Below are 60423 nucleotides of genomic sequence, written 5' to 3'. Positions count from 1 at the left end.
TAACCCTAACCCTAACCCTAACCCTAACCCTAACCCTAACCCTAACCCTAACCCTAACCCTAACCCTAACCCTAACCCTAACCCTAACCCTAACCCTAACCCTAACCCTAACCCTAACCCTAACCCTAACCCTAACCCTAACCCTAACCCTAACCCTAACCCTAACCCTAACCCTAACCCTAACCCTAACCCTAACCCTAACCCTAACCCTAACCCTAACCCTAACCCTAACCCTAACCCTAACCCTAACCCTAACCCTAACCCTAACCCTAACCCTAACCCTAACCCTAACCCTAACCCTAACCCTAACCCTAACCCTAACCCTAACCCTAACCCTAACCCTAACCCTAACCCTAACCCTAACCCTAACCCTAACCCTAACCCTAACCCTAACCCTAACCCTAACCCTAACCCTAACCCTAACCCTAACCCTAACCCTAACCCTAACCCTAACCCTAACCCTAACCCTAACCCTAACCCTAACCCTAACCCTAACCCTAACCCTAACCCTAACCCTAACCCTAACCCTAACCCTAACCCTAACCCTAACCCTAACCCTAACCCTAACCCTAACCCTAACCCTAACCCTAACCCTAACCCTAACCCTAACCCTAACCCTAACCCTAACCCTAACCCTAACCCTAACCCTAACCCTAACCCTAACCCTAACCCTAACCCTAACCCTAACCCTAACCCTAACCCTAACCCTAACCCTAACCCTAACCCTAACCCTAACCCTAACCCTAACCCTAACCCTAACCCTAACCCTAACCCTAACCCTAACCCTAACCCTAACCCTAACCCTAACCCTAACCCTAACCCTAACCCTAACCCTAACCCTAACCCTAACCCTAACCCTAACCCTAACCCTAACCCTAACCCTAACCCTAACCCTAACCCTAACCCTAACCCTAACCCTAACCCTAACCCTAACCCTAACCCTAACCCTAACCCTAACCCTAACCCTAACCCTAACCCTAACCCTAACCCTAACCCTAACCCTAACCCTAACCCTAACCCTAACCCTAACCCTAACCCTAACCCTAACCCTAACCCTAACCCTAACCCTAACCCTAACCCTAACCCTAACCCTAACCCTAACCCTAACCCTAACCCTAACCCTAACCCTAACCCTAACCCTAACCCTAACCCTAACCCTAACCCTAACCCTAACCCTAACCCTAACCCTAACCCTAACCCTAACCCTAACCCTAACCCTAACCCTAACCCTAACCCTAACCCTAACCCTAACCCTAACCCTAACCCTAACCCTAACCCTAACCCTAACCCTAACCCTAACCCTAACCCTAACCCTAACCCTAACCCTAACCCTAACCCTAACCCTAACCCTAACCCTAACCCTAACCCTAACCCTAACCCTAACCCTAACCCTAACCCTAACCCTAACCCTAACCCTAACCCTAACCCTAACCCTAACCCTAACCCTAACCCTAACCCTAACCCTAACCCTAACCCTAACCCTAACCCTAACCCTAACCCTAACCCTAACCCTAACCCTAACCCTAACCCTAACCCTAACCCTAACCCTAACCCTAACCCTAACCCTAACCCTAACCCTAACCCTAACCCTAACCCTAACCCTAACCCTAACCCTAACCCTAACCCTAACCCTAACCCTAACCCTAACCCTAACCCTAACCCTAACCCTAACCCTAACCCTAACCCTAACCCTAACCCTAACCCTAACCCTAACCCTAACCCTAACCCTAACCCTAACCCTAACCCTAACCCTAACCCTAACCCTAACCCTAACCCTAACCCTAACCCTAACCCTAACCCTAACCCTAACCCTAACCCTAACCCTAACCCTAACCCTAACCCTAACCCTAACCCTAACCCTAACCCTAACCCTAACCCTAACCCTAACCCTAACCCTAACCCTAACCCTAACCCTAACCCTAACCCTAACCCTAACCCTAACCCTAACCCTAACCCTAACCCTAACCCTAACCCTAACCCTAACCCTAACCCTAACCCTAACCCTAACCCTAACCCTAACCCTAACCCTAACCCTAACCCTAACCCTAACCCTAACCCTAACCCTAACCCTAACCCTAACCCTAACCCTAACCCTAACCCTAACCCTAACCCTAACCCTAACCCTAACCCTAACCCTAACCCTAACCCTAACCCTAACCCTAACCCTAACCCTAACCCTAACCCTAACCCTAACCCTAACCCTAACCCTAACCCTAACCCTAACCCTAACCCTAACCCTAACCCTAACCCTAACCCTAACCCTAACCCTAACCCTAACCCTAACCCTAACCCTAACCCTAACCCTAACCCTAACCCTAACCCTAACCCTAACCCTAACCCTAACCCTAACCCTAACCCTAACCCTAACCCTAACCCTAACCCTAACCCTAACCCTAACCCTAACCCTAACCCTAACCCTAACCCTAACCCTAACCCTAACCCTAACCCTAACCCTAACCCTAACCCTAACCCTAACCCTAACCCTAACCCTAACCCTAACCCTAACCCTAACCCTAACCCTAACCCTAACCCTAACCCTAACCCTAACCCTAACCCTAACCCTAACCCTAACCCTAACCCTAACCCTAACCCTAACCCTAACCCTAACCCTAACCCTAACCCTAACCCTAACCCTAACCCTAACCCTAACCCTAACCCTAACCCTAACCCTAACCCTAACCCTAACCCTAACCCTAACCCTAACCCTAACCCTAACCCTAACCCTAACCCTAACCCTAACCCTAACCCTAACCCTAACCCTAACCCTAACCCTAACCCTAACCCTAACCCTAACCCTAACCCTAACCCTAACCCTAACCCTAACCCTAACCCTAACCCTAACCCTAACCCTAACCCTAACCCTAACCCTAACCCTAACCCTAACCCTAACCCTAACCCTAACCCTAACCCTAACCCTAACCCTAACCCTAACCCTAACCCTAACCCTAACCCTAACCCTAACCCTAACCCTAACCCTAACCCTAACCCTAACCCTAACCCTAACCCTAACCCTAACCCTAACCCTAACCCTAACCCTAACCCTAACCCTAACCCTAACCCTAACCCTAACCCTAACCCTAACCCTAACCCTAACCCTAACCCTAACCCTAACCCTAACCCTAACCCTAACCCTAACCCTAACCCTAACCCTAACCCTAACCCTAACCCTAACCCTAACCCTAACCCTAACCCTAACCCTAACCCTAACCCTAACCCTAACCCTAACCCTAACCCTAACCCTAACCCTAACCCTAACCCTAACCCTAACCCTAACCCTAACCCTAACCCTAACCCTAACCCTAACCCTAACCCTAACCCTAACCCTAACCCTAACCCTAACCCTAACCCTAACCCTAACCCTAACCCTAACCCTAACCCTAACCCTAACCCTAACCCTAACCCTAACCCTAACCCTAACCCTAACCCTAACCCTAACCCTAACCCTAACCCTAACCCTAACCCTAACCCTAACCCTAACCCTAACCCTAACCCTAACCCTAACCCTAACCCTAACCCTAACCCTAACCCTAACCCTAACCCTAACCCTAACCCTAACCCTAACCCTAACCCTAACCCTAACCCTAACCCTAACCCTAACCCTAACCCTAACCCTAACCCTAACCCTAACCCTAACCCTAACCCTAACCCTAACCCTAACCCTAACCCTAACCCTAACCCTAACCCTAACCCTAACCCTAACCCTAACCCTAACCCTAACCCTAACCCTAACCCTAACCCTAACCCTAACCCTAACCCTAACCCTAACCCTAACCCTAACCCTAACCCTAACCCTAACCCTAACCCTAACCCTAACCCTAACCCTAACCCTAACCCTAACCCTAACCCTAACCCTAACCCTAACCCTAACCCTAACCCTAACCCTAACCCTAACCCTAACCCTAACCCTAACCCTAACCCTAACCCTAACCCTAACCCTAACCCTAACCCTAACCCTAACCCTAACCCTAACCCTAACCCTAACCCTAACCCTAACCCTAACCCTAACCCTAACCCTAACCCTAACCCTAACCCTAACCCTAACCCTAACCCTAACCCTAACCCTAACCCTAACCCTAACCCTAACCCTAACCCTAACCCTAACCCTAACCCTAACCCTAACCCTAACCCTAACCCTAACCCTAACCCTAACCCTAACCCTAACCCTAACCCTAACCCTAACCCTAACCCTAACCCTAACCCTAACCCTAACCCTAACCCTAACCCTAACCCTAACCCTAACCCTAACCCTAACCCTAACCCTAACCCTAACCCTAACCCTAACCCTAACCCTAACCCTAACCCTAACCCTAACCCTAACCCTAACCCTAACCCTAACCCTAACCCTAACCCTAACCCTAACCCTAACCCTAACCCTAACCCTAACCCTAACCCTAACCCTAACCCTAACCCTAACCCTAACCCTAACCCTAACCCTAACCCTAACCCTAACCCTAACCCTAACCCTAACCCTAACCCTAACCCTAACCCTAACCCTAACCCTAACCCTAACCCTAACCCTAACCCTAACCCTAACCCTAACCCTAACCCTAACCCTAACCCTAACCCTAACCCTAACCCTAACCCTAACCCTAACCCTAACCCTAACCCTAACCCTAACCCTAACCCTAACCCTAACCCTAACCCTAACCCTAACCCTAACCCTAACCCTAACCCTAACCCTAACCCTAACCCTAACCCTAACCCTAACCCTAACCCTAACCCTAACCCTAACCCTAACCCTAACCCTAACCCTAACCCTAACCCTAACCCTAACCCTAACCCTAACCCTAACCCTAACCCTAACCCTAACCCTAACCCTAACCCTAACCCTAACCCTAACCCTAACCCTAACCCTAACCCTAACCCTAACCCTAACCCTAACCCTAACCCTAACCCTAACCCTAACCCTAACCCTAACCCTAACCCTAACCCTAACCCTAACCCTAACCCTAACCCTAACCCTAACCCTAACCCTAACCCTAACCCTAACCCTAACCCTAACCCTAACCCTAACCCTAACCCTAACCCTAACCCTAACCCTAACCCTAACCCTAACCCTAACCCTAACCCTAACCCTAACCCTAACCCTAACCCTAACCCTAACCCTAACCCTAACCCTAACCCTAACCCTAACCCTAACCCTAACCCTAACCCTAACCCTAACCCTAACCCTAACCCTAACCCTAACCCTAACCCTAACCCTAACCCTAACCCTAACCCTAACCCTAACCCTAACCCTAACCCTAACCCTAACCCTAACCCTAACCCTAACCCTAACCCTAACCCTAACCCTAACCCTAACCCTAACCCTAACCCTAACCCTAACCCTAACCCTAACCCTAACCCTAACCCTAACCCTAACCCTAACCCTAACCCTAACCCTAACCCTAACCCTAACCCTAAACCCTAACCCTAACCCTAACCCTAACCCTAACCCTAACCCTAACCCTAACCCTAACCCTAACCCTAACCCTAACCCTAACCCTAACCCTAACCCTAACCCTAACCCTAACCCTAACCCTAACCCTAACCCTAACCCTAACCCTAACCCTAACCCTAACCCTAACCCTAACCCTAACCCTAACCCTAACCCTAACCCTAACCCTAACCCTAACCCTAACCCTAACCCTAACCCTAACCCTAACCCTAACCCTAACCCTAACCCTAACCCTAACCCTCTAACCCTAACCCTAACCCTAACCCTAACCCTAACCCTAACCCTAACCCTAACCCTAACCCTAACCCTAACCCTAACCCTAACCCTAACCCTAACCCTAACCCTAACCCTAACCCTAACCCTAACCCTAACCCTAACCCTAACCCTAACCCTAACCCTAACCCTAACCCTAACCCTAACCCCTAACCCCTAACCCCTAACCCCTAACCCCTAACCCCTAACCCCTAACCCCTAACCCCGACCCTGACCCTGACCCTGACCCTGACCCTGACCCTGACCCTGACCCTGACCCTGACCCTGACCCTGACCCTGACCCTGACCCTGACCCTGACCCTGACCCTGACCCTGACCCTAACCCTAACCCTAACCCTCTAACCCTAACCCTCTAACCCTAACCCTAACAACCCTAACAACCCTGACCCTGACCCTGACCCTGACCCTAACCCTGACCCTGATCCTGACCCTAACCCTAACCAACCCTAAACCCTAAACCCTCAACCCTGACCCTGACCCTAACCCTGACTCTGACCCGACCGTGACCCTGACCCTAACCCTAACCAACCCTAAACCCTAAACCCTAAACCCTGACCCTGACCCTAACCCTGACTCTGACCCGACCGTGACCCTGACCCTAACCACTGACCCCTGACCCCTGACCCTAAACCCTAACCCTAACCCCCTCCCGGCCCCTGACTCTCAGAAATTTGACATGATGACTTACAGTTTGTAGTCCAGCTCCAGTGATGGTCAGCTGTGATTAGAAGTGCAAGAATCCTCCTGTTGCTCAATCCCAGGCGGCTCGTTTTTTCTGGGATCTCCTGTAGAAGGAGCGGATGTGCTGTCATAAATTTCAAGTAGGTGAAGAAGTGTGAATCTTCCTTCTTCCAATGTCGTGTGTCTGTCTCTAGCTGAAGCTGTGATATGATTAAATGTGTGTATTTAAGCCTCAAGTCTGGATCACAGGTAAGTCGTGCAATTGTGGATTATAGTTAATTCAGATATAGTCAAGTTGACATCCAGGAAGAGCTATTACCTACACTAATAAGAAATGCCCACTTACTACCTCCTCTGCAGCCTTCCTCTCCACTTAGCCCCTTCCACTTCCATGTCTTTCTGTTGAAATGTAGATTATGTATAGAACAGAAAAATGCAATATTTGTATTTCTGAGTCTGACTTATTTTATTTAACACATTCTCAATTTGGCCCTATTTTCCTGAAAAGATCTTTCACAATTTCACTCTTTTTACGGCTGAATAAAATTCCATTACACATGTGAAGCATAGTTTCTTAACTATTCATCTATTGAGCATCAAGGCTGGTTCCACTTTCTGACTATTGTGAACAGTGCGGCAATAAATACAGATGTGCAAACGTCTCTGTGGTGCCCGGACTTAGACTTCAGGGGTGGTTTAGCCACAGCACAGTCACGGAGTCGTTTCTTTGGGGTGCGTCCCATGCTGATGTCCACGAGGCCCAATAATTTACATTAGATGATTTGCAGTCAACCCTTTGTTACTAGGAGAGGTCGGGCTGTCATGGTTTTAGGTTTTGACAAATTGCATCCAGGGCCCTCATGTGCAGTGTATGAAAGTCTGTGAAACGTCCTTAAAAACAGTAAAGCGAGACGCGATCCAGCCACGGGCGGTGCCCTCCTCCATTTGTGATCTTCCTACTTAACCTCAAGGAGGAAAGTTCCTATCCTGACGGGGGAAAAGGGGCTGCCCTGGAGCCTGAGGGGCTGCACTGGAACTGAGCGGCTGCACTGGAGCCTGAGGGGATTCGCAGACAGATGAGCCACGTGACACAAAGGGAGCAAGGACACAGGAAGCCATTTAACACACTGACTTAAAGCCGGGCATAAACTGATTTTCACGCTCATCCTGGCTGACAATGTCACAAGGACAAGCTGCACATTATCCGTGAAATGACAACCTCGACATGATAAACCGGTCAAAGGATACGTGCGAGCATCCTCAAGTGGGAAGTCCTCTCTTCCCTAAATAGGTCGCCTCCCCAAGACTGAAAGGGGGAATCCCCAAAAGTTACCTCTGGATAGGCTGCCGGGTCTGCTCTAGGGAGACAGTCGCTATGCATTGTACTTCCCCACCCCTGCTCCTTCCATCAACTGCACCCACGGGAGGTAAGGGATGAGGGAAGGCACTGCTGAGGTCTGAAGACTTTTCCACTGGACGGGTGGGGCAGAAAGACACAAGCGAAGGGGAAAGTTGTTAGTGTTTCCCGTGTGTGTAATCTGTACTGAAAACCACGCTGCAGAAGGAGGAACAGCCTGGGATTCATGAATGAAAGACACAGGCGCGCGCACACACGCACGCATGCACTCACGCACTCAGGCAGGCACGCATGCACACACGCTCTTAATTTTACTACGCCTTGACTCCTTAATGCTGAGCGCTGCTAGCAAACGCCCCCCCTGGTACCCCCGAGTTAACAGTGCGACCATGAACAGTAGCTTGGTCCCTGGTTGAGCTAAGGCTCCAAGCACCAGAGACCCCCAAGGGAAGGTAGGAGCTTTGCCTGTTCCCGCGCACCAGGCCGCAGCGCGCCCCTTCCCATAGATTTTTTAGTAAGGGCAACGCCCCAGGCCCCTCCACAGGTAGAGGGCGTGACCTGTGGTCATGAAGGCTCAAGACAAATCTACATTTTATGAGGCACCTAAAGGCACAGAGGGCTTAGCCAATGAGCTTTCCTTCCCAGACACCCCTCCCTGCAAAGGGTATTTAATCTCAGGCCCACCCTGAGAAGCCGGGTACGGTTTTACACACGCACTTTCCGCCATGACAATAAACACCTCAAAACCTGGGCTGCCCTTTCATCGGGGTCCGCGGTGGGGAACCACGGAGAAGGCTCTGCCCACAGAGCCGCCGTCTAATCTCCGTACCAGGCCTCTCTGCGCTCCCAGCCGTGAGCACCGCCCAGCCACAGACTCCCCCCCGAGGGCACGGGCAGAGCTCCCCGTTTTCAGGGTACCTTCTCCCCGAGGTAACTCCAGCCTGCGGCCCCCACTCCGTTCCCAGCTCCTCCGCGGCTCCGGGTGGCGCCTGGATGTCCAGGAGCCTGAGAACCTGACGGCCCCGGCCTCCCTGCAGCCCCCGGGACCCCTGAGCCAGCTCCCGTCCTGCACCTCAGACTGAGCTTCCCGACCCCTGGAGCGGTGTCCGGGCTTCCCTGCGGCCCAGCACCCACTGAGCCACAGCTCGGGGTGAACTCGGTCAGGTTTCCCGCGCTCGGGCCCGAGCGGCCACGCCCTCTGGCAGAGCGGACGCGGGACCCACAACCCTGAAACTCAATCTGGACTTCACCTCTGCTACCCCAGGGGCAGTTCCCGCGTCTACTTACCCTGGTTCTCACGTGACTGAGGCCCTTGGGTCTGACCTTCTCCCCCGTCAGGTGTTCTACACCCTTTCCTCTCCCAGTTCCTCACCTGCATGAACCTCCAAGCCCCGCCCCACTCCACCTGCCCGGCCATTGGCCATCGGCTCTTTATTGATTGATCAGAAACCAACTGGGGACAAGGACCCCCCACTGTGCACATAGGGGATTCCCGTTGCTAGGGGTCGGAGGAAGTCAAGGGATTAGAACCCCAGCAAAAGCCACAGTGGGAGGATTCTTTAGGTAAAGGAACTCGTCCAGTCTTCAAACCTTTCAGAGACCCGAGAGGAGTCGATTTTACCAGAGTAGGCGGGAGTATAAGTCACAGGCCTATGTAGCAATTAATGGCAGAGACTGGCCAGTTACCTGGATGCCCACCCGACTGGGATCCTGTGGTATCGATGGCTTCACTGGGGACCAAGGTCTCACCGCAAGGTCAGCCTTGGCTGCCAGGCCTGGCAACCCTGACCTTCCCGGGGGAGAAACTCGGGAGACCGACCTGACTCTGTCTTAGGCAGCACAAGGCCTGTCCTGTGCCCCATTTGTCCACGATTTGGGCAGGGTCCTGGCAGTGGGTAAGGCATTGGGGCAGTAATGCCCAGTGGTCACTGCACCCCAATCCAGGTGCAGTCCTTTGTCATTGTTTCCACATCTTGGAGGCCTTGAAGGGGTCACTGTTAAGATTTGGGAGTCTCTGTCATGGTGAATTTAATCATCTTAAGTGCCATTCTCAACAGGTTCTCTGACAGCTTTGGGACCAAGCGAATCTGAGTTAAACAACCTTTGTCTGTTTTTAGTTATCTGCTCTAAACTTGAAAGACCCCAGCTTAGCAGCAGTAACGCCATTTTGCAAGGCTGTACTTAAGATGACTGGTTCAGGGAAAGGTTAGAACACTGAGTATACAGCGGCTGCCAAGCAGGAGATGTTTGGTTGAAGGCCTGGCAACAGGATGACTGGGGTTGAGCACCTGACAATAAGAAAAAGCCCCGGGAGAGGTCCCACACCCTGGTGGGGGGGCCGAGTCAGTTGTTATGTTTCAAGAAGGTAGCTTGGAAACTTGCCCCCAGGCTAAACTCTTGGGGGGCCGAGTCAGCCGTTATGTTTCAGGAAGGTAGCTAAGAAACTTGCCCCCAGGCTAAACTCTTGGGGGGCCGAGTCAGCCGTTATGTTTCAGGAAGGTAGCTAGGAAACTTGCCCCCGGGCTGAACCCTTTGGGGGCCGAGTCAGCCGTTATGTTTCAGGAAGGTAGCTAGGAAACATTAGAATCCACCAATGATATCCCTGTAACCATGCATCTGCTTCTGTATGCTTGCTTCTGCTCCCCAAAATCCTATAAAAAAGCCCATCCTTGGTTCCGTGGGCGCGCCAGTCCCCCGAGCGACTGAAGCGCCCACAGGTACCTGTGTATCCCGACAATAAATCAAATCCTCTTGCTGATTGCATCCTGTGGTGTCTCGGCCTGGTCATTGAAGTTGGAGGGTCTCCATCCCGAGGGAAAGTTCTCCCTGAGAGCTTTTCATTTGGTGCGTTGGCCGGGAAAGGAGATCCTCCACCCAGGGACCACCGACCACCCACTGGGAGGTAAGCCGGCCGACGTCTGTCTGTCTGTCTAATTTTGTCTCGTTCTACCTTATTCTGTCTGTTCTGTGAGCGCTCAGCCAGGTCTGTTCTGTGAGCGCTCAGCCAGGTCTGTTCTGTGAGCGCTCAGCCAGGTCTGTTCTGTGGGCGCTCAGCCAAGTCTGTTCTGTGAGCGCTCAGCCAGGTTCTGTGAGCACTCAGCCAGGTCTGTTCTGTGAGTGCTCAGCCAGGTTGTTTGGAATTTGGGCGGGACGAAGAAGGAGCTGACGAGCTCGGACTTCTCGCCCCGCAGCCCTGGAAGACGTTCCAAGGGTGCTAGGGGCCCGACTTTTCGGGCCCCAATCTGGGAGAGGAGAAAGATCCGGACTAACGGCACCTCTGTCTGTATTTTTGGCTTTCAGAGGGCCCCGGACCTTTGCCACCTCCATCTGAGAAAGATCCGGACTAACGGCACCTCTGTCTGTATTTTTGGCTTTCAGAGGGCCCCGGACTTTTGCCACCTCTATCTGACTTTTTGCTTTCAGTTTGGTACCAAAGCCGTGCAGCACGCCTGTCTGTTGTTTGTTTGACTGTTGGTGTTGTTTGTTTTCTCTGTGTTCTAATCTTCCTTAGAACTAACATGGGACAGTCCCTAACAACGCCCCTAAGTCTCACTCTTGATCATTGGAAAGACGTCCACGACCGGGCACACAACCAGTCCGTCGAGGTTAAAAAAGGAAAATGGCAGACTCTCTGCACATCCGAGTGGCCCACCTTCGGAGCCGGATGGCCAGTGAATGGCACATTTAATAAGATCATTATTTTACAGGTTAAAGATCGGGTCGTCCACGGACATCCTGACCAGGTTCCTTATATTATCACTTGGGAGAGTCTTGCCTTATACCCCCCGCTTGGGCGGAACCCTTCGTGGACCCGAATTGGCCTCCCCTCAACCCCCAGCTTGTCCCCTCGGCCCCGCCCGGTTTGCTGGCCCCGTCTTCCTCTCTCTACCCCACTCTAATTAAATCAGAGCCTTCTAAGAAACCTGTCCTCCCGGCAGACTCAAACTCCCCTCTCATAGATCTTCTCTCTGAAGATCCTCCTCCCCCATATCGTTTACCTACAGGCCCGGCTGAAACGGAGGAGGCAGAGCTGCCGGCCAGATCAGTTGCCGGGCCACAGTCTGATAAGGGTTTCTCCCCTGTCGCAGGGAGATTGCGCAATAAGCGCGAGGTGATGCCAGATACAACCTCCCAGGCTTTTCCACTTAGACAGGGAACCGGTGGCCAGACCCAATACTGGCCGTTTTCAGCAGCTGACATTTACAATTGGAAACAACACAACCCTTCTTTCTCCAAAGATCCGGTGGCACTCACCGACCTAATAGAATCTGTTTTACTTACCCACCAGCCTACTTGGGATGACTGCCAACAGCTCTTACAGGCTCTCTTAACCTCAGAAGAAAAACAAAGAGTGTTCCTAGAGGCCAGAAAGCATGTTCTGGGAGATGATGGGCGTCCCACCCAGCTGCCTGAGGAAATTGATGCTGCATTCCCACTTAAGAGACCAAACTGGGATTTTAATACAGCCGAAGGTAAGGGACACCTACGCCTTTATCGCCAGTTGCTTCTAGCGGGTCTCCGAGGGGCTACACGACGCCCTACTAATTTGGCTCAGGTAAAACAGGTATTACAGGAAGCAGGGGAAACTCCCTCCGCCTTTCTAGAGAGACTTAAGGAGGCCTACCGTATGTACACTCCCTATGACCCAGATGACCCAGGACAAATGACGAGTGTCTCTATGTCCTTCATCTGGCAGGCTGCTCCAGATATCAGGACTAAGTTACAGAGGTTAGAAAATTTGCAGGGCTATACATTACAGGATTTACTTAAAGAAGCTGAAAGGATTTTTAATAAGAGAGAGACACAAGAAGAAAAAGAAGATAGAGTTCGCAGAGAGAGGGAAGAGAGAGATAAAAAAAGAAACAAAGAACTAAGTCGAATCTTGGCCGCCATAGTTCAGGGCCAAGAAAGGAAGGGAGATAGGGGGGGAGCTCGAAAGGGGCTGAAGCTGGATAAAGATCAATGTGGCTATTGCAAAGAGAAAGGGCACTGGGCCAGAGAGTGCCCCAAGAAGCCTGGCGGACCCCGAAAGCCTCGACCACGAACCTCCCTCTTGGCTCTAGATAAAGATTAGGGAGGTCAGGGCCAGGAGTCCCCCCCTGAGCCCAGGGTAACGCTTAAAGTTGGGGGGCAGCCGGTTACTTTCCTGGTAGACACAGGAGCCCAGCATTCAGTCCTCACTCAAGCTTCAGGACAACTCAGCGACCGGACGGCCTGGGTACAAGGAGCTACTGGTGAGAAACAATACCGATGGACTACGGACCGCCGGGTTCAGCTGGCTACCGGTAAGGTGACCCATTCCTTCTTACATGTTCCGGACTGCCCGTACCCTCTGCTGGGCCGTGACCTGCTCACCAAACTAAAAGCACAAATTCATTTTGAGGAAGGAGGGGCCCAAATAACTGGCCCCCACGGAACTCCCCTTCAAGTTCTAACCCTACAATTAGAGGATGAATATAGACTATATGAACTGGGACAGGACAAGCCACAATCCCAAGAAATAGGCACTTGGGTCACGAATTTTCCACTGGCTTGGGCAGAGACTGGTGGGATGGGGTTGGCGCTCCAACAGCCCCCCTTAATTATACAGTTAAAGGCCACTGCAACTCCAGTCTCCATAAAACAATACCCTCTGTCACATGAAGCTTATCAAGGCATAAGGCCTCACATTACGAGGCTTCTGGATCAAGGCATCCTAGTTCCCTGCCGGTCGCCTTGGAATACGCCTCTTCTGCCTGTAAAGAAACCCGGCACTGGAGATTATAGGCCAGTACAAGACTTGAGAGAGGTCAACAAGAGGGTAGAAGATATTCATCCGACTGTTCCAAACCCTTACAATTTGCTCAGTACACTGCCCCCTACACATACTTGGTATACGGTTTTGGACCTGAAAGATGCCTTCTTTTGCCTCCGGCTGAGCCCGAAAAGCCAACCCTTATTTGCCTTTGAGTGGAAAGACCCTGAAGTAGGGCTTTCAGGACAATTAACTTGGACAAGACTGCCTCAAGGGTTTAAAAACAGCCCAACGCTCTTTGATGAGGCCTTACATCGGGACTTAGCTGACTTTAGGGTTCAGCATCCCACCCTCATACTCCTGCAATATGTAGATGACCTCCTCCTAGCGGCCACTTCTGAAACTGCATGCCAACGGGGAACTGAATCCCTCTTATAGACTTTGGGACAATTGGGCTACCGAGCCTCTGCCAAAAAGGCTCAAATTTGCCAGACCCAGGTTACTTATTTAGGCTACCAGCTACGGGATGGACAGCGATGGCTGACCCCGGCCAGGAGACAGACTGTGGCCGGCATCCCTGCCCCCAAGAATGGCCGACAGCTACGAGAGTTCTTGGGGACAGCGGGATTCTGCCGCCTCTGGATTCCTGGGTTTGCTGAAATGGCAGCCCCTTTGTACCCCCTCACTAAACCGGGGGTGCTCTTCCAGTGGGGACCAGAGCAGCAAAAAGCATTTGAAAACATCAAACAGGCCTTATTGTCCTCCCCTGCCTTGGGTCTCCCTGATATTACCAAACCTTTTGAACTGTTCATCGATGAGAAACAGGGGTATGCTAAAGGGGTCCTAACACAAAGGTTGGGACCCTGGAAACGCCCTGTAGCCTACCTGTCTAAGAAATTGGACCCTGTGGCCTCCGGCTGGCCACCGTGCCTAAGGATGGTGGCTGCTATTGCTGTCCTGATCAAGGATGCTGGAAAATTGACTTTGGGACAGCCACTCACCATCCTAGCACCCCACGCAGTGGAGGCCTTGGTAAAGCAGCCCCCAGACCGCTGGCTCTCTAATTCCCGCATGACCCACTACCAAGCCTTGTTACTGGATGCAGAACGGGTTCAGTTTGGGCCCGTAGTCGCCCTCAATCCTGCCACCTTGCTTCCTCTACCAGAGGAGGCAGAACAACATGACTGCCTACAAATCCTCGCAGAAGTACATGGAACCAGGCCGGACCTATCGGACCAGCCTCTTCAGAATGCTGACCACACATGGTACACGGATGGCAGCAGCTTCTTGGCAGAGGGAGAGCGAAAGGCTGGAGCTGCGGTCACTACGGAGGACAAAGTAATTTGGGCAAAAGCCCTGCCTGCTGGTACCTCCGCACAACGGGCTGAACTCATCGCCTTGACTCAGGCGCTCAAGATGGCAAAAGGTAAGAGGCTAAATGTATATACAGACAGCCGCTATGCCTTTGCCACGGCACACATCCACGGGGAGATCTACCGGAGGCGGGGGCTGCTCACATCTGAGGGTAAAGATATTAAAAATAAGGCTGAAATTCTGGCCCTCTTAGAAGCCCTATTCTTGCCCAAAAGACTGAGTATTATGTATTGTCCAGGACACCAGAAGGGGCACAACCCAGAGGCACGAGGAAACCGGCTGGCCGATGCCACGGCGCGAGAAGTGGCCATGAGCAAACAAATCTTACCCTTAAATAGCCCAGACCAACCCACGCCCCCACCAGTGGGACAAACCAGTTGGGTTTATGCCCATGAGGACATAGAGCTCCTAGAAAAAATGGGGGCCATCTACCACCCTCAACTAAAACAGTGGGTCTACAAAGGAAAGACAGTTATGCCAATAAAAATGACTTTTGAATTGATCTCTTTTTTACACAAATTAACCCATTTGGGGTTTAAGAAGATGAAAACCTTACTAGATTGGGAAGAGATAAATCTGTGGTTTTTGAATCGGGACAAAGCGATACAAAAGGTGACTGAGAGTTGCAAAGTGTGCGCTCAGGTTAACCCGGGAAGGACCATGATTGGACAAGGAGTTCGTCCTAGGGGACACCGTCCCGGCATCCATTGGGAAATTGATTTTACTGAAATTAAACCAGGTATGTATGGATACAAGTATCTCCTAGTGTTTGTAGACACCTTCTCAGGATGGGTCGAAGCCTTCCCCACAAAGCACGAGACTGCAAAAATGGTCACCAAGAAGCTCCTCGAGGAAATCTTTCCCAGGTATGGCATGCCTCAAGCGTTGGGGTCGGACAACGGGCCCGCTTTCGTCTCCCACGTAAGTCAGTTGGTGGCCAAATTGCTGGGGATTGATTGGAAATTACATTGTGCCTATAGACCCCAGAGTTCAGGTCAGGTAGAACGCATGAATAGAACAATTAAGGAGACTTTATCCAAACTTACGCTTGCAACTGGCTCAAAGGATTGGGTGACCCTCCTTCCCCTAGTTCTCTATCGGGCCCGGAATACCCCGGGCCCCCATGGTCTAACTCCTTTTGAAATAATGTATGGAGCACCACCCCCATTTGTCCATTTCTTTGATTCAAACATTGCTGATTTCACTGACAGCCCTTCTCTGAGGGCCCATTTACAGGCCCTACAGATTGTGCAGAAAGACGTCTGGAGACCTTTGGCCGCTGCTTACCAGGACGAGCTTGAGCATCCGGTGGTGCCACACCCGTTCCAGATTGGAGACACCGTGTGGGTGCGCAGACACCAGACCAAGAATCTCGAGCCACGGTGGAAAGGACCCTACACTGTCCTCCTGACTACCCCGACCGCCCTAAAGGTAGACGGAGTCGCGGCTTGGATCCACGCATCACACGTCAAGGCAGTCCGGTCTGAGGAATTGACTAATCACAACACTACACCCCAGACATGGAGAGTTCAGCGCACTCCAAACCCCTTAAAGTTAAAACTCCTACGTGGCTCCTCCTAGTCCTTTTGTGGCCTAGAGTCAGTGGGGGAATAAGCCCCCACCACATTTATAACATTACCTGGATAGTCACTAATCTCATGACAGGAAGGCTGGCTAATGCTACCTCCGTAAGGGGGACACTGGCCGATGCCTTCCCTCCCTTATACTTTGACCTTTGTGATGTGATAGACTACAAGTGGGAGCCTGGCACTACCCATAATTGGCATCCCTCAACCACCTACTATGGTTGCGGTCCGGCTTCCCACAGCAAAGAGATCTACGTTTGCCCTGGACACAGAGTGAGCCGGCAGTGTGGAGGGCCGGGGAGTGGGTACTGTGCCCAGTGGGGATGTGAGACTACTGGGGATGCGTATTGGAAGCCATCCTCATCTTGGGACCTGATAACTCTGAAACGAGACGGTCGGCCTCCTTACACCTTATGTAAACGGGACGCGAAATGCAATCCCCTCGTCCTCCACTTCACCGACTCAGGTAGAAGAGCGACCTGGGACGGGCCCAAATCTTGGGGCCTGCGCTTATACGTCACAGGGACCGATCCGGTGGGTCTGTTCTCTCTAAATAGACAAGTCTCTCCCCTGGCCACTCGACCCATTGGACCCAACCCAGTTCTACCAGATCAGAAGCCTCCCTCGCTCCCGGCACAAGCCCAACCCCCGTCATTGCCTAAGGTCACCCAGGCCCCTGGTAGTACTCCCACAAGCCCCTTCTCCACAACGGGGGGCTCCACCATTTTGATCTCCCCATCGCCAGGCACCGGGGATCGATTATTCAATTTGGTGGCTGGTGCATATCTGGCTCTCAACTATTCAGACCCTTTTAGGACTCAGGAGTGCTGGTTGTGTCTCGTTTCCGGTCCGCCCTATTATGAAGGGGTAGCAGTCATTGGAAATTACACCAACCTGACTGCTGCCCCAGACAGTTGTGCCAATACCCCCAGCCACAGACTAACTCTGCCCGAGGTCTCGGGACGAGGGCTCTGCTTGGGGAATGTACCCCCCACACACCAGACCCTCTGCAACACCACTCAGAAGATTCCCATCGGGAACTACTTCCTGGCAGCCCCAAAAGGCACATACTGGGCCTGCAATACCGGACTAACACCCTGTATCTCAGCCACAGTCCTCAACCAATCCTCTGACTATTGTGTATTAGTAGAAATTTGGCCCAAAGTCACCTACCATGAATCCGAGTATATATACTCGTTTTTTGAGAAACAGACTCGTTTTCGACGAGAGCCTGCCACCCTGACTTTAGCTTTACTCCTAGGAGGAATCACCTTGGGGGGAGTGGCCGCGGGTATAGGGACCGGGACCACTGCACTCATTGAAACTGGCCATTTCCGTCAGTTACAAGCAGCCATGAATGCAGATCTTAAAGCTATAGAAGAGTCTGTGAGTGCATTAGAAAAGTCCTTAACATCGTTGTCTGAAGTGGTCCTCCAAAATAGACGAGGGCTAGATATGTTGTTCCTCCGCGAGGGTGGATTATGTGCTGCTCTAAAAGAAGAGTGCTGTTTCTATGCAGACCATACTGGAATAGTAAGAGATAATATGGCTAAGCTTCGAGAACGCCTGGCCCAAAGACAAAAACTGTTTGATTCCCAACAGGGATGGTTCGAGGGGTGGTTTAACCGATCCCCTTGGTTTGCTACCCTCCTGTCTACCCTGATGGGACCCCTACTTATTCTTCTCCTAATTCTTCTTTTTGGACCCTGCATCCTTAATAGGCTGGTACAGTTCATGAGGGATAGACTTTCAGTCATTCAGATCCTCGTACTGACGCAGCAGTACCATAGGCTGAGACAACAAGAGACAGAAATTTCTTGACCAAGTTGAGTGAAAGATTTCACTCAAAGTTAGCAAAAAATGGGGGAATGAAAGACCCCAGCTTAGCAGCAGTAATGCCATTTTGCAAGGCTGTACTTAAGATGACTGGTTCAGGGAAAGGTTAGAACACTGAGTATACAGCGGCTGCCAAGCAGGAGATGTTTGGTTGAAGGCCTGGCAACAGGATGACTGGGGTTGAGCACCTGACAATAAGAAAAAGCCCCGGGAGAGGTCCCACACCCTGGTGGGGGGGCCGAGTCAGTTGTTATGTTTCAAGAAGGTAGCTTGGAAACTTGCCCCCAGGCTAAACTCTTGGGGGGCCGAGTCAGCCGTTATGTTTCAGGAAGGTAGCTAAGAAACTTGCCCCCAGGCTAAACTCTTGGGGGGCCGAGTCAGCCGTTATGTTTCAGGAAGGTAGCTAGGAAACTTGCCCCCGGGCTGAACCCTTTGGGGGCCGAGTCAGCCGTTATGTTTCAGGAAGGTAGCTAGGAAACATTAGAATCCACCAATGATATCCCTGTAACCATGCATCTGCTTCTGTATGCTTGCTTCTGCTCCCCAAAATCCTATAAAAAAGCCCATCCTTGGTTCCGTGGGCGCGCCAGTCCCCCGAGCGACTGAAGCGCCCACAGGTACCTGTGTATCCCGACAATAAATCAAATCCTCTTGCTGATTGCATCCTGTGGTGTCTCGGCCTGGTCATTGAAGTTGGAGGGTCTCCATCCCGAGGGAAAGTTCTCCCTGAGAGCTTTTCAAACTGTCCCTGTGTGTTAAAATAAAATGAATACCTTTAAAGGAGTAAAGACAGAGCATAACCATAATTTTTGGAAGACAAAAAATAAGTTCTAACAAGAGAAAACAATGTAACTCCTTCACAATTAATACCAAGTGGGTTACTATTAAGTGACAAGGTTTGGCTGTCAGGGCCACCAAGCGAGGTATGTTGTTTTTGTTTCTTTTTTCCGACCCATAACAGAGATGGCTGCCAGCCATGTGGCTGCCCTTAAGTCAGTGGTGAAGCTATGACTCCTCCTTCTTTATCCCATAGTCAAGATGGCAACAGGCCGTGTGTTGTTTAAATCATTCCTCCTGCCAGCCTGGGTGTAGCTGTCTGTGCAAGGTCTGAGACAAACTGGATAAATGTCTCAGCAGACACCTGGCAATCGAGGTTTAGACCCAAAAGTGTCTTAGCTGGAACCGCAAGGCTCAGCTGCACATAAGCCTGGGGCTGTACAGTTGGGAATGAGGGTAGCCTGGGGTCAAACATCTAACCATCTTGCCTCTGACTCCTGAATGCTGGCATTACAGCCATGAAAACCACCAAGCACAGCTCAAAAATGGAGTCCTGAATTTACATTTGTGGGTTTGCACATTTTCTTCTGTTTTTTGTTTTAAGCTTGTTTGTGTGGTTGGGGATTTAGCTCAGTGGTAGAGCGCTTGCCTAGGAAGCGCAAGGCCCTGGGTTCGGTCCCCAGCTCCGGAAAAAAAACAAAAAACAAAAAACAAAACCAAGCTTGTTTGTTTGTTTGTTTGTTTGTTTGTTGAGACAAGGTTTCTCTGTGTAGTCCTGGTTGTCCTGGAACTCTCTCTGTAGACCAGGCTCGCTTGGAATTCATAGAGATCCTCTTGCCTCTGCCTCCCAAGTGCTGGGATTAAAGGCGTGAGCCACCACCACCTGGACTCTTTTTGAGGAATAAACCACCTCCTTAGAAACTCTCACATTCCATGCATATACTTTTTGGATTGCCATATATTCTTAGTAATTAGCCTTTTCCTCCCAAACAACATCATTCTTCATAATTTTATCTTCTGAGTTCCACTTAGGCCAACATTAGTATAGAGACTTCAGAATTCTATTGGTTAAGGTTTGCACCATAAACATTCTTGTAGACAGTACAAAGTTTAATATTGCTTTTTAACCAGTTGAATACTCACTGTCTTTTACTTGGTGTGTTTAAACAATTCATGATTAATGTATTTTTCTGTGTTGAATATTAAAATCTGTGGCATTTCTAGTTATAAATTGGACATTTCTTTTATTCACTTCATCATTATGGTTGAATTATTACTCATTCCTCGTTATTCTCTTTGAAAAGCATTTTGTTAACATTTAATGAATTTCCCTACATTAGACTTCAAGGCAGCAGGACCCACTGTCTTAGTTAGGGTTTCATTGCTGTGAAGCGATCCATGACCAAGGCAATTCTTACAAAGGTGAGCATTTAACTGGGGCTGCCTTCAGTTTCAGATAATGTTCAGTCCATCATCATCTTATCAGGAAGCATGGCAGCTGCAGGCAGACACGGTGCTGGAGAAAGAGCTGAGAGTCCTTGATCCGAAGGCAGCCAGGAAGGGACTGTCTCCTGCACTGGGCAGAGCTTAAGCATAAGACGTCACAGCCCAGCTCTACAGTGACACACGTCCTCCAACAAGGCCAGACCTACGTCCTGAGGCAGCTCTACTCTGACTTCCCAGGAGGCTCCAGCGCTTGCCCCTGCAGTAAAGGACCTCATGGTTCTAAAATTTCAGGTCTTCCTTGATCTGGAGGGCATGTTGTATTCACATAAAAGAGCATCACAATTATGTTTAATACTTGTAGTTATCCCAGTGTTTACAGTGTACGTTTTTAATGAATTAGAGTCTACATTCAAATTATGTGCACTATGAAAAACTTAGCATAATAAATTCTCAATTTTCCTTCCTAACTTTGTGGTGCTGTTATTAACATTAGCACATATTTTACCTCTGTGTGTTCTGTAAACATATAGACAATTGATACTATTTTTACCACTGCCAATTTTCTAGTAGAGAATGTTAAAATAAAAATTATTTAAACTTTCATTTATTTGGTTCTTAGTATGTTTTTTGCACAGTATAGATCCCAGTTTCTCTCTGGTGTCATAGTCTTTCCTGCCTGGAAAACATTTTATCATGCAATTGATCCACTGATTGAATTGAGTACACAGATGATGTGTACTCAACATTTGTTTGCCTGCACAAGTCTGTATTCTCTTTACTTTACTTTGTATGTACAATTATGGATTAGTAGTTTCTTTCTTCCCGTAGGCCATGTTAAAGATACCTTCAAGCTACTATAAGTTCTGGTATGACAATGACTATAATTCTTATTTTCACTTTCTGCATTAATGTTGCTATTATTTCTCTAGTTGCCTTCAAAATTTTTTCTTCTCAGAAATTCAAATATGGCAAAACTATATGTATAGGTTTTTGAAAGACTTGTTGTTTTAGTTACAGATGTATCTAGTTGGATTTCTGATTTATAGGGCTTTATATTTTGAATTTTCAGATATATTTATCTTTTTGATATTTTATCAATTTTAAGTTATCTAGATGGTATCAATCTTAATTTTTAAAATTTGTAAACAATTGCTTCTTCAAATAATTCTTTTTTATATTAAATACAGGTTTATTGTGAAGATGCTTTCTGATGGGCAAGTTCACTGGCCCCAAGGACCGAGGCCAGGAAGTTGCCATGGGGAAAGGGGGGTGGAGGAGTGGGAACTGAGAGAAGAGAGGAGAAAAAGAGCTCTTTTTTTTCCAAATCTTTCTTCTGTTCCTTTATGGTCCTATTATGACTTGTGTTATTTTAAAACATCTTCATCTAAACCAAGGAGCTTACTGTCTGTTTTCAGCACCTGTGGGGTGGTAACAAGCCACCCCAGACTAGTTCCTAATGTCTTTTTAAGTGTGGCTTTTCCTGTCATGTATGTATGTATGCATGTATGTATGTATTATGTATGTATTATTTTAAATTTTTTATATCATCTATATTCTACTAGAATATAAACTAAAAACACACTTTTGATAAATTAACTGACCAATCTCTCTCTCTATTTGGGGAGGGCAAAGAAGGGACAGACTGACACTGGCCTCACCTCTGTACTGCAGATCTGTGAGGAAGCAGCTCAACTCTCAGACAGGAGACCCGAGCAGCTTGTCACTCACTCTCATCACCATGAACCCCTCCTGCCTGATTCTGTCTTTATAATATCCCAACATCATCTTAAGTCTTACACAGAGCCTTGTGTGTACAGTAACTGTTCAATGTACTTCGGTGTCACTGTACTTTGTCACTGTACTTTGGTGATAGGATAGACCATGTATTATACATATTAAGCTACCTTTAACTCTCAAAAACATTAATTTTATGTGGCTCAGTCTGGAGGGCCCAGACCATTGTGGATGGGGCTGTGGCTGGGCTTGTGGTCCTTTGTGCTATAAGAAAGCAGGTTACTCAGGCCACAGTGAACAAGGCAGTAAGCAGCACCCTTATATTACCATTTAGAAGACTCGATCGAGTTTGTTTTCTCTACCAATTAAAGAATTAAAAGGCTGGAAAAATCTTGACGGCCTGCTGGTGGAAGAATGTGTTAGACACAACCTTTGTTTTTAAGCTGCCTGGCTTTTGTCCAAGGTCAACAAATTAGAGGGACAGAAGAGATGGCTCAGTGGTGAAATGACTTTTATGCAAGTACAAGGACCTGAGTTCAAATGCCCAGAACCCACTTGAAAACTAGGCACGGTGCCGATGTCTTTGTAACCTCAGTTCTGTGGAGAATGAGGGAGACAGACAGATCCCAGAGCTGGCTGGACACCAGTCTCACACAATCAAGAAGGTGTATACATGTGTGAGTGTGCATGAGTTTGTGTGAGATCATATATATGTGTTTGTGTGTGTGTGTGTGTGTGTGTGTGTGTGTGTGTGTGTGTGTGTGTGAGTGTGTGTGAGATGTAGGATGAATTTGGGTATAGAAGCAAATGGGTATGACCTCTCTGGATTTGATGAGGAAAACAGTAATCATTCTGCACATTCTGAGTTTTAAGTGTCTAAGATAAAATCAGAACCTCTGTGACTTTTACAAGAGCAGGGAGCACGGTTGCCAGGAGCAGAAAACACAGTTGCCAAGACACCTGCCTGAAAGGCCAAATGGCCTAACAGTAGGGAGTACTAGATTTCTGCAGTGTCCACAAAATGAGAGCTCTTAGGAAAGCTTTAGAGCTTCTGTGTGCATGCAGCCAGCAATGTAGAAAGAGTTGTATGCACATCTGAGCCACAACATCCAGGACAATGGCACGGTTTAACAACCCAGGCATATTTTGACAAGCCAAGCATTTTTATGAGACAGACCTTGAGTTGATTCAAATGTGAGTGTATAGCACCCTCCCCTTGAGGCTCACCCCTACTTAGCCACAGAGTTCATACAGTCTTCCACATTAAAAATCCACTTACTGTAAAATGCTTCTAGCACAATTACTGAAAATATGACCATGGTTCCTGTCAGTTACGATCTATTTTTGTCTTTTTTTTTTTGAAACAGAAATGGATTTCAAGAAGTTGGTGTGATCTATTAAAATGAATTACTAAAAGTGCATTCTACTATATGCAGAGAGAGGATGGTTAATTGCCTGACATAGTAATTCATAAGCAAGAAAAGGCTTTGCTATTTTTATTCAAAATAAACAATACACTAGGGGGTTGCCTTCAGGGCCATTTGCCTTATATGTTCTTTTGTAACACAGCTCTTGGGGCAGCTGAAGTGCCATGACCCTGATATAGTTACATTCATTGTCTAGATGGCCACTCTCCTCTTGTCAAAGCCCCAGGTGTGCTCTGAGACTCAGGTAAACGATGATTGGTTCCCACCAAACTTGACAATCCCTTGTCAAAACCTGGACTAAGTTTGGCCAACTGAGCCTGGAAGGCATGGATATCTGCAGTAGACACTGTAGGAATGGTTTTATTCACTTAGGTGCATTAAAAAGTCCACAACAGAAAACAGTTTGTCTAAAGCCACCCTTGCCAAGCTTGGATGCTGTCCTCTTCGTACATAGATAGCCCTGGACAAAACCCATCCAGAGTCAAGCACAGTGAGAAGACCGACTCCTGATTCATAATAAAATCGGGGAGATCAGGGAGCTGCTGCTGGGCCTTGGCCTTTCTCAGGACTCCGAGGGATCTGGGCATGTGTTATCTGCCACAGACCACCCAGGGGAGTGTGTCAGCAGAGGGACCAAGGCTTGGATTTCAGGTAGAGAACGGATTCGGCATGACAGACAGACACAAACTCGAGGTGTGTGCTGCTGCAAAAAGCTTTACTTCTTGGCATAGATTTAAGCAGTTAGAACAGGTGCATCATAATTGGCAGTCATCCAGCTCTTATTCATCACCCCACCAAGGAGGAAAGCAGAACGTACAGTCTGGGAAACAATTCTCAGCCTCAAACAATAGTTTAGAAAACTGCAGTTATACTGCCAGATTTGTGGGCACCAGGTATGTATTCATCATTTACCTTTGTTTTAATAAAATTTAAACTCTATATTTGTGGCCCCTCAGAATAGTAAGGAAACTTTTGTAACCACAGTTAACTCTTGATAAGTTTGTTCAACTTGTTGGAACTTGTCTATGATCTTTTTAAAAGAATCGTTACTGTTTTGAATCATGTTAAACAAACAAAACTTATCCAAAAGGGGGGAAAGGCTTTTCTGGAATGGTCATGTTATTAGTAACTGTAATTAATTTCTCTCCCATTTACTGGGAGCTAATGGATACAGCATTTGTATTCATTGCAGCCTTAGAGTTTATCAGGATCATGATGGTGTGAGACGTTTCCGTCTCTGAACTTTCAGTTCCTGAGACATCTAAAGGTACATGACCATCTTCCCACACTGCTATATTCGTAAAATCAGATATTGCTGACAGCTTAAAATTGCTAAAATCACCAAGACTAGAACACAGAAGGCACCTCCACCACAAGCATAGACCCTAGTCATCATCTATTTGTAGGGAGACTGCAGGGACCTCCAGGAGGCCAAGCCATTCCAGGCACAGCCTCTGTCTGGATAGAAACGAAGCATAAGAGCTTCATGTCACACAGACTCCACTGGAGTGGGTGTGGCTGTTATCCTTTACAGTCATTTAATTGGGGTTACTCCCCTATTGTATCACTTCACCTGATAACAAAACTCCTTACCTATGGCCGTAGGTGTCCTTGGTAATCAAATTAACAATTGTAATGATGGCAGCAGAACTATTCTACATCAACTGTTAATCCTGAAGTTGGCCAGAAAAAACAGCTCCACCATTTTGAGCCAAATTTAAAGAAATCTTTACATATTAAATATTGACCAAGGGATAGACTTTGCTGAGGACCATTTCCTGGAATTTCCCAGCTGAGAATGGCCTCGAGCCATGTGTTTCGGGGGTTTGTAAGGACAAACCTGTAGGACAGCTATTTTCCCATGGGACTTTGTTATTTTCTAAAAACTACAACTTCCAGCTTTCCAGGAAGTTACCTGGTCCCTGGGCAGGTGAGGCATACAGGTTAATTTTGGGGATTACACAACCTCGATCTGTTGTCTTCATAATCTCTTCACCTCTATCCATTGTTCCTCTAGTAAGCAGTGTGTATTATAAATGAGGTATTGCATGTCAGGTAATGGGTATAGACAAAATTTCTACTGCTATGATTCATTACCAGCTTGAGTCCATTCTCAATGTATTTAAATGAAAGCTGTCTCTGTCTCTGTCTCTGTCTCTATCTATCATCTATCTATCTATCTATCTATCTATCTATCTATCTATCTATCTATCTATCTATCTAATATGATCTATATATGGTATTAAGCTCATATATTCAAATAGATGATTTCTATTTGAATAGATAGGCATGTTTCATTTGGATTTTTTACTGGGTTTTCCCATATTTGTAAGATTCTACACTAATAGGCTAGTTCAATAATACATATGTGAACCCTTCTGTTTAGGAAAAAAATGAGATCAGGCTGATTTATTAAGGCAACCTAAGTTCAACTTCTCATTCCCACAAGATTCTGTGGCCTGAGTTGAGGTCTAGTTCTCTCAACCATAATGCTTGGTGACTTTTCAGATCTAGCAAAAATGTTTTAAACATCTATGACTTACAAAGCAACAAGAGGGCACTGCCCTTTAGGAAAAACCAACAATCCTTTGAGGAAGGTAGAAGAAAGAACATCTGGAATTTGAGAAAGATGGTGTTACTGGAATTTCCAACCCCAATAAGCCCATATAAAAAACACACAATCCAATTGTTAGAATTATAAGCTATATGCCTAGATTGGTCAGATACAACACAATACTAATTTATTCCCCAGCTATGACACCCTTCGTACTTGCGGTTTCTCCTGGCCACACGGTTCTGATCCATCCTGCTTCCTCCTCCTGCCATCCTCTCTCCTTCCCCTCTTGTCCTCTTCTCCTTCTCTCTTCCCCCACTACTGAAACTACAGTCCCGCCTTTCCCCAATCACAGACTCTAGCCTCTATTGTCCAGTTAAAAATGGGGAGAAGGTTCACCTGAGATCACCTAAGTACTTGATGGACTGCTGGCCTTGGGCAGCCCTCTCAGGAAGCAGAATTAACATTAGAATGCAAACAGCTTCAGGCCAACATACAGCAGGACTGAACAAAAAAGGAGTGTTGGGTAGGAGAGTAGGGAAAAGAGTGCAGTGAATGCAAGAGAATGGGAGACATCACAGGATGTCCTGGGGCTTAGAGGATAGAGAATCCAGAGAAGAAGAAAGAAGGAAGAAGCCAGTGAAGAATGCCAGCTGCTGAGGGCTCCTTGTAGGCACTGGGCAGACAGAGGAGGCAGCCCCAGGTGAGTGGAAAACATCAACAGAAAGCAGAAAAGCTCCTTACAGATGGCTTGAAGGGCCTTGAACGGCACAGCAAACACTTGGGATTTCTATCTGTAAGTCGTTCTGAGTTTGGGAGCACCATGACTTGTTCTTTCTTTCCTAGGAGAGGTCCTGGGAATAGAAGGAAATCATAAAAGTAAAGTAATTAATTAAGATTTTAAAAATAATCGGAGAGGGAAAGAAAGTCAAGTGTAGCCTATTATACAAAGGTAAAGTGATCACTGATACAGAAAAGAATCTGTTTGAATGAAAAGGTTGTCACACACTCATGTGGTATGGCAAGTCTACATATCTATAGCTTGGGAGGCTGAGGTAGAAGAGTGGGGAGTTTGAGACAAGCCTAAACTAAATATAGAGATCTTGTATCAAAATTTAAAAAGCAGAAAAGAGCAAAAATCGAAGAAAGAGACAAGAAAGGGAAGAAAAAAGATGGGAGGGAAGGGGACTGCTTTCAAGTGGGGGTAGCACTTTAAATTAATGGTTGAAATTAATTGTAAACAGTGCCAAAGAAAGGGTAAGAACATGAAAGCTAAAAAAAAGATTGGGGATTCAAACATAAAAGAAGTAATTTGGCTTGTGTTTGACCTCACATACTTCTTATTAGAGGCTGGCTCTGCTGTATTTTACAAGCACCAGTAACTAGTGCGTGTAAAATACAGAATATGTTTTGGAAAGCAAAATGCTTTTCTTTAATGCTTCTGACTCATAAACGTAATTCTAGGGAACACATAATTTGACTGTTCTATTAGATCCCTATTGGGGAAGGTGTTCTTTGTAATAAAAAGGCATTTGTCTCATGCTACTATCTTAAATTTATTTTTCTTTTTGAGTTCAGAATATATGGTTTGATTAGAAAGTTGAAGAAAGAATGCTCTTTTAATTTAAATAAAAAATAGGTGACGGAAGATAGTAGTAAGAAAAATATAGTTACAGAGAAATATCGCCTTCCACTTTAGCAGGACAGCTAATAGAAGGAGTAGAGCTAGAAATAAGGAATTGGGGACACTTCTACAGGACCATGTGGGCCTTGGTCTTTGCACTCATAAAGCTGCTGTCTACACATCATTGCAGACTGCTTTGCAGATGGTGCATGACACATGCATATTTCCACTTCAGGAACCCAACATAGATTGTCTGACATTATAAAAAAGTCACATAAATTTCCAGCACAGAAACACTGGAAATACTAAGTCAGGATGCCAGGTTAGGTGTTTGCTGAGGTCCACAGATGTCCATTCCCTGACTTCAATCTTCTTGCTGTGTTCTCATGGTAGAAGGAATAACGGAGCTCTCGGGTCTCTTTTCTGAGGACAGAAACACACTCATGAGTACTCCATGAGGCTACATACTTGTAACTTGGAAATCTGTCAAAGCCTCAAAATCACATAACCCTGTGGTCCCACAAAAACTATCCTCAACAATAATAGAACTTCTGGGGGAATCACCATCCATGACCTCAAGCTGTATTACAGAGCAATAGTGATAAAAACTGTATGGTATTGGTACAGAGACAGACAGGTAGATCAATGCAATAGAATTGAAGACCCAGAAATGAACCCACACACCCATGGTCACTTAATGTTTGACAAAATATACAAAGAACTCAAGAAGTTAGGCTCCAGAGAGCCAAATAACCCTATTAAATAAGTGGGTACAGAGCTAAACAAAGAATTCTCAGCTGAGGAATATGGAAAGTCTGAGAAGCACTTAAAGAAATGTTCGGCATCCTTAGTCATCAGGGAAATGTAAATCAAAACAACCCTGAGATTCCACCTCACACCAGTCAGAATGGCTAAGATAAAAAAAAATTCAGATGACAGCAGATGCTGGTGAGGAGGTGGAGAAAGAGGAACACTCCTCCATTGTTGGTGGGACTGCAGACTGGTACAACCATTCTGGAAATCAGTCTGGAGGTTCCTCAGAAAATTGGACGTTTAACTACCTGAGGACCCAGCTATACCTCTCCTGGGCATATACCCAAAAGATGCTCCAACATATAACAAAGACACGTGCTCCACTATGTTCATAGCAGCCTTATTTATAATAGCCAGAAGCTGGAAAGAACCCAGATGCCCTTCAACAGAGGAATGGATACAGAAAATGTGGTATATCTACACAATGGAATATTACTCAGCTATCAAAAACAATGACTTTATAAAATTCATAGGCAAATGGATGGAACTAGAAAATATCATCCTGAGTGAGGTAACCCAATATCTCTCTCTCTCTCTCTCTCTCTCTCTCTCTCTCTCTCTCTCTCTCTCTCTCTCACACACACACACACACACACACACACACAAAACCACACATGGTGTGCTCTCACTGGTAAATGGGTATTAGCCCAAAAGTTTGAATTATCCAAGATATAATCCACAGACCACATGAAGCTCAAGAAGGACGACCAAAGTGTGGATGCTTCAGTCCTCTTTAAAAGGGGGAACAAAATACTCATAGGTGGGGATTTGGAGACAAAGTTTGGAGCAGAGACTGAAGGAACAGCCATTCTGAGCCTGCCACACCTGGGGATCCAGCCCATATATATACAGCCACCAAAACTAGACAATTTTGATGAAGCTAAAAGATGCATGCTGACAGGAGCCTGATATAGCTGTCTCCTAAGAGGCTCAGCTAGAGCATGGCAAATACGGAGGCGAACGTTAGCAGCAAACAACTGAACTGAGAGAATGGGGTCCCCATTGGAAGAACTAGAGAAAGAACTGAAAGAGCTGAAGGGGCTTGAATCCTCATAAGAACAACAATACCAACCAACCATAGCTCCCATGGACTAAACCACTACCCAAAACACTTTGGACAGACCCATGGCTACAGCTGCATATGTAGCAGAGGGTGGCCTTTTTGGGCACCAATGGGAGGAGAAGCCCTTGGTCCTGCCAAGGCTGGACCAGTGTAGTGGAATATCAGGGTGGGGAGGCAGGAAGAGGGGGTGGTTGGGGAAGGGGAACACCCTTATAGAAGAAGGGGAGGGGGTGGAATAGGGGGCTTATCTCTGGGAAACCAGGAAAGGGAATAACATTTGAAATGTAAATAAAAAAATCCAATTAAAAAATGTGTCCACTACAACTTTACTAAGCATTAGACATGCAAAAGCAGCTTCACAAACCATGAATGAAACACTAGTTGTTATTGAATGTCTTCACAACTGTTTAAGCTTTGAAAGCAAATATTGTTTTACCCTGTAATTATAGGATGGATTCATTAAGAAACATTATCAAAGGCTGGAGAAATGGCTCAGGGGTTAGGAGCACTGACTTCTCCTCCAGAGGTCCTGAGTTCAATTCCCACACACATGGTGGCTCACAGTCATCTTTAACATGATCCTGTACTCTCTTCTCGTGTGTCTGAAGACAGCAGTGTACTAATATGCATGAAATAAATAAATCTTTAAAAGTTGTTCTTTAAAAAAAAAGCATTATCAAACCTGGTGTGTAATAATGGACTTAGTGCATTTCTTTCTGTTCAGAAACACCATACCCCCTGAATTTTAAAAGAAAAAAAAACTGCACTAAAAACTTTGCCATTGGTAAGTAACTGAGCTGATGTGCAGCAGGACAGAGTAGAACATGATAGGGGTAAATGGAATTTTCCCTCTGTACTCTAAAGATTTGCTGGACTAAAATATCTAAGATAAATTAAATGGGAGAAAAATTATTAAATGCGTTATTGTCCTTTAGTACAGCCTGGTATGATTCAGAAGCTTTTGGGCCCCACTCTTTCTAGGGGAAGTGAAATATAGGAAACATCAGAAAACAGCATGCTGGGGTTTTCTCTTGTTGTTGTGAGCTTTTTTGTTTTGTTTTGTTTTTATTGTCAACCTTACACAAGTGAGGCTCATCTTCAAAGAGGACTTCTTAATTGAGAAAAGGCCACCATCAGACTGGCCTGTGCGCAAATATATTGGGCATTTTCTTGATTAATTGTGGATGTGAGAAAGCCCAATGAATTGTAGGCAATGTGACCCCTGGGTAGGTAGTCCTGGGTCATCTGAAAAAACAAGCTGAGCCAACCATCGGGAACAGCATTCCTTGGTGGTCTCTGCTATAATTCCTGCTTCCAGGTTCCTGCTTGCCAGGGTTACTGCCCTGATTTTCCTTCTTGATAAACTATAAGTTGTGAAACAGAATAAATAAAACCCTCGAGTTGGTGTTGATCTTTGTGTTTACCACAGCATAGAAAACAAATTACAACAGTAAAAATCATTTAGGGAAAGTCACAGGCTTGAAGAATATACAATAATTTGGGACAACATGCATTTGCTCTGCAAACTTGGTGGGCAATATTGTGTCCAGTCTTTGAGAACCTCCCACCTGAGCGATGGCTCCATTACTACATCTGATGCAAATCTGACAGAGGCTGGGGACACTTAGAGGGACACCTGTTGCACTGTGCATGTCTTCTAGCTCTTAATTGCTAATTCACAACCTGTATTTCTTTTTTAACAGCATCTATTGTTTGTGATAGTCCTTACCATGTAATGTGATACAATTTTAAAACAGGTATTCCTTTCTTCACTAAGAGAAGCAGTTATGGTGCTGAAGAGATGGCTCAGTGGTTAAGAGTACAGACTGCCATTGAAGAGACCGAGACCTGACTCCCAGCACCCACAGTGGAAGGTTCACAGCTGCTTCTAACTCTAGCTCCAGGGGACCAGACACTTCTAGTTTCTGAGGGGCCCCCACACTCCCACATACATATTAAAAATAAATAAATAATTAAAAAGGAAAAAGCAGTTGTCAGATTGCTTTAATATTACATTTTACATGATTTTGTTTTTAAAAAGGGTGTCATTGAAATCAAACCAAAATGCTAATTGCTAGAGTTGTCTTAGTCTCAATCTCTTATTATTCCTTATGATGTGGGGGGAAAAGTTTACCAGTGAACACTTACTGTTGTCCCCTATCCTGCACAGGCTCTCTAATGACACTAACACCAGTGATAGAAATAGTGACTAATATTTGCTTATTTAGTATCCATTAAGAGACAGGGCCTGCACAATTTTACTTGTTTCACCCCTAATTTTGCAGTAATCCTGAAAGGTATGTGCTATTTAATCAGTTTTGCAGATGAAGGTTCTAGGACGCTGTCTAGCACTCCGTTGGTCTGGGACTCAGTGCTGGAATCTGAGTCACTCAATACCAAATGCTAAGTGTTGTGTTGTTCTCTGCTTATCCTGTCTTGAGGCGGCTCGCCATCCTAGGAGTAATAAACTTATGTTTGTTACGTGAAATGTGAGTGGAAATATCTAAAGAAGCACTGAGTATATTTTCTTATGTATTTAAACATCTCTCCACGGCCAAAGATGACACAGACATTTAGTGAATAAAGAAATCATTGCTTGTTGCAGGCCACCACCAGTGCAGCCAAGGGTTTCACACACCCTAGCCTCAGTGACAAACCTAAAAAAAGGCATTTGAGGACAAAGAAAGCATGGAACGCAGGACTTCTTGTGAAAGTACACGTAATTAATTAACCCAAACAGATAGGCATAAAATTCATTCTGTAAAGTAAACTGAGTACTGCCTGGGAGTTAGTGCTGTGCAGAGCACTCAGGCTTCTCTGATTCTGCCTTCTTCTCAGTCCTCACAGCCAACAGCTGCCTCCATTACACTAAGTCCCTCAAAGGAGTTTCCTTCGAGATCTCAACAGATACCTTAGAAAAGACCTTGGTAGACACTTTAATGTTACTTTATTTTCAGGATACATGTATATAAATGCAGTGAAACAGTTAAGAAACTGACCAAAGTGGATTAACATTGCTGTTACTGAGTTGCAGCTGTACAGGGCCCAGCCTCCCTATCACTTTATGGTGAGGGAGGACCTTTTATTTATTATTCTTGTAAGATATACATAATATGAAAGCTATCATTTTTTATCTTTGAGTTGAGTGGCATTAAGTACATTCACAGTACTGCGGGATTATGATTCCCATCCATCACCAGAATTCTTTTACCATTTAATTTTTTTTTAACAGACTTAATTCATTTATTTTTCTTGTATAAAAACCCTTATGTGGTAGCCACAGCTGGAGCCTGGGTCCCCTGAACAGAGACTCTGGTGTGTGTTTTCACAAGATGGTCAGTGAATTCCTGATGAGGAGACTTGGTGAACACAGTCTCTTTCCAGAGGTCAGGGGTCAGGTAGCTGTAGGTCTTGGAGACAGCATCAAAGGTGGCCTTGGCAAAGCTGCCCAGGGTGGCAGTGCAGCCCCTGGCTGAAGTGTAGCAGTCATCTATACCGGCCATCATCAGTAGCTTCTTGGGCACAGGAGCAGAGACAATGCCAGTGCCTCTGCGTGTGGGGATGAAGTGCACAAGCACAGAGCCACAGCGGCCTGTCACCTTGCGTGGCACAGTGTGGGGCTTGCCAATCTTGTTCCCCCAGTAGCCTCTCCACACTGGGATGATTGAAAGCTTGGCCAGTATGATGGCCCCTCGGGTGGCAGTGGCTACCTCCTTGGAGCACTTAACACCAAGACCAACGTGGCCATTGTAGTCTCCAATAGCGACAAAAGCCTTGAACCTGGTCCGCTGGCCAGCCCGAGTCTGCTTCTGCACTGACATGACTTTCAGAACCTCATCCTTTAAAGATGCACCCAGGGCTGGAGAGATGGCTCAGCCGTTAAAGGCTAGGCTCACAAACAAAAAATATAAAGATGCACCCAGGAAAAAGTCAATAATCTCAGACTCCTTAATGGGCAGGGAGAACAGGCAGATATCCTCCAAGGACTTGATCTTCATGTCCTTAACCAGGCGGCCCAGCTTGGTGACGGGGATCCACTCCTTGTCTTCACCTTTGCCTTAGCCACGGCCTGACCGCGGCCCCCAAGACCTCTGCTGAATCCTCCGCGGAAGCCACCGCGGCCTCCTAATTCTGGGCCCCAGGTCCTCCGGGACCTCCCGCTGCACCGGTGTCATCCGACATTTGGCGTTTTCCCAAAGAAGAAAAAGCCTTTACCATTTTAAACTAAAATTCTATACCTAATAAATACTAACTCTTCACTTATCCCTCTCATAGCCCTTGGCAATCACCATGCTACTTTCTATTGCTACCAATTTGATGTCTCTAGGCTCCTTGTGCAAATAAAATCATAAAATACTTGTCTCTTGGCAACTGGGTTATTTCTTTTTGTGTAAAATCCTTGTGGCATCTATGTTCTGGTATATGCCACAGCTTTTAGCCTGAATTATGTTCCACTTGCACACAGTGTATGCTCATGTATGTTTTGCATGCATCTCTTGACCAAATGTTGAACTTGGGTATTGTTCCTCAAGTAATATCCACCTTGTTTTGATGCCGGGTCTCTCACTTGTGAGCAATAATTTAAGCTAGGATCCCAGGGCTCCACCTGTCTCCATCTCACCAGAGCTGGAGATGGCCTGACTGGTGTTTTGGAATTTCGTTATATGCGTGTATTTGACTCTGTGTGTGTGTGTGTGTGTGTGTGTGTGTGTGTGTGTGTGTGTGTATCTAAAAACAGCTTGGACGGAGCTATAATAAAGTTTTCAAAAATGTTTTAATATTTATTATACAGAATAATGGGATTTATTACAGTTTTCATTCATGTATGCAATGTATTTTTGACAATATTCCCCAACCCCTTTAATTTCTCTTGGGGTTACATTGAATCTGTAGATTGATTTTGGAAGTATGGCTATCCCATGAGCATGCAAAGCCTTTCTATCTTCTAGCTTCTTTAATTTCTTTCTTCAGCATCTTAAGTTTTCATTATAGAGGTCTTTCACCTCCTTGGTCAGGTTTAATTCAAGAGATCTTTTTTGTTTAGATTTTTAAAGTGTTAGGAATGGGATTATTTCCTCGATTTCTTTCTCAGTATATTTTTCAGTGGTTTATAAAAAGGCTACTGATTTTTACATGCCATTTTTGTGTTCTGCCATTTTGTTTAAAGTATCCATTCTTTAGATTTTCTGGTGAAGTCTTTGAGTCTTCTATCTGCAAATAGAGATAATTTGACTTCTTTTCCGTATTATATTCCTTTTATTATTTGCTTTATATTGTTCTTGCTAAGATTTTTCAGTATCATCATAAGAGTCAGGAAAGTGGAAACCCTTGTTTTCTACATTAAATATGTCAACTATTTTTTTCATCTGATTTTAGTACCAGGCTAATACTAGCTTCATAAAGAGTTTGGTAATGTACCCTTCTTTTTGCTATTTAATAGAATAGTTTGAGAAGCATTTGCATTAGTATTTCATTGAAAGTCTGCTAATTTTTTTTAAATCGGTAGACATTTGATTGCTGCTTTACTTTTATTGCTTTCTACAAAGCTGCTCAATTCTTTTTAAATATTCATGATTTACTTTTGGTAGGTCATGTACATCTAGAAATCTATGTATATTATTTTAGAGTTTTTCCAATTTACAAGACTATATGAGGTTTAAGGTAAGACCTAACAATTTTTCTGAATTTCATTAAGGTTTGTGGTAACAGCTCGCCTTACCCTCCAGTTTACTTACTTTGAGACCTTGATTTTTTTGTGTATGTTTTGAGAATTTTATAAGTGAATGCAATGTTAATATCATTTTCATCCCTCTCTTTCCCCAATCTCCTCCCATTTCCTCCTTCAAATTCCTGCCTTTTCTTTTTTTCTTCCTTTCTCTTCCCTTCCTTCTTTCCTTTCTCTCTTTCCTTTCTTTCTCTTTCTTTCTTTTTTCTTTCTTTCCATAACCCTAAAGCTAATCTTAACCAACCCTAATAGGAATCACTGTTTTTTTTTTCTTTTTCCCCATAACTCTAACCATAATAAATATCACTGCTGAGATTTCTTTCTTTTTCCCACAATCCTAACACCTAACCGCACCTAACCCTAACCCCACTAACCCTGACCTAACTCTAAGCCCTCTAACCCTAAAGCATACCCCTAACCCCCAGTCCTACCCCCCTCACCTTTAACTCCCAACGCCTAACCCTAACAACTAACAATTTAACCCAAACAGCTTGATTATAATAACTTTTGGCATTTACTTTGACCAGGTGTTTAAATTGTTATGGATCTATGCAGATTTTAAAACACAAAGACTTTATCACTCTAAACACTCATAAGGCTTTTCTCCAGTATGTGCTATTTTCTACATTGAACGATAACTGTGAAGGGAAAAGGCTGTACATTGCTTCCATTCACAGGGGTTCAGTGAATGGAAGTATGAATACTTCTGTTATGAGACCTACAGAAATGTGCAAAGGCTTCACTATATTCGACATATTCACAGGTTTCTCTCCAGTGTGGTATCTTTTGTCTTAGTTTGGGTTTTATTGCTGTGGAAAAAGATAACATGACCAACACACTCTTATAAAGGACAACATTTATTTGGGGGTGGTGTACAGATTCAGAGGATCAGTCTATCATCATCGAGGTGGAAAGAATGGCAGTGTCCAAGCAGACGTGGTGCTGGAGGAGCTGAGAGTTCTACATCTTGGTCAGAAGGCAGCCGGAAGATTCTTCTGCCCTAGGTGGAACTTAAGCATGGGGTCTCAAAGCCCACCACCACAGTGACATACTTGCTCAAAGGCCACAACTACTCCATAAAGGCCACACTTCCACTTGCCATGGGCCAAGCATATTCAAACTACCACACCTTTGAAGATCACTGTGACTTGTAAAGGCTCTACCACATTGGTTACATTCATAGTATGAGTTCTTTTATGTCTTTGGAGATGACTGTGTCGTGAATAGGCTTTATCACATCCATTACATTTGTAGGGTTTCTCTCCAGTATGAATTATTTCATGACTTTGAAGTTGGCCATGAGAGGCAAAGGCTTTACCACACTGCTTACATTCATAAGGCTTCTCTCCAGTATGTGTTGCTTTGTGTATATGAAGACTAGTGTTACACACAAAGGCTTTACCACATTCATTACATTTGTAAGGCTTCTCTCCAGTGTGAATTCTTTCATGTCTTTTAAGAACATTCTGACCTGCAAAGGCTTTACCACATTGATTGCATTCATAGGGTTTCTCTCCAGTATGTGTCCTTTTATGTACTTGTAGATAACCAGGATATGCAAAGGCTTTACCACATTGATTGCATTCATAGGGTTTCTCTCCAGTATGTATTCTTTTATGTACTTGGAGATAACTGTGAGATGCAAAGGCTTTACCACATTGATTACATTCATAGGGTTTCTCTCCAGTATGTGTTCTTTTATGTACTTGGAGATAACGATGAGCTGCAAAGGTTTTGCCACACTGATTACATTCATAGGGTTTTTCTCCAGTATGTGTTCTTTTATGTATTTGAAGATGATCATGATATACAAAGGCTTTACCACATTGATTACATTCATAAGGTTTCTCTCCAGTATGTGTTCTTTTATGTACTTGGAGATAACGATGAGATGCAAAGGCTTTATCACATAGATTACATTTGTAAGGTTTCTCTCCAGTATGTGTTGTTTTATGTCTTTGAAGATGACCATAATATACAAAGGCTTTACCACATTGATTACATTTATAGGATTTCTCTCCAGTGTGTGTGCTTTTATGTATTTGGAGATTACAGTGTTGTGAATAGGCTTTATCACACTGATTGCATTTGTAGGGCTTCTCTCCAGTATGTATTATTTTATGCACTCGAAGATTACAATGATGTGCAAAGGCTTTACCACATTGATTACATCTGTAAGGTTTCTCTCCAGTATGAATTCTTTCATGACTTTGAAGTTCAGAATGGTATGCAAAGGCTTTACCACACTGCTTACACTCATAAGGTCTCTCTCCAGTGTGCGCTCTTTTATGTCTTTGGAGATGACTGTGTTGTAAATAGGCTTTATCACATCGATTGCATTTGTACGGTTTCTCTCTAGTATGTATTCTTTTATGTATTTGGCGAATACTGTGATATACAAAGGCTTCATCATATTGACTACCTTCATAGGGTTTCTCTCCAGTATTAATTCTTTCATGCCTTTGACGATAACTGTGACATGTGAAGGCTTTACCACATTGAGTGTATTCAGAGGGTTTCTCTCCAGTACGACTTTCATGCCTGCAAAGATAATTGGCATATGTGAAAGAGGAATCACATCTTAAGGTTTTTATCACTTTGTTTTCATTGGTGGTTTCCCCTTTATTATGGGTTGTTTTGCATCTTTGGGGGATACCTGTAATGGTAAGAGTGTCATTACATGGTTCACATTTGTAGCATCTTTTTTCTCTGTAAGATTTTTCACATATTTGAAGAGAAATGGAAGAGCTCAGAGCTTTACTACACTGAGTACACTCATAACTTTTATTATATTGTGAAATACACAACATTTGCATGCTACATTGGCAAAGTGAACCAGGACAAGCAGAAAAGAATTTCCACATTCCTAAAACTCATAAGGATTTTCTGCAGTGTGAGTTTATGGATATATTCCCAATGAAGTTGGAAAACCAACCAATTATAAACTTGTATCACACTCAAATGGGGACTACTACATATATTTTAATTGTTCAGGGAGAGAGAGAGGTACATTGCTTCTTTCAATATCCCTATGCCCACATGGCTTTTATCCATTGTGACACATGATATACCTATGAAAAGAAGATTAACAAATGAAAGATTCCACATTGCATTCACACACTTTGACTTTTTGTTCATCATAGACATGTGGTATGGGGATTAAGTTTTCTCCCCAACAACATTCTTGACTCTCTTAAACTTAGCAATGTTACTATATGAGTAATCAGCTTTACTATGTAATATTTGATTATTAGAAACATAGACTTATCATCTATTCTCTATCATCTATCGATCCATCCATCCATCTATTACAATATGTGGGTGGTATGAGACTAAATATAGATTGGCAGTTCTACAGAGTAGCTGTAATGTGGCTATGATTCAAATGGTAATATCTGTTAATGCATTGTTTCCTTGTCTTCTTTCATAGAGCAATGTCTTGCAAACACAAATCAGACACCTGACATTGAAGTACATGGATTTGTGAGAATTTAATAATCATCAAGACACTTAAAGAAGTGCTTTTTTTACACTGTTGCTTTTCTTTAAAACTTTCAGGACACATTAACATTTCTTCAGAGGGAAATTCATACCAACTTGCACACAAAAATTACCTTCTATGTCTTCTAGAACTTTGACAATGTTCTTCAATATTGTGGTATTCCCAATTGTAGCCTAAAAAATAGTACCAGAAAATGCATATTATTGGAAATTAGGCAAAATTTAAGTTACTATCTTTAGTGAACCTGATTTATTCACCTCATTCCTCTTCATTCTCAGTTGAAATCACAGAAAAGCATCAGTAACAAAGAAACAGTTGTTCTCTTATTTTAAAAAGTGAAAGAAAATTCACTGTCTTACCTATAGCAGTGAGGTTCCTGTAGGTCTCCAGCATCACATCTTTGTAGAGACTCTTCTGTGAAGGATCCAGCAAAGCCCATTCTTCTCGAGTCAAGTTCACGTGCACATCATCATAGGTCACTGCATCCTAAAATATTTGATACATGTGTACAACAGAAACCATGATTCCAACATCACTGTAAATGTATGCTTCATTGATAATATGTTTGTACGATTCTGGTGCTTCCCTCACTTATTTCTTGACCCAGAAGTTCTAATGTAATTATCAAGTTATCTTAGAAGGAAACTGAATAATAAAAAGGTTCACCTCTGTCATTTCTTTGCTCTTTGAATAGGATATAGCCTTGCAAAAGAAATGCTAATTAACAGAGAGGAAGGGAGGAAGGGGTGGAGGGAGGGAGGGAGGGAGAGAGAGAAGCAAACAGTACTGAACACACATCAGAAAAATTATATGAACAATTACTAACTACAAAAAATGATGGGCAAGCTGGGTGCACTGGCTCATGCTTTTAATCCCATCGTTGGCAGGGGAAGGAGCAGGTGTATCTCATCGAGTTGGATGCCAGCCTGGTCTATCCAGACAGCCAGAGATATACATTAAGACCTTCTCTCCCCTGTAAAAATCAATCAAATGACAAAGACAGAAGAACTCAGGGGTTTTTATTGACCTTACTACAAAGAATTAAACATTCACTCCAGTTCCATACTCATCTTCCAGAATCCTAAAGTGCTCCAGTTTAAACTGTATCAGTAACAAGATCTTACTAAAATGGAATGCATCTTTAAACAGTTACAAATGGAAGGATGAAAATATTGGCAACGTAAATGTTGAACCTAACTAGGACAGGAGAGATGGCTCACCAGTGAAGAGTCCTTGCTGGTCTTGCAAATAACTGGGCTCAATTGTCAATTGCTTCACAACTATCCATTACTCCAAATTCAGGAATTCTGAGGCCATCTTCTGACTACTGTGGGGACCAGGCATACATGATGTGCAATATTCATGCACACAGGCAAAATACTTATATTAATTAAAAAAAAATCAATGCAAACACAACAGGTAGAAAAAATGTTATGCACCTACAATTTAGTGACTTAAAAAGCTCAGGCTGTATTAATATTATGAATGCATGCCATCCTGAGACATAGAATATTCTCTCTGTCAAATTTCAAAATTCACAAGATAAACACAACAGCATATGCTTCACATGTACCAAAACCAACATTCCAGGCCCATCAGCCAATAATATAAAAACCAACAAACCAACCAACAAACAAACAGCCAGGCCTGTTAGCCCACATTTAAACCCTGCACTCTAGAGGTGGACTTTTAAGTTGAAGGACTGCGTGTTGTACACACCTACTTTAAGAATGGCCAGGGCTACACTGAGAAATTTGTCTTCAAAAACAAAAACAACAAAATTAAAAATATAAAAACACCAGGCTTGCAAATAGCTTAGCACTGAATAACAATTGCTTCATCTGCATCCTACATGATTTAAGGAGAGAGTCTATAATGGTGAAAGCAAGACATTAGAAGGAAGCTGATGGATCAGGTTCACACACAACACAGTAAACATAGACGCATGCATGCACAAATGGATTGTTGGTTCTATAGGCAATCAAATCTTATCCCCGATAAAGAATCTACAAAGATTCCTCCTACAAAAGCTTCTACTGAGAGGACTGAGTTGGCCAGAGCCAGGCTGACTCCACGACAGGCTGCAAACTGGCAGTTTGGGAGACTATGCCTAAGTTTCTGTTTCCCAGAAATGAAAAAGTCCAAAACAAGTGAATTCCAGGAAAACCACCCCTTACAGGCCAATCAGGAGGCACCCCTACTACCAGACCTGACCCAAGCCCAAATAGTTAACCATCATTGGTTCTCAAAAGTCCCCCAAATTTCACTGAACCTTGACCAATCAATCCCAAAGACACCCATACCCCTGTAAATTGAACCAACCAATCAGGATAAAGGTAACCTATGCCTCTCTGGAATTCCCCTAATTGGCTTTAAATTGAGCTTGCAAAGCTCAAACATGTCTCCATTCTAGTGAATGGTAGACCCCTGCATGCTAGAATTCTGCAGAATAAAATGCCCTTTACTTTTCTATACAGTTTGAGTCTGGGGGGGGGGGGTCTTCCTTCAGTGATTATTGGACCATAACATTACAAGCTCCCTCAAAGAAAGCAACAAAGAAGAGACAAGTGTTCCAAGACATCACCCTATCTGGGAGCTTTTTGACACAAATACTTTCTGACCCTGGTCACTATAGGGTCATCTGTAAAGAAAATACATTTTTTCTTAATTTTTTTAAAATAAAGAATATTTAGTGTTTCTTTTTTTTCTTTTATTGGATATTTTAAATTTACATTTTAAATGTTATCCCCTTTCCTGGTTTCCTCTCCAGAAACCCGCTATCCCATCCCCCCACACCTGCTCCCTCCTGCCCGCCCCCATTCCCCTACACTGGGACATCCAGCCTTCACAGGACCAAGGGCCTCCCCTCCTAGTGATGCCCAACAAGGCCATCCTCTGCTACATATGCAGATGGAGCTAGAGGTCCTTCCCTATGTTTTCTTGGGATGGTGGTTTAGTCTCTGGGAGCTCTGAGGAGTCTGGTTGGTTGATGTTGTTCTTATGGGGTAATGCATTTAGTTTAACTTCAATGATTCTAATAGTTTGCAACAGCCCATATATCTTCAAATGTCCAAAGTCTGTTCTGATACTTTTTATTGCTTCATCTTGTAAAATCAGTAAGCAAGTTATATCATTCCAATACACAATGGCACAGAATACCCCTTCCCAGTCTAATAGATAGGAATGTGTACATAGTGAGGGAGGACTAGACAGAAGCAAGAAACTCAGCAGGGCAAACACCAAGTCCTGCAGGTCTGTCTCAGACACATGAGACCTCATTTTCAAAAGGCCTAGATGGCCCTATCCCTGTAACTTCTCATACATCTCTCAGTTTAGTTCCTTGCACTCCCTATATGCATCTCCATGGCAGTTGTCTCATAGCTTAGGTATCTCAACATCTTGTGGTTTCAAAACACAACTCAGGCTTCATCCTCACAAGTTCATGCAATGCACTCTCACAGTGTCCTCCCTCACTGGGGCTCTGACTCTGCCAAACTTGGATGGCTAGAACAGTGCTGAGCTGAAATCACAGAGGAAGAATCCATGACCTTAAACTTTGCATCTTTGTTATTTCCAGAACTTGGGTGATCCTGCCAAGTTTGGATTCTAAATTGGGATGGACCCTGCCATGCTTGGACCACAGGTGTAGCAGGTTTTGTATGAAGTCCCTTGCGGGGATTGGGAATCACTTTGCCAACTCCTTCCATTCATTGAAGGCTTAGCAGGAGGGAGTGTTTCCCTTAAGGCACCTTCTTAGGCTTTCAATCCTAAGTAAGGATCACCCCAGCTTCCCTCCCATCCCCCCCTTTCAATTTTTGTGGTTTTATTTAAACACAAAACATCACACAAGCCATTTATTCATTTACTTTGCCTGGCGTAGGGATTGATTACTTTGATGGCCAGCTGTGCTGCTCTTTCTATGATGGCTTTTTGGTTCTTAGAGCAAATACTGTGAGCAACCTCAGCTCAGTAAGATTTGTTGCACATCAACAGCACTTCCAGCTCCGTGACACTGTGGACCAGAAACTTCTGGAAGCCACTTGGCAGCACGTGCTTGGTTTTCTTGTTGCTCTTGTAACAAGTGTTGGGCATAAAGACCTACCCCTTGAATCTTCTTCAAACCATGTTAATACCCCTGGGTTTCTGCCAGTTTTGCTTAATTTTGACAGATCGGTCTGACTGGTGCCTGATGAACTTCTTGGTCCTCTTTTTGATGACCTTGGGTTTTACCAGAGGGTTAAGGGCAGTCATGATGCTGCAAAACAGATGGCAGGCACCTCGCAGGTAGCAGCAAGGAGGAAGGAAGGGACCAGGACCTTCTCTTTGGTAGTGATAAATAATCTCTTTGAAAATTCATGCTTCCGTTTCAGCATTTCACAGCCATCTGAAACTTCCCTGTGCTATTTTTCTTTACAATCCACAGACTGCATTTATTTTTGAGCCACTTACTTCTTTTTTTCCACTGTCATCTTGAATAAGTTAATAGAAATAAACATCCAACAGATTCAATATTCCATCTAAGAATACAGTCAATTATTTTTTAATTCTGCCTTACTCAATTTCTCAGGGTATGGGTAGAATAAGAAAGATTTTTGGGTCAAAATACCACACAAATGACCTCTAGATAAATTTTTCAAGTAGTCTAGTTTCCGCTGAAATCCTATGACTTCTGACTGCATTGCTTGCAATACTCCAGTCTTCCAGATAAAACAAGAAGAGCCAGTTAAGCTCTGAGTACAGCTTTCTATGCTGTTTGACATCTCAAGTTGTGATATTTCTCACGTTCCTCCAAAAGAGAACATTTCCAGGTTCTATTCAGCAAAAAAAAAAATCACTTTTTGCATTTTTTGTTTGTTTTCTAACTTGCTATTCTTCTGATGTAATTGAATCCTCTAACCAAAGGCAACTCAGGTAATGAACAGGATCACTTGTTTGGTTCACAATCCATCATTCTGGGAGCTTAGGATAGAAACTCAAGCTTCAAGAAAGTAAGGCAAAACTCAGGGACAACCATTATTTCTAGGCTTGCCCTTTTTCTTGGTCACTGTCGCATACTCAGCCAGCTCTCTCATGTAGCCCAGGTAGACTTGCTTAGGAATCCTGCCACCCTCAGTGGAAGAGCCTTCCCTCATCAATCATCACAACACAATCTCACACTGACACAGCATCCAGACATTTTGATGAGGGCATGCTGTCAAGTGGAGGCTCCCTCAGATGACTGTAGGCTCTAAAATGTTCATGACTGAAGCTAATTAGGACACAGAGACAATAACATATGAGAAAGTTTTAAAAACCCAAGACAAATGGGTTAACCATATCAATAACTTAAGTAGCAAAACCCCCAAAATTGATGATTGCAACAACCTGAAAACAGAGTTGCCAAGAAATGAGGAGAGGCAAGTCTTCAGGATCAGGAAAAGGAAACTAAAACGGTTTCCAACTATCAAAAACGCAAGAAACTTATAACATAGTAAAATTTCAGAAGACAAAAATAGGTAAAGACCTATCATGTTTCAGAGAAACAATATTAGATTACAATGAATAAAATCACACAACATAGATGGCACCACAAATAAAAGGAGACAGAAAGATACAAGAATAAGTCTTTAAACTTGAACTACAAGACTATAATAAAAAAAATTAAAGAATTGCAGGTCAACACTCATTCTGTATACTCTTTCTCCTCTTTACCAATACTAGAAATGGAGTAAAGTAGCAAAAAACCAGTCAATTGGGCAAAGGCAGCCTAAAGAATGGAAAAAGAGTTTTTAAAACCAAATCCACATCTTATAGAGACCTAATACACAAGATATATAAAGACCTCAAGAAACTAGACTTTCCAAAGCAAAATTTTCAATTAAAAATGGGTTATAGATCTAAACAAAGAATTCTCAACAGAGGAATATAACTAGCTGAGAAATACTTAAAGAAATCATCATCATCTTAGCCACCAGGGAAATGCAAATCAAAACTACTCTGAGAATCTGTTGTGCACAAGTCAGAATGGCTAAGATCAATGATATGAGTGACAGCTCATGCTGGCAAGGATGTGGAGAAACGGGAACAACCCTCCACTGCTTGGGTGCATACTAATACGGCCACTGTGGAAATCAGCATTTCCTCAGAATCGTGGTTCCTCAGAACACTGAGAATCCATCTACTTCAAAACCAAACTATCCTGCTCTTGGGCATCTATCCAAAGTGTGCTCCATCCTACCATAAGGTCATTTGCTCAGTTATGTTCATAGCATATTTATTAATACTAGCTGGAGATTGAAAACAACCTACAGATACTTCAACTGAAGAATGGATAAACACAAAATGTGGTACATGGTAGGTACATTTACACAATGGAGTATAACTCAGCTGTTTAAAAACATGACATCATGAGTTTACAGGCAAGTGAATGCAACTTAAAAAAAAAAAAAAACAAAAACACCCGGGCTGGAGAGATGGCTCAGCAGTTAAGAGCACCCGACTGCTCTTCCAGAGGTCCTGAGTTCAATTCCCAGCAACCACATGGTGGTTCACAACCATCTGTAAAGAGATCCAATGCCCTCTTCTGGTGTATCTGAAGACCGCTACAGTGTAATTATATACAATAAATAAATAAATCTTAAAAAAAAAAAACCCTCTGTGAGGTAACCCACACCCATAATGATGCATTCGCTTATAAGGGGATATCACCTTTTAGGTAAATAATAACCAAGCTGCGCTCCATAAACTCAGAGAGGCTGGATAAAGAGGAGGGCTGTGGAAGGGGGGCATGGGTCTCCTTCTAAGGGGGAAATAGAATAGTTTCTGTGAGTAGACTAGGATTTGATGGAAATAGGAGTTGGGGGGATCAGTTGGGAGGGAATAAGGGAGAAAGTACGGTGAAGGGAGAGACAGACAGACAGACAGACACACACAGAGAGAAGTCTGCCTGCCAGGAAGAGCCAAGGTGGGTCAGAGTCTGTTGCAGATTTCCCAGCTGCTGAGGCATGGATAAGAGGTACACCTGAGGCTCGAGGCGAGAGGCTGAAGCTCTATTGACCTTGGTGGAAGGAACAGGGAGGTGCCTCTGGATAAGAACAGGTGTCCTGAGTATATTTCGGACAATTGTTTCTGTTAGCTTGTGGCTCTGCTTCCCTCTCAGAGACTGTTCGATTGGTGCTTGCAGATCCAGTACCAGGAAAAAAAAATAGATTCAAGGATCTTTCTCCTCTATCCTTGTTTCTCTCCTAATGATAGGGAGTGAAATCAGGGGCAGGAGGAGGAACAGGGAGGAATAAAGGGAAAAAGAAGAACATACAAAGTAGCAAAGACCAGCTACACTAATTATGTGAAAAGAGAAACCAGCCTAGGATGAATTTGCATTCCATATAAGCTGTCACCTTTCAGTCTCTTTTAAGTTCAGATCCCAGGTAATGTTGTCAACAATTTAAAAACGGACTGGAGACTGCAAGTCTAGCCACTGAGATATATGGGAAATTTACACAGCAAAGATATTCTGAAGATTATTTCTTAAGTACGCCAGTGTCCTAAAACAGCAGATTAGTGATAGGTGGAAAACAGAGAGAAAAAGTAAGGTAGAAAGTATAAAAACTGGGGTGGGGAGGTCTTGCACAAGCTATTTCTTATGCTAAGTAAGGTTCTTAAAAAGAATACCATTTTGTATACTACTTACATGAGGGAAATGGAGGCTTCTATGAAGTCATCAGAAACATATGAAGAAATTATGAAGTTAGTAGAAACATCATACAATGGGATACACTCAGGAGGAGTCTAATCAAACAGTGCTACATAAGGCAAATTTGTTATATCTCAAAAACACTACTGACCAAGCCTTATAGTAGCCTTGAACTAATGACCATGGTCCCATGTGGTGGGAACTTGTGTTCTCAGAATCTGAAGCAACCCCTCCCAAAGGCCCTGACCCCAGACCCTTACCAGCTCTCCCAAACATATCTCACGTTTTAGAGAAGGAGCACTGTTTTATCTCTATACCTCAGGGCCTTAGGAAAAACTACCAAGATCTAGGACCTTGTTACTGGCTCTGCAAGCACATTCCTCGGTTTGTATTAGAACCAATTCATGCTTTCCTCAACTAGTTTACAAATAAATGACACTCAGACTACAGTTATTTTATTTGGCTTCAACAATTACTGGGGAGTAATCCATAATCCGCTTTTCTAATTGCTTGCCTGGCTACCTCCCCAGAGATGTGTCCCAAACACTTGCCAAGTGCTCATGGTATCTCTGCTTTCGTGGCACTTTCTCCTCTCTCCTCATGTGCCCTCTCTCCTTCTTCTTGCTCTCCACCCAATCAGGTAACTGAAAACCCACCCTCTTCTAATCTCTCAGTTCTAATCTCTCACTTCTTCTAATCTAATCAGATGTAAATAATAACTGGCTGTAGCCAATCTTACTTAACCAATAGATTTAAATTAAGAACAAGATTTGCACAATGAAATCTTGTAGTGGTGAGAATTCACTTACAGGCTTAGACCTTCCTGTACAGATTTTAGCTTTACAACCAAACCTCAACAGGGTTGCAGAAGGAGCTATGCCACTCTATACGTGGGCACCTCCAGGGAAGCCTTGCTTGTTCAGGCCAGCACTCAACACAACGGTTTTATTATTTTAACTTTTTCAAATGGTTGTCACCTGGTATCATTTTGCCCATGTAGCAGAACTACGCTTTCCTCAATAAGATCACTGAACCTTTATGGCGCATAGACCATAATGTCGATTGTGATCCTGCAATGCCCCATTGAGCAGCTTGTTAGAGCCCTGCTCTTTAATATTGGGATGGGCCTGATGGCTGGTTGTAAGTCAGGGTTGTTTCCTTTGTTATGGTTTGGAGCCATATTTCTGAATTATCCTTGTGAACAAACATATCCTAACACTCTAATCTCTAACAGACTTGGTTAGCATACTACTTATCTGTGGGGTGTTTTACAGGCAGTCCTCCCTCAGCTAAATTCTCCTTGCTGTGACTTACTATACCATATCCTAATCATTAGTAAATCCTTTATATCATTAATTCTACTCTTTTACATCGCAGCTTGATTGTCTGCTACCCAACACATGAGGAGCCTTTTACAGCCTCCACAAAATTAACTCCAAATGGGCCGTATACCTTAATGTTAAGTGCTAAAAGCAGAAGGTAGAAACTAGGGCTCTCTGAGTTTGGCATCATGCGGAGGATGTTTCTGCACACACGCTTGATTGAAGTTATTCAGAAGCTACCGCTGGGTCCAGCGAGTGGCTATGGCCACACCGGACCTCATAGGTAGCCGCCGGTTCCCACCCAGACCCGGGAAGCCTGCTCGTCCCGCGGTTGGCAGTGACCCTGTGCTCACCATGTCGCAACTTCGGCGCCTGCCTTAGCGCGCTTCACAGCATCCAGCGGCGGGACAGAGAGCACATCACACAGGACCACTCAAGCCTGCTTGGCTACTAAGCGGAACCTGCTGCATGGCACCCGGAAGAACCCGCCTCTTCTGACTGGCAGGTCCACCTGAAGGCTCTGATTGGCCAGTGAGTCTTGAGTGACCTGAGCACCTACCTTAGCGTTAGCGTGTGCTGAAGGGACTAGAGGTTCTCGGCCCAGGCTTCCAGTCCAGGGCCAGACCTTTTCCAGATCCTCAGGGATTTGCATTTCAGTAGCACTTGTGCTTGTTCTCTAATAGCCTACCCACCTGTCTCTCCGCCCAGCCCGAGGATCCACCGCTCCAGCCGCCTGCCCCTCCCCTTTGTGGACAGCGACCCTGTGCTTTCCAGGTCCCGACTACAGCCTAGCTCTCCTCAGGACATTCAGTAGGCTCGTTCCCTTCTTCCTCCTGGAATCACGGTAGAGATAGCTGCATAGTCCATTACTCAACCTGCAGTGAAGTTATCAATCTGTCCCACAGTGTAAGGATGCTCAGAATATCAATAATTAAAGAGAGATTTTAAGAAACAAGATTTTTGTTTTGAAGCATAGGGTAAACTGAAGCTACTTCTCATGATTGGTGAGCCACTGGTGTTCAGTTCAATTCTAGGCTTTTCCACACTTTCTCTTCTATTGGGTTTAGTGTATCCAGTTTTATTTTGAGGTCTTTGATTCTCTTGGAATTGAGTTTTGTGCAGGGTGATAAGTATGGATCTATTTTCATTCTTCTATAGCAGACATCCAGTTAGATCAGCAACATTTGTTGAAGATTCTTTTTCCCCCACTGTATGCTTTTGGCTTCTTTGTAAAATATCAAGTGTCATAGGTGTGTAGGTTCATTTCAGGGTCTTCAATTTGATTCCATTGATCAGCCTATCTGTTTCTATACCAATACCTTGCAGTTTTTATTACTATTGCTTTATAGTACAAGGATGGTGATGAAGGGTCCAGCTTAACATTACAAACTCCATTTTGCTCTCAGATTCCATTTTGTGATTAACTTGCCCTCAGAACGAACTCAGCTACTGGAAAAACTCCCAACTTGTCCCAGGAACCATGCCACCGTGGCAATAGTCACAAATCCCCCTGGGCAAATAGCCACTGCACTCCTAGCAACAACCAATCAGTTCTTAGGGGGAAAGTACCTAATGTCTTAAAGTAGATTGATTAAGCTAGCAATCATTGTTCATTCTGAGCTGAAATTATTACTAGCCAATAAAAGTGCGTCACGCAAATGTCAACCAATCATGTATTTATAAGTTGTAACCGTGATACATAGGTAAGTCTTGCACCAGTTCAGCACCTTCTACTCCTTCCCTGTGCTGGAGAAGTTGGAGGTCTGAGTTCCAGCTTGAATAAAGACTATTTGTTTTTGCATACAAGTTGGACTACTGGTGTTCTCTGGTGGTCTGTGGGGACCTTGGGATCCGAACATAACAGGTGATACTTCCAAAGTTCTTTTATTGTACAGGATTGTTTTAGCTATCCTGGGATTTTCATTTTACCATATGAAGTTGAGAATTGCTCTTTCAAGATCTATAAAGAATTGTGCTGCAATTTTGATGGGAATTCCATTGAATCTGTAAATTGCTTTTGATAAGATGGTCATTTTTACCATGTTAATCCTACTGATCTATGAGCATGGGAGATCTTTCGATCTTCTAATATCTTCTTCAATTTATTTCTTCAGAAACTTGAAGTTCTTGCCATACATGTCTTTTACTTGCTTGGTTAGAGTTGTACCAGGTATTTTATATCATTTGTGGTTACTGTGAAGGGTGTTGTTTCCCTGATTTCAGTCCTTTTATCGTTTGCATTAAGGAGGGCAACTGATTTTTCTTTTGAGTTAATTTTGTGCCCAGCCACTTTTCTGAAGATGTTTATTTTTCAACTATAGGAGTTCTCTGGTAGTATTCCCTTAATCTCTTTTATGCATCTTTTTAATGTCTTATTGCTCTGGCTAGCACTTCAAGTACTATATTAAAATAATACTGGGAGAGGGGACAGGCTTGTCTTATCTCCAATTTTAGTGGGATTGCTTTATATTTCTCTCCATCTAATTTGATGCTGGCTGTTGGCTTGACACTCACACACACACACACACACACACACACACACACATATATATATATTGTGTTTAGGTATGTGACGTGTATCCCTGATCTCTCCAAGACTTTTAACATGGAGGCTGTTGGATTTTGTCAAATGCTTTTTCAGAATCTAATGAGATGATCACGTATTTTCTTCAATTTGTGTATGTAGCAGATTATGTTGATGAATTTTTATTTATTATATGACCCTTGCATTCCCTGGAATGAAGCCTATTTGGCCATAGTAAATATTTTTGATGTGTTCTTGGTTTGGTTTGCGATAATTTTATTGATTATTTTTCCATCAATGTTCATAAGGGAAATTGGTCTGAGATTCTATTTCTTTGCTGGGTCTTTGTATGGTTTAAATATTAGGATGACTATGGTCCCATTGAATGAGTTCGGCAATGATCCTTCTGTTTCTATTTTGTGGAATTGTTTGAGGGGGCATTGATTTTTAGCTCTTCTTTGGAAGTCTGGTAGAATTCTGTACTAAAACCATCTAGTACTGGGCCCTTTTTCATTGGGAAACTTTCAGTGACTGCTTCTACTTCCTTTGGGGGTTATAGGATTGCTTAGTTTGTTTACCTGATCTTGATTTAACTTTGAGAAGTGGAATCTATCAAGAAAATTGTTCATTTCATTTACATTTTCCAATTTTGTCGAGTACTGGCTTTTGAAGTCAAATAATTCTTTGGATTTCTTCAGTGTCTGCTGTTATGTCCCACTTTTCATTTCTGATTTTGTTAATTTGAATATTTTCTCTCTGCCTTTTCATCAGTTTGGCAAAGTACATGTGACCTTGAGTGTGGGTTTTATAGCTAAAAGACCTAGAATTTAATGTGGTCTCTGACCAATAGCATAGAGGTCAGCAGGCCATAAAGTACATGTGACATCTCCTCTAAGGATGGATAATAGTCTAGGGAAGAAAGAGTCTGGGATAATTATTCTTGGAAATTTGGGTAAGGTGTGCCTTTATAGCAAAAGGTAGGTAACATCTGCCTCAAGAGATAGCAAAAGATCCCCAGGACATTAACAAAATTCACACTCAGTCTCTTGGATAGAATGCAGGTATTTTATCTCCTTCATTGAGAATAGGTCCCTGTGTATTTGATATTCCTGGGTTTTGTAGTGATCTGTGGGAACCAGGACCTTTGTTCCCTACATAACCTGTTGCTCATTAAAAGAGTGGATCTCTCCTACAAGTGGGAGAACTAGCCTCAGGCAAGGATGTGCTCCCTATTTGGCTATCCAATGCAGTGTTGTCAGTCCTGAAACCATATACACACAACCAATAAAAATAGATTCAGCAAGTTTTATTCATATATTTGAGCATACTTTCTCACACATACTTGACAAAGAAGAAATTGGCTAGGAAGAATTAGGAGAAAGATAGAAGACTGAAAAGGGGAAAGTGATGCAGTATATTTTAAGTAATGTGTATAAAAATAAACGTTAAATAAAAAGTTGCTAGAGAGACAGCTTAGCAGTTAAGGACAATTGGATGTTGTTATTGAGGACCTAGGTTCCATTCCCAGAAACCACACAGTGGCTGTTTCCTGGGCCTCCAGTTCCAGGTGTCTGCTGCCCTCTTCTGGCTTATGTTGGTACTGCAATAAACTGAGACAAACAGCAGTCAAAGCTTCTGCTTAGAGGCTATTGAAGTTAGAATAGCTCAGCAAAGCTGTTCCTCTAAGAAAAGTGTCCACAGTTCAGATGGGTGACTTTTCTTCGGTGTTTTCTGAATTTGTGTTCTCTGTCCTTTGTATTGTGTGAATTGTGGCATTGACACATCTATCTGTTAAATCATACCTAATTTTTAAAAATTTTTTATTTATTTTTTCCATCTTTATTAACATGAGTATTTCTTATTTACATTTCGATTGTTATTCCCCTTCCCAGTTTCACGGCCAACATCCCCCTAGCCCCTCCCCCTCCCCTTCTATATGGGCTTCCCCTCCCCATCCTCCCCCCATTACCTCCCTCCCCCCAACAATCACGTTCACTGGGGGTTCAGTCTTGGCAGGACCAAGGACTTCCCCTTCCACTGGTGTCCTTACTAGGCTATTCATTACTACCTATGAGGTCAGAGTCCAGTGTCAGTCCATGTATAGTCTTTGGGTAGTGGCTTAGTCCCTGGAAGCTCTGGTTGGTTGACATTGTTGTTCATATGGGGTCTCAAGCCCCTTCAAGCTCTTTCAGTCATTTCTCTGATTCCTTCAACGGGGGTCCTGTTCTCAGTTCAGTGGTTTGCTGCTAACATTCACCTATGTATTTGCTGTATTCTGGTTGTGTCTCTCAGGAGAGATCTACATCCAGTTCCTGTTGGCCTGCACTTCTTTGCTTCATCCATCTTGTCTAATTGGGTGGCTGTATATGTATGGGACACATGTGGGGCAGGCTCTGAATGGGTGTTCCTTCTGCCTCTGTTCTAAACTTTGCCTCCCTATTCCCTGCCAAGGGTATTCTTGTTCCCCTTTTAAAGAAGGAGTGAAGCAGAATACCATCTTTTATACTACTTACATGGGGGAAATGGAAGGAAACAGGAGACTTCTATGAAGTCAGCAGAAACATATGAAGAAAATATGAAGTCAGTAGAAACATCATACGTGATACACACTCAGGAGAAGTCTAATCAAACATAAGGGGAACTCTGTATCTCAAAAACATTAGTGACCAAGCTTATAGTGCCCTTGGGACAGATAACCATGGCTCCAAAAGGTAGGAACTTGTGTTTTCAGAATCTGAAGCAACTACATCCAAATGCCCTGGCCCCAGACCACTACTAGCTCTACCAAGCATATTCCTGGAATTAGAGAAGGAGCTCTGTTTTATCTCTATACCTCGGGGCCTTAGAGAAAGCTCCCAAGCCCTAAACCCCAGGCTGCTACTGGCTCTGACAAGAATGTTTCTGGGTTTCAGAAGGAGCTGTCATTCTCTGTACATGTGAACCTCAGGGAAAGAAAGCCTTGCTTGATCAGACTAACACTTAACACAACAGTGGTTTTGTTTTGTTTTGTTTTTTAACCTTTTTAAATGGTTGTCACTAGATGTCATCTTGCCCATGTGACAGAACTATGCTTTTCTCAAGAAGAAAATTGAACCTTTATGGCACACCAGGCCTTACTGTTGATTGTGATCCAGTAATGCCCCATTGAGCAGCTTGTTAGAGGCCTGCTCTTTGATATGGAGATGGGCTGGTGGTTAACCAGGGTTGTTTCCTTTGTTAGGAGCTATATTTCTGGACAATCCTGGAGAACAAAACCATGTGTATCCTAGCATTCTCATCTTTTACAGACTTGGTTAGCATACTACTTATCTGTGGGGTGTTTTACAGGCAGTCCTCCCTCAGCTAAATTCTCCTTGCTGTGACTTACTATACCATATCCTAATCATTAGTAAATCCTTTATATCATTAATTCTACTCTTTCACATCACAGTTTGATATTAGATCCAACATATGAGGAGCCTTTTACAGCCTCCACAAAACTAACTCCAAAAGGATCGTACACCTTAAAGTTAAGTGCTAAATTTAAGAACTTGTAGAAACTAGGGCTCTCTGAGTTTGGTATCCTGCCCAGGATGTTTTTACACACAAGCCACTCTTCCAAATACTCTGCACACATGCAGCCTCACCCCCATCCCCAAGTGAAATTATTCAGAGGCTACTGCTGGGTGGTTCCCATTTAGCTCGGGGGGAAAGACCCACCACACCAGATCCCGCTGCTCAGCCCCCTGCTCCTCCCCATGGTTGGCAGTGACCCTGTGCTCACCATGTCATAGCTTCGGAGCTTGCCTGGGTACTCTCCACAGCATCCAGAGGCAGGAGAGAGATCACATCACACCAGAGCATGCAAGCCTGACCTTTCAAGCCTGCTCAGTTACTACAGGGGGGCACCCGGAAGAATCCCCCTCCTCTTCTGACTGGCAGGACCTCCTGAAGGCTCTGATTGGCCAGTGAGTCTTGAGTGACTCGAGCACCCCCTCCCTTAGGATTAGAACGTGCTTAAGGGACACAGTGTAGAGGCTTCAAATCCAGGGCCAGACCTTTTCCAGTTCTGCCAAGATTTGCATTTCAGCATCACTTGTTCCTGTCCAGCAATAGCCAACCCATCTGTCTCCCCATCTAGCCCCAGGGAGAGAGGATCTACCATTCCAGCTTCCACTGCTCAGCTGTCTGGTCTTCCCCATTGTGGGCAGTGACCCCGTGCTCACCAGGTCTTCACTTCAGCCTGAACCTCATAACACTCAGTAGGCTCTTTCCCTTCTTCCTCCTGGAATCAGGGTAGATAGCTTGCATAGTCCAGTACTCAACTTGCAGTAGAGTTATCAATCTGTCCCACAAATGGTAAGGTGCCCAGAACATTAACAATTAAAGAGGGATTTTAGGAAATAAGAGTTTTGTTTTGTGGCTGTTGGGATTCAGACCTAGGACAAGCGGCTGAAGTGCACATTGACTATATCAAAGCCGGCCGGCTGGGCCTCCAGGCTCTCCTAGCAATCCTCAGTCTCCACCTACTGCAGGGCATGGCTGGCATACCTTGCCTTGTACTGAAAAGAAAATTATACAGATTTAAGGTTTAAAATATAAAATTAAAAGAGTAAGTTTCTAAACACTGTCCAGGCAGGGCGGGGCCTGCCCTACAGCCAAGACTGACAGGCCATAAAGATACAGAAGGGCACCTCCCCCAGCTTACTCAGAGTCACACCTTAACCAGATGTCCTTCAAACCCTGATACGCCCCTAGCTTCTAAAATCCTGAACACCCCAGTCAGCACGTACTCTTCTGCTGTGCTGTAATCTCACTGCCATGTTTGAATGAGCCAATCACTTATAGCCGCGCCAGAAATTAGCCAATTGTGTGTAACCACACCAAACCCCCTAGCCTTCCCTATATAAACCCCTGACTTTTGAGTTTCGGGGTCGACACCTCTGTCTCCTGCGCAGGATACGTGTTGACCCGGAGATCCCCGTAATAGATCTTCGTAATAAACCTCGCCTTTGCTTATTACATCCAAAATGGTCTCTCTGTGTCTGGGGTCTGCGATTTCCCGAGACTTTAGAAAGAGTCTCTCTTTGGGGATCTTTCATTTGGGGGCTCGTCCGGGATCGGTGTTTCCTGGGGCGCACCATCCTGAGACTCGAGCCAGGTTCTTTCAGTACCCTGAACTTTCTAACCCAAGGACTGGGCTTTCCCCTCTCCCAGAAGCTCTTCCTATATAATCCAGACATTTTGTGCTCTTTGTCTCTCTGTTTCTCTCTCTCTCTCTCTCTCTCTCTCTCTCTCTCTCTCTCCCTCTTCTTCCCCCTTTCTCCCTCTCCTTCCTCTATTTTTCCTCTCACTCACTCCACCCACTCAGCATTTCTCTCTCCCTATTTGCCTCGTTAGCCCCCCCCCCACTCCCCTCCTCCCTCCTCATAGCAACTTCTCTGACCTCCTTGGGACTAGTGAACCCTCTGGTTTCTAGGAATCAGTAAACCCACTGGAGAGCTGCTCCCAGTAAACGGGCAAATACTCTAATTGGGTTTGGGTTGAGTCCTTCATGCTGGGTAAATTGAGCTAGTTTTCGGATAGTAGGTATGAAAACCCTGGAAGACAAATGGAAGCAGATGACAAACCCCATGGAGCACTATCATTAGCCAGCACATCTTCCTCAATGGAAAGGTAAACACACATTCACACCCAGAGCTGTATTAGTAAATATTTTCTAGATAAACAGACCTGATGGGATGAATCTATGTATGTAGAAAGTGGGTTTCTTAGAGTATTTCACAGGCTATGGTCCAACTAGTCCAACAATGGCTAATTTAGCTCATGTAGGAGTAGGAAAACCTACTTACTATTCTCCCTCAGTAAAATCACAATGCTTCCTTTCTCGAAGGATATCACTGTTTTGGAAATGACTCCTATTCTCTCCTTGCTTGCCACAGGGAAGAAAAATCTTTCTCAGTTTTACTGTCATGTGATGGGTATTCCTGGTAGTCAAACTGACTTCGTATGGAATTAACTAAAACTGAGTCTGGGTACTGTGGAGGATTTTTCTTTTCTTTTCTTTTTTTTTTTTTCTCGGAGCTGGGGACCGAACCCAGGGCCTTGCGCTTCCTAGGTAAGCGCTCTACCACTGAGCTAAATCCCCAGCCCCGAGGATTTTTCTTAATTATAGTTTTTTTTTAAATGTGTGAAAACCCTTCTTTAATGTGGATTTTTTTTTTGAGGTGTTAAGATCCACCTTTACTCTAGGCCACAGTTTCTGGTGGCAGCCTACATATATAAAGGACATTGAAGATGGTAGCTCATTCTCTTTGTCTATTTACAAAGTAAAACCTGGCTAGCAAGTTCTTTCTTTCTTCTCCCTCTCTCTTTTTCCCCCCTGGCATTAAAGAGCCTATGTATTCAAAACTCTGATATATACTGAAGACCAACTGAGACATCCAGTCACATAAACTGAACCACTATTGGATTATTCAATTTTCCATTGGTAGACAGCCACTGTTAGACTAGTTGGACCACAGACTGTGAAACATTCTAATAAATCCACCTTCAACATACATTCAGAGATTCATTCTATCTATTCTGTCCAAGAGAATCTTTAGTAATATAGCTTTCTCCACTGAGGAAGATGTGCCAGCTATCAATTGTGCTCCACAGTGTTTGTCAGCTGTTTCCTGCTTTTATCCCAAGCTTGTCTCATACCTACCAGGTGAGAAGTAGCTGCAGTTTACCTGAACTCACCATGAAGCTACAAAATAAAACTCTTATTTCCTAAAATCTCTCTTTAATTGTTCATATCCTGGGCACCCTTCCACTTGTTGAACAGATTGATAATTCCACTGCAAGTTGAGTAGTTGAGTAATGGACTATGCAAGCTATATACCTTGATTCAAGGAGGAAGAAGGGAAAGAGCCTACTGAGTGCTGTGAGGGGAGCTCAGACTGAAGTGAGGACATGGTGAGCACGGGGTCACTGCTCATAAACGGGAGGAGCAGACAGCTGAGCAGTAGACACTGGAGTGGTAGATCCTCCCTAGGGCTAGATGGGGAGACAGATAGGCTATTGGAGGACAGACACAGTGGTACTGAAAGGAAAATCTCTGAGGATCTGAGAAAGCTCTGGCTCTGGATTGGAAGCCTAGGTTGAGAACCTCTACACTGTGTCCCTTCAGCACATTCTAAACCCAAGGGAGGTGCTCAATTCACTTAACACTCACTGGCCAATCCGTCTCCAGGCTGATCTGCTAGTCAGAAGAGGAGGTCGGGTCTTCCATTAGTAATGCAACAGGTTCAGCTTAGTACCTGAGCAGGCTTTGGTTTGAAGTTATGTGCTCTAAGTGTTGCTGCTGGGTGTTGTGAGGGGAGCTCAGGCAATCTTTGAGATGTGGTGAGCACAGGGTCACTGAACACAAATGGGAGGAGGTGCAGGCTTCTGAACAGAGGAAGCTTAAGTAGTGGGTGGAAAACAGGTGTACAGCTGTTTGGAGGACAGGCATCAGTAGTACTGAAATGCAGATCTCTGCAGATATGGAAAAGATCTGGACCTGGACTGTAAAGCCTGGGCCATGAACCAAAATGCTGTGGTTTTTTCATTCTTTTTTCTTTTCTATTCTTTTTTTTCCCTTTTTTGCCAGAAAAGTCTATGGTTTTATTTTTCTCTGTTTTCTCTTGTGGTCATGCAAGAAGATTAAATTTGAACAATGCACACAGTTGGATCACACACTCTAGTGTAGGCTAGAATTGAGTGCATGCCTCTGACCCAAATGGAGATAAGAGCTACTTACACTCTGTCAAAGCAACCATTTAAACAATTTTTTGCAGGATCCAGAGAGATTGCTCAGCAGTTAAGTACACTGGCTGCTCTTTCCTAGTTTACAGCACATACTCCAGTTCCAGTGCTTGCAACACTGTCTTCTGAAATGTGGGCACCAGTCTCACACATAGTGAACTGGTATATTTGCATGCAAAACATACACAAAATAAAATTTTAAAAATAGAAAAACAATTAAAAATTCCTGCAAGAAGGGTAAAAATTTACAAGATTGATTAGCTAGAGTGAACATATTTCTGAAGATTACTAAATGTGTGTGTGTGTGTGTGTGTGTGTGTGTGTGTATCTTTTTTTATTGGCCTTTTTATTTATTTACATTTCAAATGTTATCCCCTTTCCCGGTTTCCCCTCTGCAAACCCCCTATCTCATCCCCTCTCCCCTTGCTTCTATGAGGGTGTTCCACCCCCAATCCCAGCTCATCTCCCTGGCATTCTCCTACACTGGGGCATGGAGCCTTCACAGAACCAAGGGAGTTGCTGTCACTCATGACTCACTGGCCAGTCAGGCCTCCAGGCAGACCTGCCAGTCAGACTATGCAAGTTGTTCTTCCAGGTGTCATGTTGCAGGTTCAGTCCTGTAGCTGAGCAGGCTTGAATGGTATGGTGAGAGGTGCCCTTAACCCTGATGGTAGGTGGTAAGAGGGGATTCAGGCAAGCTCTGAAATTGGGAAGTAGTTAGCACAGGGTCACTGTCCACATTCAGGAAGAGCAACTGGCTGAGCATGGGAAGCTGATGTGTTGAGTCCTCCCTGGGGCTGGGTGGGAACCTGAGGCAAATTGTGGCCACCTGTGAGGTCCCTTGTGGTTCTAACCACTCTCTGGAACTGGCTGCGGCCTCTGAATAACTTCACTTATGGTGCTGCGTCTAGGCAAAGCATTTCGAGCAGTGGTTTGTGTGAAGAAACATCGTTGGCAGGATACCAAGCTTGGAGAGCCCTAATTTCTCCAGTGTCTTCTATAGATTCTAACCTTAGCATTTGACATTTAAGTTTAAGATCCATTTGGAGTTAATTTGTGAAGATTGTAAAAGACAGCCCATGTGTTGGATAGCACTCCAATATTTAACTGTGAGGTAGAAGAGTATAATTAATGATATAAAAGATTTGCCAATGTTTAGGAGATAGTAAGGTACACCAAGACTTTAGCTGAGGGAGAACTGCTTCTAAAACATCCCACAGATAAGTAGTAAGCTAACCAGGCCTGTTAGAGATTAGGATGCTATGATACAGGACTGTCCAGAAATTTGGCTCTAAACCATGACAAAGGAGATGCCCTTTATTTACAACCAGCCACCAGGCGAATTCTCATATTAAAGAGCAGGCCTCTCACAAACTGCTCAATGGGGGCCTTACAGGAATCATAACCAACCTTAAGGCCTGGTGTGCCATAAAGGTCTAATTTTCTTCTTGAGAAAGCATAGTTCTGCCACATGGGTACGACTACACTGGGTGACAACTCCTTAAAGAGGAAAAAAATCTGTTGTGTTGAGGTCTGACCTAATCAAGAAAGGCTTTCTCTGAGGTCCTCATGTATGATGAATGACAGTTTTTTTCTCAAACCCAGGAACATGCTTGACAGATCCAATAACAGCCTGGGGCCTGGGTCTTGGGAGCTTTCCCTAAGGCCCTGATGTATTGAGAATAAAATAGAGCTACTTCTCTAAAGCCAGGAATATGCTTATGAGAGCTGGTCATAGTCTGGGGCTAGAACCTTGATGAGGGGTTGCCTCAGATTTTGAGAACACAACTCTTTCCACCACATGGGGCTGTGGGTTTCAGTTCCAAGTCCACTGTAGGCTTGGATGATTATGTTAAGATGCTCTGAGTATCTCCTGTTGAGTTTGTCCCATTGTGTGATAGGTTCTGAAGACTTCATAGAAGTCTCCCATTTCTTTCTTTTTTTCACTGTAAGTAGTATACAAGATACTATTCTTAAGAGGCTTCCTTCGCATAAGATATAGCTTCTGAAAGGCCTCCCTACCCAGCTTTTATACTTTTCTACCTTCTACTTTTCTTGTCTTTTTCATCTTCTGGGATCTTCCACTTAGGAGCCTGTCACCGATATTGGTGTACTTAAATAATTCTGGGAATATCTTTGTTATGTAAATGTCTGTCCAAGTGGCTAGACTTGCAGTCTCTAGTCCATATTTA

General features: G+C 44.5%; 4 protein-coding genes and 2 pseudogenes across 10 annotated transcripts; 3 read left to right on the top strand and 3 right to left on the bottom strand.

Annotated features, from left to right (window-relative positions):
- The first annotated feature begins 10607 nt into the window (after positions 1 to 10607).
- On the top strand, positions 10608 to 13909 carry LOC134483077 (uncharacterized). The gene is made up of 2 exons (XM_063277716.1): positions 10608 to 10731; positions 10782 to 13909. Exon 2 carries the CDS (start codon positions 11863 to 11865, stop codon positions 12820 to 12822), a length of 960 nt encoding a protein of 319 aa, XP_063133786.1. The 5' UTR covers positions 10608 to 10731; positions 10782 to 11862; the 3' UTR covers positions 12823 to 13909.
- A 16-nt stretch (positions 13910 to 13925) lies between these two features.
- Positions 13926 to 16572, top strand: LOC134483076 (protein NYNRIN-like). The gene is made up of 2 exons (XM_063277715.1): positions 13926 to 14908; positions 15095 to 16572. Exons 1-2 carry the CDS (start codon positions 14143 to 14145, stop codon positions 16435 to 16437), a joined length of 2109 nt encoding a protein of 702 aa, XP_063133785.1. The 5' UTR covers positions 13926 to 14142; the 3' UTR covers positions 16438 to 16572.
- LOC120098200 (MLV-related proviral Env polyprotein-like) lies at positions 16515 to 23628 on the top strand. The gene is made up of 2 exons (XM_039097307.2): positions 16515 to 17778; positions 23603 to 23628. Exons 1-2 carry the CDS (start codon positions 16515 to 16517, stop codon positions 23626 to 23628), a joined length of 1290 nt encoding a protein of 429 aa, XP_038953235.2.
- Positions 23629 to 24265: 637 nt separating this feature from the next.
- Zfp950l16 (zinc finger protein 950 like 16) lies at positions 24266 to 48426 on the bottom strand. Of its 7 annotated transcripts, XM_039097256.2 has the most exons (6): positions 48291 to 48397; positions 46613 to 46631; positions 40164 to 40270; positions 39303 to 39429; positions 39056 to 39116; positions 36281 to 37982 (listed from the first exon to the last, which is right to left on the bottom strand). In XM_039097256.2, the coding sequence occupies exons 4-6, from the start codon at positions 39334 to 39336 to the stop codon at positions 36557 to 36559; spliced, it is 1521 nt and encodes a 506-aa protein (XP_038953184.1). In that variant the 5' UTR covers positions 39337 to 39429; positions 40164 to 40270; positions 46613 to 46631; positions 48291 to 48397; the 3' UTR covers positions 36281 to 36556. The 7 variants fall into 7 exon arrangements, with proteins under 7 accessions (XP_063133783.1, XP_038953184.1, XP_063133782.1 ...); XM_063277713.1 differs by lacking the exons at positions 40164 to 40270; positions 46613 to 46631 and adding an exon at positions 24266 to 28263 and having other exon boundaries at positions 37864 to 37982; positions 48291 to 48426; XM_063277712.1 differs by lacking the exons at positions 40164 to 40270; positions 46613 to 46631 and having other exon boundaries at positions 36281 to 37866; positions 37933 to 37982; positions 48291 to 48426.
- Positions 32647 to 34977, bottom strand: Rps2-ps22 (ribosomal protein S2, pseudogene 22; annotated as a pseudogene).
- On the bottom strand, positions 42676 to 43339 carry LOC134483075 (large ribosomal subunit protein eL32-like; annotated as a pseudogene).
- Positions 48427 to 60423: the final 11997 nt, after the last annotated feature.

The sequence above is a fragment of the Rattus norvegicus genome, chromosome 18, assembly GCF_036323735.1.
Source record: "Rattus norvegicus strain BN/NHsdMcwi chromosome 18, GRCr8, whole genome shotgun sequence".
Classification (NCBI taxonomy): domain Eukaryota; kingdom Metazoa; phylum Chordata; class Mammalia; order Rodentia; family Muridae; genus Rattus; species Rattus norvegicus.
This window is presented reverse-complemented; position numbering and strand designations above follow the sequence as displayed.

What these genes read in the sequence shown, in the direction of transcription:
- Zfp950l16 (XM_063277711.1), bottom strand. An exon ending in CAGGAACCTCACTGCTATAG is followed by an intron (nt 39,117 to 39,302) that starts GTAAGACAGTGA and finishes ACTATTTTTTAG; the next exon opens with GCTACAATTGGGAATACCAC. An exon ending in AGTTCTAGAAGACATAGAAG is followed by an intron (nt 37,983 to 39,055) that starts GTAATTTTTGTG and finishes TTATCTTTGCAG; the next exon opens with GCATGAAAGTCGTACTGGAG.
- LOC120098200 (XM_039097307.2), top strand. Translation starts at nt 16,515, where the DNA reads ATGACAGGAAGGCTGGCTAATGCTACCTCCGTAAGGGGGACACTGGCC. An exon ending in CATTGAAACTGGCCATTTCC is followed by an intron (nt 17,779 to 23,602) that starts GTCAGTTACAAG and finishes TTTTTGAAACAG; the next exon opens with AAATGGATTTCAAGAAGTTG.
- LOC134483077 (XM_063277716.1), top strand. Translation starts at nt 11,863, where the DNA reads ATGCCAGATACAACCTCCCAGGCTTTTCCACTTAGACAGGGAACCGGT.
- LOC134483076 (XM_063277715.1), top strand. Translation starts at nt 14,143, where the DNA reads ATGGCAGCCCCTTTGTACCCCCTCACTAAACCGGGGGTGCTCTTCCAG. An exon ending in GGCGCTCAAGATGGCAAAAG is followed by an intron (nt 14,909 to 15,094) that starts GTAAGAGGCTAA and finishes TGTATTGTCCAG; the next exon opens with GACACCAGAAGGGGCACAAC.